This window comes from Phragmites australis, chromosome 11 (assembly GCF_958298935.1).
Source record: "Phragmites australis chromosome 11, lpPhrAust1.1, whole genome shotgun sequence".
NCBI lineage: Eukaryota > Viridiplantae > Streptophyta > Magnoliopsida > Poales > Poaceae > Phragmites > Phragmites australis.
This window is the reverse complement of record NC_084931.1, coordinates 25,136,073-25,206,068: the sequence shown is the minus strand read 5'-3', so window position 1 is coordinate 25,206,068 and position 69,996 is coordinate 25,136,073. Positions and strand designations below refer to the sequence as shown.

The following is a 69,996-nucleotide window of genomic DNA, read 5'->3' as shown; positions in this document are numbered from 1 at the left end:
AAGCGAACAACCTCTTTCGAGAATACTTCTAACTCTTCCCTGTTAGAATTAGCCAATTAAGGATTGGAATTGAAAATAAAAAATGTTGAGTACAGTTCTTTCAATATATCTGGAGGGGTAATATGTACAACAAGCATGAATAGATTAGGTTACATGATATGAAGTGCACGATCAACACTAACCTTTTGTCAGCAGCTGCGATCTTGAGTAATTCATCCATATCTTTGGATATAAGTTGTTGAACACCTTCTGAATGAAATACCACTTCTTTCAGATGCTTTATGCTAGGCTTCGACAGAGAACGCATCAGATTGCAGCCTTTAACTATGGTATTTGCCACCTCAAAAGCCAACATTGATATTTTGTTTCCCTTTGCCGCTGCACTTGACACAAAACCACTACTAGCATTTAAACTTGTCATGCTACTGCCAAGTGTATCTAGAACCTCCACTGCTTTCTCAAGCCCAACAGTGCTAGCTCTACCTAAAATTGAGCTCACTTCTGAAACCTGTTTTAGTACAAAAAGAACCATTAAGAATGATAGAGAAGCCTAACCAACAATCTCTGCAATACCACAGCATTCAACCTAGACATAGAGGTATATAATTAAAGGTTTGTGAAAAAAGGATAATTGAAGTGCATGCAGCTGCCAAAATACATAACCATATACAACTGCGCACAATATATAGCACAAAGCAGTATGTACCATATCATTAAAGTTTAATAGCAATAAGGTTTTGCAGAACATTAACAACTCAATTTTTTTTGGCCTCGAATGCCAATAAGAGCTAAATAAGCATATTTAGTGTCCAGCTATATGAATTTCTTGAACAACTATCTCCAAATTCAAAGAGAGAAGAATGTAGAGACTGCAGAGATAGTGAACAATGTCTCCGTATACCAATATCATGATTAGAACTCTTCGGTTGTTAAGTAGCACAGGAGCACTGTATATAAATGCAATCTAACAAAGGACTAAATAATCACTTGGAACAACTAGCAGTTAACAAAACACGCTATATTGCAGCCTAATTCAACACAGATCAAACAAAAGGCGCAAGAATTCCTCAAACCTTGGCAACGCCGGCTCTCGCCTTGCCCAAACCAGTCCTCTGCGACAGGGACCGGGCCAGCCGTGGCGAGGTCCTGAACCCCGCGTCGCCGCCGGCGTCTGCCCCACCATGAAAAGCAAGCCCGGGCACGACGCTCTCCAGGAACGAGAAAGACTGCTGCTGCTGCTCTTCCAGCTGCTTTGCTGCCGCAGCCTCTCCGGACTCCAGCGGCTTCTTCCCCTCCAGCACCGCCCCGGGCTCATGATCAGAGACCTGGTTCCGGCCGAGCGTGGTGTCGCTCGGCGACTTGCTTACCGATGAAACCTTCGAGCAGAGGCCTCCCATCCTCTTCCCCTTAACGGAGACCCTGATCCCTACCTCGTCCTAATCCGATTGCTCACCTCCGACGGGCCCAGCGGCGGAGTCCATCCAACTATCCAAGCAAAAGCTTCCTTACCAGCAAAAATAAGGAACCGATCCAAGCCCGGATGGATCTGCGCTTCCAGTACCAGTAGAAGGGGGAGGAGCGACGACTATACGACAAGAATTCGAGGTGGCGTACTCCGGTGGAAGAGGCTACAAATGTCTTCGGCAGCGCAGCGACCACGGTCAGGCTTCAAGTTTTTCCTTTCTGATGATGGCGGGAGGTGGGAGGAGGTTGCGACGTCCCCCGACGCCGGCGAGGTGCTGCTGCAAATAGGCGAGGTCAGTATGGGATGAGACGGCAGGAGCAGGACAGGAACAAGTGCAAGGCGAGTCTGTGTAAGTGGCAATAAATAGTGAAGTGGATTTACGGTAAAAAAAAGGTTTTTATCTTTAAAAGTTTCATCTTTCTTAAGGTAGGACCGTCCCGGAACGCATAAATTTCACACGAAACAAAGATTTTTCTACTGCGACACCTTCTAATTTTCTTGGCCGCTGGCTAGGATCACAACACGCCATGAAGTAGTTGTAATGGCTAAATGTGAAAACATTGCCAAGAATTCCTTCAACTTTCGTTGTTGTTAGCACAGGCCACAAGGTCACTGCTGCTATTTCAATTGTACATTGGTGTATGCGGCAACGTCATTGTTGCTACTGTAGTTATACGTCAGTGCAGGCCACAACGTCATTACTGCTACTTGCATTGTAACGGTCAGCAATGTTAGCTGGCACATGCAAACATTGCCTTACCGTCCCGGAACGCATAAAATCCATACCAAACAAATATTTTTCTACTGCACCACCTTCTAATTTTGAAATCTTGACCGCTGGCTAGAACCGCAACCAAGGTTTAACTTACCGACCGGAGGTCGGTTACCGACCTCCGGCGGTAACCGAAAAAGCGCGGTAACCGCGGTAACCGTCCAAAAATTCAAAAAAATTCGGAGAAAATTCATTCGGCAAATTTTGAATTTTTGCGAAAAAATTGGATTTTTTGGTCTCGGTTACCGAGCGGTTTGCTCGAGAATTCGAGCGGTTTTCTCGGTTACCGACAGGTCGAAAACCGAGCGCATTTGTGTGATTACCGAGCGATTTTTAGCGGTTACCGACATGTATGGATGCATTTTCAATAATTAAGTTGTAAATCATAATAAACAAATAATTGGCCACTAAATCATGAGGAAAAATAGTATATAACCATCATATGTTTTCTAATATCATATAAAAATTTGGCATGACCTTTGCTAATTTTTTTATGTTTCGAAGGCAACAAACAGATAGTAATAGCAATTGAAGCACGAACATATAATTATTGTTTCGAATATATGCGTATATTATATATGCAGCGCCTGAAATTAATAAATATTTATGGAATTATCATGACCTTCGAAAGGAAATCTGCATCACCTTTAGAACCACCAGCTTGGGGGCCGATTACATTCGGCCATATTGTACTCATCGGTGGACATTAGCATTAGCCGTCGTGTCGATAGTAACTCTGCTTTGAACTCAGCCCAAGTTTGTCCTGTCCATGCAGAAGTGGTTGACCATTGTCCTTGCAAAGTGGCATAAAACTCAGGGTCTTGCCACTCATAGACCCACTGAATAGGAGGCTCTGAATGAGCATTGGGGGCAGGATAGTGGTACGGATACGATCCAGAACTACTCTCCATGCCATAGCTGCTGGAATAGCTCGCACTATCTTGTGGTCCATCGTGGCCACCATGTGTTATATGCCTTGGTGAGGATGGAGCACCGTGATCCTGATCTTGCGTGGCATGTGAAAACTGACTCTCACCAGTGAATTGCACAGGAGGAACGACAGATGTTTGGCCTGGATGAGCATCACCGCCCTGACCATCATCATCACCGCTGTCAGTCTTTGAGTTGCTGTCATTCGATTCTTGGTAAGTTGGGCTCTTTGGGTCACTATTCATGCTCTCATCGCTTTGCACTTATCTTTTGCCCTTGCCCTTAGTCCTCTTGCTCTTCTTTCTTTGCGTCATTTGCTTCTTCCTCTTTCCCGTGTGTGTGTCACCAACCGTTGTAGCAGCCCATTATTGCAAGTCAGGTGTGTTCACTGTGTCTGTCACCAGGTGAGTAGGCAAGGGTACGTCGCTATCTGTGTCCTCCTCGTCAAGCTCAGGGGCTGCATTTAATCTCCCGGTCTCCATCCAGTCCCGGAGCGGATTGTTATCCTCATTCAATGTGAGCTCCATAAGCCGCTGAAATGGATCATCATAAAGAGTTGACCTGATACCTGCATCCAAGTTGTTCTGTATTCTCAGGTTGTAGTTGACATACACCAACTTATGGAGCTTCTTGTAGCTTAATCGGTTGCGAACTTTGGTGTGGATGAAAGCAAATGTACTCCAGTTCCTCTCACAACCACTAGATGAGGCGCACTGTGACACTAGGCATCTAGCAAGCATTGATAGTGTAGGTGTAGATGAACCAAACATGGACCACCATTGCGCTGCAAGTAGGTATAGTGATATGAGGCTCAGAAAAGTAAGTATAGTGATATGAGGCTCAGATAGATATGTAAAAATCTTCGTACCCGGATGAGTCCTGCCGTCACAAGCCATCCGTGCAGCTAGAGGACCTGAGAATGAGAGAGACTTTGTCCGATACGTTTCAGCCTCAATAAGTGCTTCCGCGGCAGTAGTAACATCAGTCAGCCGCTCAAATGCCTCACGGAGATCTTCGAACAAGGTTGGACCTGTGCCATACGCGTAGTGCGTGCGGGGGTTCAAAGCGGCCGCTGCAAGTTGACGATCAAAACAGTAGTACTAAAAGCATTAGAAACACAAGCATTTGAAAAGTGGTAGGAGTGTATTACCGGCATTCATGTATGTCCCATTGGCTAGATCATTCATTCTACGATCGACAATTGCCATGTACTTATCCAAAGAATCCCTATCATTCTTATACAATGATTCATACTCATGCTTCACAATGGTGTATCTCAGGAGCACCTCACTCAATGTTGGCACTTTGTCCTGATCCGCAAAACGGAGGAATGCATACAATGGCTGGACGGAATCAACAACCATTTTTAGATTGTCCCACTATGGTAAGCTGGATAGGCAACTATGTGCATATCTTCCAATATCAGAACTAATGTATCGAGACTGCTGGAGCTCACTAGATGCCATCCATTGCATGAACCTGTCCTTTCATCGTAGAAAGCTATCAAGAAATAGGTAGTTAGTTCCAAATCTTGTGGCATTCCACCTCACCAACTCTCCACCAATTGCTGCCTTCATCATTTCATGTAGTTTCGAATGATTGTACAGCCATCGTGATATAGCCCTTGCACTTTGGATGACAATGTCGTGTTCTCTAAAATCGCCAACCGACTTCAACATTAAATTTATCGTGTGTGCCACACAAGGTTGCCACGCGATAGCAGGATATTCCCTTCTCAAAACCTGGCATGCCTTCTTATAGTTGGACCCGTTATCAGTCACAATCTGTACAATATTTTCTGGACCTAAATCAGTTACCACTGCTCTTATCTCCTGCAATAAAAGAATGAACCATATAAATATGCAACAATTTAAATACTATGTTACCAACTGAGAAAAATAATATACCTTATTCAAATATTTAGCATCTTGACTGTAGCCGGTCGCATCAACAGACTTGTGAAAAAACATACGACCATTGCAATATATGAGGAAATTAATAATGCTCATGTGCGTCGGTCCCGTCCACGAATCGCACATTACAGTAACACCATATTCTGGCCATTCTAGCTTCCACTTGTCAAATATTTTCACCTACATAACCGATTATGTACCACATATGTTACCATCATTCACATGTACATGAACAATTCAATGTAATAAGGTCTATAGCTCAACGATTCACCCGAGCTCAACACCGAACAATGCATTTCACATGAAAGAACTACTACACAGTTCACAACCGAAGTAATAATGCATTGCATCGTCAAAATAACATGCTACCGATAGCTACATTGCTAAAATCGAGCTAACTACATCGGTTACCGACCAATAATGAACAAAAATCGAGCCCTTTTTAACGGTTACCGAATGGGGGAAAACGGTTACCGACGGTGCTCCACTCTCCGCGCCCGAGCAGTTGACGATGTCGGTTACCGAATGAAGTCGGTCGGTAACCGAGGTGAAGCGGTCGGTTACCGAACCTTCACCGCCGGAGTCGCTCCTTCTTCCACGGATTCGGTCGCTCGGTCGCCGGAGCCGCTCTAGCAGCTCGTGAACTCGCGATGGGGAAAGTGATTGCAAGCCTGGACGCGCTGACCGACGCCACCTTATCCTTTCGCCGTGGGCCACAAATGGGCCAGAGGATACTGTTCATTCGGCCCAGAACAGAAACGAGCCCATTAGAAATATGCCCGCACTTTGCTCATCAATTTGGATGTCGAAACGATATTTTTTTTCAAGTTTCGTTTTCACAGATACTCTTAAAATTACCTCTAGTTTTTTATCAGATTTTTTTTTGGATTTTTTTTTTCAATTTCGGTTTGAATTATTTGAATTCAAATTCGGTAACCGAACGATTTCTGAAATCGAGCCGCAGCGGGAAGGTCGGTAATCGCGCATTTTGGGCGGTTACCGTCGCATTTTTGAACCCTGACCACAACACGCTGCGAGGTCATTGTAATGGCTAGATGTAGAAACACCGCCAAGGATTCCTTCAACTTTCGTTGTCGTTAGTGCAGTACATCAGTCCAAGCCGCAACGTCATTGCTGCTACTTCAGTTGTACATCAGTTAAGGTCGCATTGTCATTGATGCCACTTCAATTATACATCAATGTAGGGTATAAAGTCTGTAGGATCAAGATTAGCGAGCAGATAAGATAAATAATGTCTTAATAATTTTTTTAAAATTAATAGTCTTTTTCTATTTGGATCACTCAATGCACATCAAAACTCAAACGGAAGTAAAAATATAGTGAAGTTTTAACAAGAGAAGAAAATCGAGGAAACACAACTCCACAAATGATATTTGAATCATAGGTTTGATTTTAAGATCAATCCATGTATCTTAGCACTCGAAAGATCACAACTAGTAAAGAAATAAGAAAAATGAACATTGAGCAACAAAACTCTCCAAGTTAATTGTCTAGAGACAAGGAAATTCAAGACCCTATTACATAAGCGTATGTATGTGAATTTTATACCTCTAACAACAACAAAAATTGATCTCATAAGGTGCTGAAATTTCAGCCCAAAAATCAAAACAAAAATCAAATCCGGAAGCCAATAAACTTGAAAACTCGTAAGGGACCAATAGAGAGAAACTAGAAGAGTATGAACACAATAATATGAAGAAATATAAACTTTATTGCAGCAGATGTCAACTCTATTTTAGATGGATTACAAAGATTCTCACCTAATATATAGGCTAAACACTTATCTTTTCTCTCCGATTTTTCACTCAAAACTCTAACCTAATACATAGGATAAATACTCATCTTTCCTCTCCTCTAAAACCTTAGCACTAGGTTCTCAAATGAGTGGCACAATAGACTCAAGTGGCTGGTTCAACCTCTCTCATAGCTATACTCCTCTATTTATAGGCCTAGGAAACTATCTCCATTCATCAGATGGCTGTGGCGTCTTTACGACTTAGCTTCGCCTCGACGCAAACTTCACGATGGTGACACGTACTCCTCCAGTCCTCCCACGGTTTTGAGACCAAACCGCGAAACCGTAGCACGCTTCTCAAAGCGTGACTAATCGACAGTTGCTTCCACCTGAAGCAAGCACAACGATGATGACGTGTGCCCTCCGTCTTGCAATCTTGACCGTCGTCAAATCTCTCCCGCTCTCCATCCCTCGAGTTGCCTTGTCACTTGCATCGGCATCTTCCTCGCTTGACTTTGTCAACACACCATCTTCATCCTCCGTTTTATGCTTTGCTTGACCTTCATGTGTACAGCTAGGATAATCCTTAACTCCGTCTGGTCCTTCTTGATCATCCGGCACAAGCACATGCTTAGTCCTAATCATCCGTCGTCGACCACCAAGTTGCATCCGTCACCTGCACACCTTGAAACAAGCAAACACATTTCTCCACACTCCTAAACATCTCTAGGTTAGCATTAAATCAAAAACTTCAACTTAGAGTACATTCTGTAAAAAAACGTGAACACCGGATGTTCCAGTGTGTTCTGCTCCTGAACACCAGACCATTTGGTGAGTATAACACTATCTGTTCTAGGAAAACATTGCTCTCTCCAAGAAAATGTCTGGTGAAAGCTTCAGGTGATCTCATGTCCATCACCGGATAATCCAGTGTGTACCAATCCACCGAACCACCCTTCTATAAACTCTCTGCAACAAAAGGTCTGGTGTATTATCCTGTGTTCACAATCTCAGCACCGGACTATTCGACGTACATAATCAAACTTAGTGCAAAAAATCTCCTCTCTATACAAAATACTCCGACGCTCTTAAAGTCCATCACTGGACCATCCGATGTTTGCTTTCATTTCTGATCAGCACTAAAACTGCTCCAATGATACCCTCCGGTATAGCCACCACACTTACCAGACCTTCCGGTGCATTGATCTCCAATTTCGCTTGAAAACGCTCTCTGCAAAAAATAGTTCAACGAGTATACGCTGCCCACACCAGAACTTCTATAAACACCGGAACATCCGATGTTCACACCGAAACTTCCCGTGTGTGTAATTTTTCTACGTATAGAAAATAATTCTCCAATTCCAAACACCGTCAACTCGAGTTAGATATGAACCAAAACAAACATCTACAAACACATGCTAACCAAGTTCAAGATGCATCAACTGTTATCAATGCATCATCACATACAAACCAAGACACTTCTCCACTTGGTTTCTCAATCTCCCCCTTGATGAGTGTATTGACAATCCTCAAAGCATAAAGATTTATTAGAGAAGAAGTGAAGCACATTAAGGTGACCAAAAACTCGAGAAAGAGTAAACAAAAATCACTTAGCATAAGACAGATTGCAAAAGGCTGAAAATAGGCAAAGACAAGCTAAAACCTCAAAAGAGCAAGAAAAGCTCAAAAACTCAAAAACAAATGCTTCCCCTTGATGAATGCACATTTTTCATTTTTCTTTGAGATTTGTTGCAAATTTTCTCATTTCTGCTCCTTTGTAGCATATTTCCTTCTTTGTACATATGCTCTTTCCCTTTAACAATTTAACATCAAAGATAAAATATTATGTAATGCATGAACATACAATCTTAGTGAGCTTTCACAAGTATACCATAAAGTATTTTCAAGTACTAAAAATGTCAAAAGGGCTCCCAAAAGGAGAGGATGGAGCTCACAATTGCACATAGGCTCAAAAACAGACAGTGACACAAGAACATGAAGCGTGACAAGCTAAACCCGAAGAGTTGATTAGCGCATTTAATTTCACATAGCCGAATCATATACATTGTGACCATCACATAAGCATCCACTTGTACCAAGTCAATATAAGCATTAAGAACTAGTCAACTTCAATCTCAAACTAGACAAACAAGCATTCATGACAATAGGCTTTTCAAACGCTCAAATATGAAACCAAGACTTAGATTGATCAAGTGATTAAAAAGAATGAAATAATTAGACACGTTTCTTTGAATTTCATTTTATCCTCAAGTTGCCTCTTATCCAATCAAAGTGTCGCGCGACTCGGTACGGCAAACAACTTGAGGTCTCAAGACAACCGTATTGGATCACATTTTACCATAAGAGACTTGATTTTTTATGATTATTCGATTCGCATAAGTTATCAAAATGGTCACAAGATCAAGTTAAGTAGTGCATTTGCGACACAAGGAACACATATTCCCATAGGGTTCTATCATGAGCTAAACATTTAATAAAAACATAAAGCATAGTGCAATATTTCCTAATCCACTGTCATGAACCAAGAAGACCTAGAGCAAGATATCCATCAGACTAGCCTTAACACAAGTGTTGACTAAGCCTAAGCAATTACGAACATGGTGATCAAGAATGTAGCATTTGATAGCCTACATGATTCATAAAATTGTCAAATTTCATCTTAGGGAAAACAAGCTTGCTTGAAATGTATCATATCAAAGCATCAAGAAGAGTCTAAGATTAAAAGATTGCTTCACATAATTACTCAACTTAGTCCAAATTCAAGTCTAACAATTTAAAATGCTAAAGACATACAAATCAAAACTCAACTACTATGATTATCTTACATAATAACATATAATATAAATACAACAATAGTAAGATAGAGTATGTACAAAGGACAACTCCCCCTCACACAATATCATAGGTATGTCACACACTAAGCTCTCCTCTCAAATAGCCAAATCTTATAGCATCTAGAGGCTTGGTGAATATATCGGCTAGCTAGTGTTGGGTATTTATGTAGCTTAACTCATTGTCTTCCTTCTCATTGTGGTCTCTTAGAAAGTGGAATCTCACATCTATATGTTTGGTTCTGAAGTGTGGAACTGGGTTGTTGGCTAAGCTTATGGCACTGGTGTTGTCACACAAAAGTGGCATACTCCTGAAATTCAATCTAAAATCCTCACATGGCGTCTTTGCGACTTAGATTCGCTTCGACGTAAACTTCGCTATGGTGTTACGTACTCCTCTTTGAGGCCAAATTACAAAATCCTAGCACGCTTCTCAAAACGTGACTAGCCTCCACTTGCTTCCACCTAAACCAAGCGCTCCAATGATGATGAGTGTCCTCCATCTTACGATCTTGACCGTCGTCAAGTCTCTCCCGCTCCTGATCCCTCGGGTCATCTTGTCACTTGCACCGGCATCCCCTTCGCTTGATTTTGTCAACACGTCATTTTCATCATCTATTTTATGCTTCGCTTGACCTTCATGTGTACAGCTAGGATTACCCTTGACTCCGCTCGACCCTCCTTAATCATTCGGCACCAAGCACCTGCTTAGCCCCGATCACCTGTCGTTGACCACCGAGTTGCATCTGTCACCTGCACATCTTGAAACAAAGCAAACACATTTCTCTACACTCATAAACATCTCCAGGTTAGCATTAAATCAAAACCTTCAACTCAGAACATATCCTGCAGAAAACGTGAACACCAGATGTGTCCGATGTATTTTGCTCCCGAACACCGGACCATCCGGTGAGTGTAACACTATATGTTCTAGATAAACTTTACTCTCTACAAGAAAAAGTCTGGTGAAAGCTTCCGGTGATCTCATGTCCATCACCAGATAATCCAATGTGTGCTAATCCATCGAACCACCCTTCTACAACCTCTCTGCAACAAAAGATCTAGTGTATTCTCCGGTATTCGAAATCTCAGCACTGGACTATCCGATGTACATAATCAAACATTGGCACAAAAAATCTTCTCTCTGCAGAAAATACTTCGGTTCTCTCAAAGTTCACCACCAGACCATCCAGTGTTTGTTTTATTTCTGCTTCAACATTGAAAATGCTCTGGTGATACCCTCTGGTGTAGCCACCACACTCACCGGACCTTTCGGTGCATTGTTCTCTAATTTCACCCGAAAAAATGCTCTATACAAGAAATAGTCCGACGAGTATACACTACCCACACCAGGACTTCCTATGAACACCGAAACATCCGATGTTCACACTGAAACTTCCGGTTTGTGTAATTTTTCTGCGTATAGAGAAGAATTCATCAATTTCAAATACCGCCAACTTGACTTAGACATAAACAAGAACAAGCATCAACAAACACATGCTAACCAAGTTCAAGACACACCAACTGTTATCAATGCCTCATCACATACAAACTAAGGCACTTCTTCATTTGGTTTCTCAAAGGCATTGTTGTTGTCGTAGTTATACGTCAGTGCAGGCCACAACGCCATTACTGCTACTTAAGGGTGGTAATTTTTCCTGTGGGGGCGGGGACCTGTGGGGATCCGCCCTGAGTGGGGTGAGGACAGGGCCAGATTTTGCCTCGTGGGGGCAACAGGGTGGGGCCCTAAGTCCAAATCGAGGTGGAGTTCTCCCTGCAGGACACCATGGGCCCCGAGTCCGCCGCTCACCCGATTGCTTGCCATACTTGCACGCCGCTCGCCGCACTCATAGCTCGTAGCACTCACAGCTCACCGCCCGCGCACTGCTCATCGCGCTACCGACCATGCCTGCTCGTCGCAGCGCCTGCTCGCCCGCCCTCGCCCTGCCAAGCCCGCCACACCTGCTCGTCGCAGCGCCCGTCGCGCTACCGACCATGCCTGCTCGTCGCAACGCCTGCTCGCCACGCCCTCGCCCTGCCAAGCCCGCCACACCTGCTCGTCGCAACACCTGCTCACCGCGCCCTCGCCTTGCCAAGCCCGCCACGCCTGCTCATCGTTGCGCCTGCTCACCATGCCTGTCACGCCCACCCTAACGCACTTGTCGTGCCCACCCTGCCAGGGCCCCGCTGGAGTTCGGGAATCCGACAGGGACAAAGACAGAGCGAGTATTTGTCTCGATACGACTTTCGGGGATGGGGACGGGGTGGGGACAAGGGGCACCCTCGACCGCGCCCCGTTGCCCTCCCTACTGCTACTTCAATTATACATCAGTGCAGTACACAAAATCATTATTGCTATTGTAGTTATATATCAATGCGGGTCACAACGTCATTGCTGTATTTCAATTGTAATGGTTACCAACAATGTTAGCTGGCATGTGCCAAGCATTGCATTAGTACTTCATCGTGGTTGACTGTGACTAGATTCGTGGTCGAATTCAAAATTACCTGTCTAAAGATGTAGCATTAAGAAATTCCACATCCAACTAATTTACAAGGTTGAGAAGGGAAATTAGAAGAATAGATAAGACAACACTCATATAAAAAGAACAGTCAAATTTTATACCATGGTAACCCTAAGCCCAAATGGCCAAATCTCTTCACAATGTAAAACCCAACATTTTAACCCTAACATTCCCCTTTCCCTTGCACGCTGACACTCCGACTTTAGCTAGGCTTGCCTCACTTCCTCACCAGCTATGGTGCCACCACTGCCCTCACCTCCTAAGTCCTAAGTCATATAGGATATCTCAGTGACTTGGCCATGCTTGTGGCCTCTGTCATGCGGTAGCTCAGGCAGAGGTCATCGACGGCCATCACTGGTGAAACCCTAGCTTATTATCTCCACAAAAGTAGTCATGCCATATCTTCATTGGAGATTTTTTAGATAAAGGAAAAAAATGTTCTGGCTTTTTGCATCCGGGGATACATACAGCCCTTGTTGCATTATTATATCATTCTAGTCTATTGTCGAAAGAGAAACAAAAAAATGATAGTTATTTAGAGAGATAACATGACATTATCCAACACATAACCTATAACTAAACCTTCATTCATTCTTGGCAAAAAGCTGTCAATCTGATCTCTTCCCTTTGATCCTCCTTTTGTAACAGTCTCTAAAAATCTGTACCAATATGTGCCTCTAAAGGGTGCTTGCAAAAAAAGATTATTGTCACTTTATTAAAGACCATATCATTGCGGCATAGCTAAATCACCCAAAATAGAGCGGCTACCCAATTAGTATCACTTCTTTTTAGTAGCATCCAATTCTGTAACCAACCACCTATAATATAGTTCACAATCCATGGTATAGTAATACATGAAACAATCTGAACAATTTACCAAATTGACTTAGCAAAGTGACACTTGAAAAATAAGTGTTCAATGCTCTCATTGCGGCTACTTAAGCATCATTTGCGGTTACAAAGCCAACGTGATGGAAAGAAAACAGATCGATGAATCATCCTATTGTACATTGACTGTACTAAAAAAAGGCTATTGGTATTAAGGCCCCATTGAAATCTATCTGTTTTGTTTGTGAAGTCAACATATATTATTTTAGCCATTAACCTATACCAAACGATTAATTTGTCACCAACAATAGGTCCACGAAAAGAAACATTTAGAGGTATTGAACTCATTACATTTGCTATAGTGTCTTACTTTCTCCTTACTATATTATACAGTGAGGGGAATTGTTCGCTGAGTGGTTTTGTGTCTAACCACGTGTCTTTCTAAAATTTTATTTGTGTTCCGTCCTGTATTGAGAAAGAATCTAACTTAAGAAAATCGTCCTTAACTTTTATGGACTCGAACCAGAAATGAGAATCTCCTGATTTTACTTGAGTGAGGGGTTTACTACCAAAGTTTTTATTCTTTAGTAAACGTTGTCAAATCCTATCCTTATTTAGTAATTTAAAAAACCACTTACTAAGGAGACAACTATTTTTAATCTTAAAATTAATAATATCTAATCCACTTAATTATGAGGGCTGATAGAGGGTATGTAAGTATGTATTTCTTCACTGGAGATGGAGATTGATATCATTCTGAAGTCTTGGTTCCTACACTGGTCTGAGCACGCATTTCTTAACGGTGGAGATTTTCAGACCAACTTTATGCACTGAACACATAGTTTATTGTTAGGCTAACTAGACAAGAGTCCGACGTATACTCGTTTAATATTGTTCCATCACATGTGGATTACATGCTAGCTTTCTCCAATAACCGTGAATATATCGACATGGCGAAAAAGAGGTGTTCACATCACTGCTTCAGATTGCGCAGAGCAACAAGCACTTTGCAGCCTCGGATCTCGACGCAGACCGGTCAGTCCAAGGAGGCAAGGACCACTTTCTGCGTCCTTAGAAAGCAGTGACGTCCTAGAAGAATTTACCTTTCTAGTTTACTTCTCCGATCATAAATAATTATTATTTTTATTAAAATTTAATAAAAAATTTAAACTTTGACCGGTAATAGTTTTTAAAATATTCACAATTTAAATTTATTTTAAAAAATACTCTCGTAGTGTTATATTTTTATTAGATATTATAACTATATTCTAATAAAAAATAATGGTCAATGTGTAACGTGAGAAATTAAAAAGAATAATGTATTTTTAACCTGAGAGTAGAAACCAGTGACTGTTTTGCGCCGACACCTTCAGTGATCTGGACACGTCACATTTCAGTGACTCTACGCCCGTCTTTCGCCAATCTCTTCTTTCCTTTCACTTTTGTATAACTTTTACTTGCCCTTTGACAAATGTGAACAGCTCTGCAATTGCACTAGCCTTGTCTTGCCAGTCTCCACCTGTCCAAACCGCCAGAAAACGATGGCACTAGCATGGCATGGCACGGTTCGTAGAAGGATCACCGTCGAGGAAGGGTGAAACCGAGAGACGTGAGAGCGTTTGTGTGGTCGGAGAATGGATGGGGGCGTCGCAGCATTATCTGTGTGGAGAGAGACCAAATCATGGCAGGTTGTTTGCCGCGACCGCTGTATGATTTGACGCCGGCGGCAACCGAATCGTGTGTGGGTCGATGGCACACTGCCGTCGCCGTTGCCACCCCTCGGCCCGTCATCTTCTCCGGCCGCTTTCAGCTCGGCCGTAACGGGCGCCGAGCACATCATTCACGTTGCGCGCCTGCCCAGAAGCATGTGGTGTTGCTCTTGATGTCGAGCGGTCCAACAGGATGTTTTTCTGAATCTGAATGCCTGAAAAGCCAGTGTTTGTTGCGTACCGTGGGTAACAGGTCATTTCCCTTGATTGTACCCTTGGGGGATTTTGGAGTGGATTTTGGAGGTATAGAATGGGATTACCACTTCGTTTGGGGACTCCATAGCTAGCCTTCCCTGCCAGACACGCTGTGCCGCTTGCCCTGCGGGCTGCGGTACGTCACTGATTAAATCGTATTGATGCGTTCAAAAGGTTCTGCTCTGCCCCATGGAAAACAAACGTAAGTTACAGATTAGAGCACAAGCACAAATGTACAAGTAGCTCGTTCCAAATCTTTTCAACAGAATGCTTCTAGCAAGCAAATGTAAGTTACAGATTAGAACCATCATCAGATTAATTCAGGTAAATTGAAGCTGATGCTTGGTGCTGCAAAACGTGGAACTAGCAGTAAGATCATCATTTACAAGATGGTGATACAGCCAGGCTATCTTACATCAGTGGCTAGCATCGGGCAACCTAGGTTTAACTTAACATAATCGGTTTGCGAGGTCAGTGAATTGCGATCCTAGTTTCTTTTTGCAGCTGAAATCAAGTTGAGAGGTACGAAGACATGGCTCTTCGGAAATCCAGATTCATCGGGGAACCTGCAAAAGGGCTGCCTTCAGGGACCCACAAACTGCCTCTGTTAGGAAGCATAATCTGTGGGTTCATGCGGTCCTTGTCGGTGCTTGTTTGCTCAGATGGAGCTTCCTTCTTTTTCTTCACGAATTCAAAGAACTCTGCAACTTGGCGAGCATATCTATACAGGTAAAAGGTTAAAGCCTTAAATGAGAATTGCAGAGTTTTACGAGTAGTTACAAGTATGTCAATGTCTTCACAGATGATTTTTTGTTAAATTTCAGTAAACAGTGACAAGAGCAAAACTAGAGCAAAAACTCAGTCAATCACAGAAAAAAAAAACACCATGAACAAATAAGTTAATAAAAGGAAGATCTGCAAACTTACTGTCGTTTAGCTTCTATGTCTTTGTTGAAATCAATGTCAGGTTCGCAATCCAAGACAAGTGCTGGGACCTACACAGAAGAAGGCCTCAATTCAACCGAAACACTAGTACTAGAGCTTTGAGAGCAAGGCAGGAGTAAGCACTGAGGAAATATCAGTGGTAATCCACTGGTTACCACCATGAATCGGTTTCCCATTCCTAGTGGTGAGAATATATACTGACCAAATATTCAAATTTAAACTTGTACTTCTTAAATAAATTTTGGTTCAAATTCAAAACATTGGATAAGGTGAGCTAACAAAAAACTGCAACATAGATATACAGTTTGTGAGAACTGATGGTGTTTGCACTAAGTAGCATCTATGTAATATTCCTATCTCAGTTCCATATCGTTTTAGTCTAAAACGATATGGTTTTAGTTCCCTGAATGGGAACCAGCCGGTAACAGCCCAAATCTTGTATGAGCCCAACATTCACGCTACTTTAACCATTTTTTATTCAAAAAGTTGGACAACCCAAACTATCCCGAAATACCAGTCACCAGTGGTAACTGGTACCTCCCAGGGTCTGTTTTTTCTTTCCAAATCCCAAATTCGGAACCCTGGAAGCAAGTACCTTCTGGATACTAGAATGCATGTGATTTCCTTCCAAGTAAAATACACGATCCCGTATTTCTGGAGGCAAGGAGCCCTCCATATGTATGGGCAGCTGACTGACTGATAATACACCAGGACCTGTTCCTTTCGAAGGAAGCAACCAGCTCTCATGTTTCTCATGCAAACCTTGCAGGTAGTCAAGCGTAACACCACCTTCCTCTGATCTTTTCCGGTGCATCATTCTTTTGTGGCAAGTATCTGGACTAGCTCTTAGATAGATAAAACCATCGGGGATTAGACCTGGGAGTGAAGACACAACCGGATCAAACCAGGAATCGTAGATGCTGATCTCCATCTCATTCATCCAGTTAGCTTCATGAACAGCACGGACAAATACCTGTTGAATATTAATAGAGCAATAAGTTTACTTAACAGTTAACAATCGTATCAGAATGAAACTGAAGTGTGCCTGAACAAGCATTTGCAAGAAAGATTGACCCACCATCCTATCACTGAATACACTTCTTTCCATAAGTCTGAGAGGTTTTATTCCACCTTGCGATTCCCTTTCTTGCATGACCCTCGTCACAAACACATAGTTTTGGAAAGTGTATGCATACCTATGTGGCTCAGCGTAGAAAGCATCCAATATATTGAAGTGATCAGGACCAACATCCTGCCACTTACCAATAGGCTCAGGAACTACCTCTACAAGATCACGCAGTTCAATTGTCTCATTAGCTATTCTTTGGAGGAAGGTGGTCTTCCCAACGCTAATATTCCCTTCAACACAAAAGGTCAGCCTTTTCTTCTGAGAGGGCTTAGATGAATCTGTATCCTTCAGCTCTTCATCAACACTCTCTTTGATGAATGAAGTTATACTCTCAGCATGGTTCTTATGTATGATGCCAACAGAACTCTGCAAGAATTCAACCATCTGCTCGCTGGACTTGCCAAAGAACTGCATGTGCATGCAAATTGTTGGGAAAGGATGCAATGGTGTTAGATTGAGAGACCAGCATATTCAAATGGAGAAGTCGGTATCACCATATCGATAGTTAACCTCACACCCCATGTGGGCGTTGAAAGACCTATCCCGAATTTGCAATCTTAATAGCATGAGATGTATCAAGTATAGATGATATAGCGAAAGAGAAAGACCATCATGATTGTTTACTTCCAGCACAGTGGACATGAAACAGTTATAATTTTGACTGTTGAACATTCAAAATGAAGCTTGTTTTAAAGAGAGTTGAAGCACAAGGGATACCATGACCCTGCTTAAGCTCCCAAACACCCAAGAAATCTAAAACTATAATAACTTTTTTCCAATTATCATGCCACATTCCTTTCACGTGGTTTTAAGTTTCACATATGCTTTAGTTACTCAAAAGTTAGACCCCCTGTGTAACACTAAACATGTATCGCTTGAATTTTTTCCCACTATTAGTTTAATACAGAAAGGATACCTTTTAAGTATATCTTTCACCATGACATCCATCAACAATTGAGCATACTGTGCGTGTATATATGCACCACATGAGATTCAGCTTTTTGGCTTGTATACACAAAGTAGATTCAATGTAAGCCATAGCATGCACAATAAGCCTCGCATCGGAGTTATTGACAGCCAAGGTAGGGACATGAGCGAAATCTGACCACCTTAAGCTGGTTGATAACTAGTGGGTTCAATGTCGATGAACAAATGGTAGTATGCTAGTCTAGGGAGTTAAGACGTGTGCTTTTATTAATAAAAAATTCGCGCAGAAATGCCGCCAATTACAAGAACAGTAGATAGCGAAACACAGTCACGCGGACCTTATCCCTGTAGAGCTGCTTGAGCTGCGCGACGCCCTCGAACCCGTTGTCCACGAGCTTCCTCAGGTTGCGCGGCCCAACCCCGGGAATGGCGAGGAGCTCGACGCTCCCCACCGCCGCATTCCCGCCCCTCAGCCTCCTCTCCGTCGCCGCGCGGCTCCCGGGTCCGCTCCGCCTCTCCTCCGCCTCCTCGTCGCCGCCCCGCCTCGCGGCCTCGGCGGAGCAGAGCAGCCCCCTCCGCGCCACCCCTCCTCCGAAAAGCAGCCAGGGCGGGGGGCGCGGGCCCGGGCGGCGCGCGGCGAGGCGGAGCGCGGGGGAGGCGAGGCGGAGCGCGGGCATGGTGGAGGACGCGACAATGAGGGGCGTTGCGGCGGCGGCGGGGATGAGGGAGAGCCCGTGCATCTACGGCGGCGGCGGAGACGAGCTCATCAACGGGGCTAGGGTTTTGGTTTGGGTTTGGCCTTCGGCGTTATCCCTCGTGAGCTGTGTCGTCGGGAAGAGGGAGTCGGGAGGGGGAGACTACTGGTGGTCTACGAGGAGCCGCGCACGGGTGTCTGGCGAGTGGGTCCGGCCATGGACCAGGGGTCACGGGCAATCGAATTGTTTGCACGGGAAGGGGGGAGGGCAGAGGCTCGTCGCTGCTTTGCCGCCCTGGTGTGGCATCCGGGGTGTGCCGCTCGAAGCGGCGCATGGCGTATCTGCCCGGGGAAGGATGGGCTTGGCGCGGTTTCGCTTTCACAGCCCGTACCTGCTGGGCCCTGGGCCTTTTGCGCTCACCTGCGTGGACCGGCAGATCCTGACCAGAGAGAGTTTCTCGATTCCCATGAGAATTGCAGGGTTTTAAGTGAAAGTTTTTTTTATGAATTATACAAAATTACAACTATCGTTTCTCGTATCACCGAGCTACAAGTGTTGTGTCATTTTATAACACAAAACCCAGGTGGCTTACATGCAGTGAGATTGATGAGTCGTAGTTTTGTGTTACAGTTGATATAATAGTTATAGTTTTGTGTTATAATAATTGTTATTTTATATTATAAATAGCATAATACTTGTAGTTTGGTGACACGAGATACAATAGTTATAATTTTGTGATACAAACGATATAATAGTTATAGTTTTATACAATTCACTCTATTTTTTCAATAGACATATACGCACACCACATTCACACTGACAAAAATATCTCCTATTATACACCTACAAAATCGCTAAAAGCACTCGTCTGTGTATAAGTTGTGACCCCAGGATTTAAACATTAATATGTGTGATCGTACCTTCATATCTTTACCACCACACCAAAGAGATGGGCCCTTGGTAAAAAAAAAATTATGGAGTTCTTGTGTTCCAAACAAGGCCTTAATGCATATTCAAAATCCCAAGCTTGCTGAATCTATCAGATTTCACCATTACTTCTACATTTTAACTGGATGGGATAAAAATTCACAACTTTGAACCTTTGAGAGTCGAAATTGAAGTCGTGGCGTTAAAGGCCTGTTTGTTTCAGTTTCGAATTGTGGCTTTCAGCTTTACAATCCGAAGCTAAAACAAACAGACAGCTTTTAGTTATAGCTTTTTAAAATCTGTTGGTTGGATTGTGGGAATCTGAGAAACTGGTTTTTCTCAGCTTTTGATAGATTATGAAAGTCCATTTTACTAAATTATTCATCAAAGTTTTTTAAATCTACAATCTAAATTTTTTTCACAATTCAGCTTTTTAGAATCCAGCTTTTTATAATCCAGTTTCTATAAACTGTTTTTCAGAATCTGCAGCTAAAACAAACAGACCCTAAACCAATAGAGCGCAGCAATGAGCCAATGACAGTGACAATATGAGTGATAGGGACATCAATAGCAAGAAGTCCTGCATCCAAGAACTCCAATGGAAGACTCTTTGTTTCGTTTGAAAAAGAAACAGCAACGTCTATACGACTTGTTCTAGCAGATTGGAGCCTTTTGTCTACATTGTCAAATGATTGATTGATAGTACCAAACTAGATAAACTGGAACCGCAAAAGGAGGAATTACAAGATATCTGACTTTTCTCGAGATTATTATTATTAAGTGGCCGAAAGTGTAGTACATTTCTTATACAAACTTTTTATTGGGAATTGCTTGTTGGTAAATCTTGGTCGGTATTGTTTTGTTGGTGATTTATTTTAAATTGCTTGGTGGTAACTCTTGGTCCGTATTGTTTTGTTGGTGATTTGTTTTCACCGTAAGGAAATGTCCAAATCACACTAGAAACATACTTGTCAATTTGAGAAATTTATCAAGGAAAATAATAAACTGTCGGCCACCGGCAAATAACCCTCCAGAAAAGTCTAAAGTCATGTAGTTTGATAAACTTAAAATATTGTACATGAGATTTTTACTCCATATGACAAGAGTATGAGATTTCTACTCCATATGACAAGAGTCGTTCTGTAACAACATTCCAAATGAAAATATATATACACAGAACAGAATAGATTACAATAACAGAGCATTGACAAGACTTGCGGCCAAAGAATCAAACAAGCACTAGCAACTTATCAAGAGGAAAATTCTCTAGCAGCATATATTAACCAACGATCCCCGTGATTCTACAAAGCAATACATAACATTATTCTGCCATGATAAGGTGGGCACTTGGGCAGCAACTAAGCATATATACGCCTCATCACATATAGCATTAATACTACCAACCAATCCTTGCCACCTCGCAGCCTGATTCTTCAAATACTGCAAAACAACAAGTGAACTTTAATCTGTAAGGAACACAGATGGCCACAACGAACAAAGTAATGACAGCACTGTCAGGTTGGTAAGCAAGCAAGCAGGTGATACTGCTGTTCTCAGGTAAGCGCCAATAGAGAGAGGCCGTAGCTGCAGTGAGAATGAGACACCACAGTTCGGTACGGCGCCTTAACATCGCACTGTACGTGCGTCTACGTACGTAGTTGCCGGCCTTCAGCTCTCGCGGGATCGGGGCCCGTAGCACGTACCGACATACGTATAGTTATGGCAAATGGATGCAATGTGCAATCCTATGTAATTGCAGTTGCCCGTTGCTATATATCGAGTCGCTACAGTATAGTGGTACCGAGGGCCGGGCACGGAAAAAATTTCGACGTGGTATATACGACATATCTAATTTATCATGTTTACTGTTATTTTGTTTAAATTATTTAAATTTTGTTTGGTACATCTGATAAATCATGTTTATTAGTGATTTCTAATAAATTTTATTTATTGGTAAAAAACTTATAGCCGAGCGGCCAACGAGTATATGTGCTTTCCGTTTACTGGTGGGAAATTTGATTATATGTGCTAAAGTTAATCAACCTTTAATAATATATCTGAAATTATCATCTTTAATTATATGTTTTATATGGACTAGTTTGTAACTAAGTTTATCTTTTACCTCTCTTATCCAATACAAAATTTTGTTACAAACTAATCCTTATAAGATATATAATGAAAAATAATCAACTTCGAACATATTATTAAAGGTTGGTCAACTTTACGATATATAATCAATTTTTCCTCTACCAGTGGGATGGGCTAGCCTCAGCTAAACCGATTAACTAATGGTTTATTTAGTTGCCTACATTAGGGCTAGTCTGGCTCCGCGCGTGTAAGGAACCGTTGTTCGTTTGTCTGGGTGCTCAAATGGGTCTATCCTGAGTGATGCAAAATCGACGCGCGAGCTTAGCTCCATAGAAACGGATTTCGACTTCGTTTCCCTCGGGCCATGCTCTCTCAGTGCAGCACACGCTCAGTTAATGATGATATTAGCGTATGATTAGTGAGTATTAACTTATATTAGTGTATTTAAAATTAGATTAATATTTAATATGATAAATTAAATACTATAGAGTGTATTTATATAAACTAAATATCATGTTAATATTTATTTTTTATTTTAATCTAATATAACATGTATTCATATAGATAATTAAACATCTTCTTTTCTCACTAGACTGATAGAGTACATACAGCCAACTAAATAAATAATATATACAGATTCAAATGAGCTAGAAATTTAAACCAGCTCACTAATACCAGCTAGATAGTACTATACGAGCAACCAAACGAAACCTAAATAATCGGACAATCTGACTCTGCACCAACTGCTAATCATCGCGAACCACCCGTGCCGTTGTGCCGACCTACCTATTGCGCGACGGTCGTTGATGGGACCAGTCGTCTCGTCTGCCTCGGTTGCACATGCGTCGGCTGCGTTTTCGGGCCATTTATTCGGCGTGCGCGGTGCGCCTGAGAGTTGATCGATCTCCTGCAGCTGAGAGCTACCGCCTACTGTGCCAACTAGTCAGCCGGCGAGCGAGCTAGCTAGCTAGCCAGTTTGGTAGCTAGTGCTCAGCACTGTTCAGTGGTCGCGCGCACTAAACATGGTTAAATGGGTCATTCGTGCCGACCCGGCACGGACCCGACTCGGCACGGTCCAAACGGCCCATCTACAGTAACGAGCCGTGCCGTGTCGGCCCGCGTGCCTTCCCCTCGGCCTACGGTACGGCCCGTCGGTGATCGTACCGTGTCGTGCCGGGCCGGCTCGGGCACGATCGGGCCGAAATAGATAAAAAAAAAATATAGAAAATATAAAAAATATTAAAAAATAGCTAAAAAATTAAAAATATATATAAAAAATAGAAAATACGTGCCGGGCCTACAGTGCCGTGTCTCGGGCTGGCCCAGTAGGCACGGCCCATTTGGACGTCTTTAGCGCGCACTAGCTCGCAGCGGGGCCACGCGGAGCAGCGGTTCTCCGCCGGCGTGTTCTAAATCCGCACGGTTCACGTACGTGCGAGTCACATACAGAGATAGCAACAGGTCCGCCCCGCCAGATTTTGCTGGAAGAAATTCTAACTTGAAATCTGACTTACCAAATTCGATTCGGACCTGAAATTAATATCAAACGTAAAACCACTCCTACCTTCGGCCCTGGCGGAGACTTAAAACCCGACAGAACAATCTGAAATGAGGGAGGTTTCGATCTGAAACCCGTAGGAACCCAACCTGACGAAGAAAATTGCCGTCTCTAGTCACACTACCTGCTGCTCGAGCAGTTCTTGTTCTTCGCGTGCTGTGGACCGACGTTTGATGCCTGTATATAGCGATGGTTTTGCATGAAAGGAACGTTGACAAGGAAAGATGGACTAGAGGGGGGAAGGCGGTTGTTTTCCGGTCTAACAGATCATATGCAAGTGGCTCCTTTGGCATTCTACTTTCGTTCTTCGTTCAGACCTCAAACCTCTATGCTCACCACATAATCGAGATGCAAGCTGAGTTGGGCTGCAGTGTGCTGCACCATCACCCGCTCTCTCCAGACTAAGAGGCGCCATCATGCACCTACACGCATGCATTTGGAGTCCTCGTTTCTGGTCATGCGTGCAACTAGCGTCCGTGTTGCAGTACAGACCTTAGCGGCCGCTGAGTTCAAACCGGAGACTTTTATCTGTCGCCATTGCTTTCGCCGGAGCATCAACCGCTGACTCCCTTCGATCTAATCCCTTTCGTTGCTGTCCGGTTCACTCCATTAGCGCTACCACTTGCCAAGTAGTAGCCGTTAAACGTCGCCCAAATCTCCCGCAAGACTTCGCCAAAAAGAAAGAAAATTCTCCCGTAATATCTTGCGAGAAAGCGACCGCGGTGCCTAGGGTCCCTGACTGACTCCATCTAGATCACTTTAATCTGGCCAGGAAATGGGCCAGTCCGATGATTCCCGGCATGCACGGCTGGGACTCGGCCACGGCGCCTTCCTGAAAACTCGATGGTTCAGGCCATCTCCAATGACAAAAAAAAAAAAGAAGCTACTCATGAAGTGAGATGACAGCACATGAGTAGACTCATCTCTACTGCAGAGTGGCCGAATCATACATAGGAAAAAGATTCCAACTTAATCTTTGATTCCATGTATGAGCATTAAAATGATATTTGTATATAGTAAAACCAACTGATTTTGTATCAGTTCCTCGTGCGAGTATTTCAAGCTGGAGAGAGAAAAGCGATTTTTTATTGGCTGTGAGTCCCACACAATAGTTCGGCACGGTTGAAGAACGGAGAGGCGAACCGAATGTATCGCGTTCGACTGATTTTTTTTATGATGGTTTGACTCATCAGTGGAGATGCTCTGATACCCAGTGCACTGATGAAGATGTTCTCATGGATCGCTGAATTTTCTTTGTGTTACGCTGACATGTGAGAGCTAGCTAGCACGCGCAAGCAATTGCGCAAACTTTGGTTGGATGACTCATCCTGAGCGCTATGAAATAGTAATAACAGATAGAAATATGGTTTTTTGTTGTTGTCACCAGAGTCAACTAAACGTGTTTGACATGGTCAAGAGAGCAAACCGAGTTGATGAACTTGCATGTAGGGATTGCAGGCAGCAAGCACCTGCAGGTTGATCGTCAGAATATGAAGACTCTCTGGCATGGCATGAGAGGTTCATGCATGACATGTAAACCCGACCATGAAGCCGTTGAGCGATGAGTAACCACTAGGTAGGTAGGTAGGTTGACGCGCTAGCCCATGTGTAGAGATGAGTGAACAAACACTTTATAGTAAGGGGCTATCTCAATTATATCACATCTATTTAGGTGAAAGCTTTGAGATCTGAATCAGTTAAGCTTGAGTATGCATTCATCAGTATTATAGATAAGTTAAGCCATTTTCATTATGTCTGATAAATCACTTGGTGAGGACACAAAACTAAAGAGCGCCACAAGATACTATCACCAACTATTGGCAGAACAAAGCTCCATCCACCTATTACTCCGCAACAAAGGATCTGTTGCGAGATTCCTAAGTACCGTGGGAGAGTTCAATTACAGAAAACAAGAAACTAAATCAGCTAAGATTGCATGACGATACAGTAAAGAAATCAGGCAGGATAAATAAGGATTTTTGCCTTTGTATCTCAACGATGTTCTAATCCGCTGCTAAGGCAATACAGTCAAAAATCTAAAATTAGACAATATATGCGACCGTATTTGCCGAAATAGATAACATATCGTTATATTTATAATTTTAGTATCTATATTTGGCACCTCATTTACCAAAAATTAACTTTCGGTACACCGTACGCCAAAATAACACGGGTCCGACCATATTTGGCACATGAGGTGACGAATATAGGCTTCAGTGCCATATTCGGCACCTCATGTGCCGAATATGTCCTGGCCCCAGTTGCCACCCCTTTGACGTTGTCATTTTATACTGGGAAGTGTTGCATCACATAAAACTTAGTGTTTGTAATTTTATGCCGAGACCGGCTACGTCACGTAATATCCGCCGACAGAGATAGAAAGAGCCGTGTTACCATTTCATATTTGAAGCTCTGTTATATGGTCACTTTGTGTCTAAATATATAGAGTCAGGATATAGGTGTTGCTATTTTATGCTTAAAGCTCTGGTCACTTCTTATCTAAAGACTGAGTCAAAATATTGGTATGAACATATGTCATAGTTTGAGCATAAGCACATTAATGTTAGAAATTGCCAAGTATCGATAAAATTAGAAATTATTTAATAATTTAAATGTATATTTTAAAATTCTTAATTCACCATATAGGCTCAAAGGCTGTGAGCAGCTTTAAAATATAGTAGTGCAATATTCCCCCTTATATCATTGATCTCAAGATGTATAGTGCATAGCTATTGATTATCTAGATCATCTCAAGATGATGGTGAAAAGTGGTGACGTAAACTAGTGAAAGAATGCCAGTTGTGCCACTTCATGTAATCAGGGTAAGATGGTTGTCGTCGTCGATGTGATGATTGGAAGTTGTGAGGATAGATAGAAGCAAATCCACCATAATCTTTAAGGTCCTCAGTGTCCTCCGGAGATGGAGACCTCGGAAGGAGGGGTTGTTGTGGCATAAAATCATTGTCCTCGTTGTCATCTTGATCTATCATGGTAGGAGCATGTCTTATTTCTTTGTTGGTCATACGCCATGTTGATGTGGTGCGTGAATGTTCTCTTGCAGTGTTACTTGAACCTTCTCCTGTATTGCTGCTAGAACAAATACAAGTACAAGTGCACTGACTACTCAACGACGACGACACCGCACGCAATCCCCAAGAGTGTAAACGTCTGGCGGGTGTGTGGCTCTCATCCCAGCGGCATGCGCTGGCCCCTGCACACGTGTGCCCCTGCCACGTGTGCCCTCTCCTTGTGATGCTGCTCCTCACCTCGCACTCTGCTACTTGCCTCTGCTGCTCCTTGCCTCTGCTACTCCTCCTCACTCCTCATTTTATAGCGGGCTGCAGGCAACGCAACGCACCCACACGCAAAAAGTAAAGCAACATGCATGCATGCTGGCCATTTGCGAAAAAGTAAACATCGAAGCAATGGTGATGCGGCAACCGGGGCTCAGCCATATTTGGCACCTCGTGTGCCGAATATGGCCGGGTCCGTTTTTTTTTCGTACGGTGTACCGAAAGTCATTTTTTTTAAATGAAGTGCTGAATATGGATGCTAAAATTGTAAATACGATGATATATTGTCTATTTCGGCAAATACGGATACTTATGTTGTCTAATTTTGGATTTTTACCGGCAGTACAGATAATGAAAACAAAATTCACAGAGAAGCTATATAGCGGTTGAATAGTGCTGGATTTTTCTACATAGGAAGTAGTACATTTAGTTGTATTACCATTTGATAGCTTAGAAACTACTACAACATGTTTTTCATGCCCAATCCTACCGTTCTAAGACAATTTCCTCTAGCCTTGTTCATCCAGACCAAAATTGAAGTAGTCAAGAAGACCTACACCATTCAGACCAAAATCTGTAGATAGGCATCAAAGTTTATTCCACAAACTGCCCTGAAGCAATGTAACACCGTGTTAGATTCAAGAAGCCAAACTGAGTTACGCATCCTAATTATGGTAGAAAGGCATATATAGTCAAACCAATTTGGAACAGCTAGTAGGCAAATATTAAAAACATGTGAAAAGGAATCGAGTACTAAAAATAAATCAAGAGTTATCTTCCAACACAAATGCTAAAATCAGCCATCAAGTATATAAGAACAGCGCTATAGGATCAGTTTAGCAGTTCCTATTTCATTTTTTTTCCATCAATATTGGGCCAATAACACATATAGTGGCAATGTTGGTCGGTGCAATCATTGTCCTACAAATTCGAAAAATCTGAAAAGCCATAAGAGCACGATTATACATGTTGTTTGTGCTTTCTGCTTTGCCAACAACGGAGCATAAATCTTTAATAGTTTATCTAAGTAGCACCTTGTAAAATTACCTTGTGGAAGAACTTGACCTTACATTCGCTACCTCACTACCAACAAAAGAAATTTTGTGGAACTCAAACGAATCATAAAAAGAATTATCATGTAACATTTAGAGTTTAAAATGGATAAAAGGATGCACATTAAGAAAGGAAAATTACAAATGGTTAAGAAGCATTCCTCTAATCAGAGCCTAAACTCTTGCATATTTTTTTATGCAAAATTAGATAAAAGTGTTTTTTCATATAATTACTTGAAATAGCGGCCTTCTGCACTAATATGTTCAAATGCTTCTTGGTCTCAAGTATAAAGAAAGATAATATTGAAACAAGATTAGGGAGGGTAAAAAGAAAACCCTTGCTGCCTAAGTTCAAAAGGGAGGGACATTTTCCGAATAGGTATGTCAAGCATACCACAAATAATGCTATAGCCTGTTCAAGAAAAAAAATATGAAAAGGTAAAAAAATGCATTGAAACTTTAGCATCTCAGACTCAATAGCTCAAAGAAATGCTGATAGAAATGGAAGGTGCAAGACCAATTCACAAAGAGAACACTAATAGGCAAAACCACAGGTATTCGTGGCTAAGGGAATAATATTGCGTCAAATACATGCTTGGAGTTGTAGTGAGTCCACCAGAGAGAAATGCCTAAGCTGGATCTTTTTTACCATGTAAGCCATAGATATCCATAAATGAAAAGAAAGAACAGTATTGCACAACTGAGGCAATGGTTGGGCATCCATGCTGAATTGCCGATCACCTTTAACATTTATGAGCACATGACAACCATTTCGACCATATTACTTTACAATATAGTAGTTTCATATGTATACTGCCTTATAACTTCTTCTATACATGTTTCCATAGTTGCATCTAAAGTTCTCTTGCATTTGTAACTTGTACAGACCTTTTTACTATTATAGTTTCTTGTAAAGCCTCTTACCCATATTATTTTCTGAATATTTGGCAGCCTAAAAAATGTTAGGTAATTTTGGTCAAATTATAGCAGAAACATGGGAAATGGAATTTTTTGTCCTTCTGCAACGGTAAACAATTAAACAGGCAAGGAGAATGGAAAAAATATATAGTAAAATGACTCCTTTCCTTTTTTACCTATTCCGGGGGAGGGGGATCCCCACCTACATTGAAATTATTGATCGAAAGTGACAAGTACAGACTGCCTTACGGGATAAACTTAGTTCCCGAGCAAAAAGGGGAGGGGGTAAAGTCCTTTCCTATGAAAACGTAGGAATTACTGATCTTCAGGCTTCAGCTGTAGGCAAAGAGTAGACAGAGCAACCATGAAACAAATGTAGGTGTCACCTGTCACCATAATCCAACTAATAGAGGACATCATTTTTCAACTCAGAAAGCATTACAACGTTACTGTGAGGATTTGTACATATGAGAAACTGCAAGCACTCACCAATCTTCCAAATAGTTTGGATACAAATATCAATATAAATTTTCATCAATCATGCATCTGAGTCACATGTGACTACAGGTTAATGTTGTGTTCCCAATGTAGACACAGTCTAGCAATACCAAAAATCAAGAGTACAATAGTGGCGGATAAATACACAGAAGAAATTAAGTACAAATACTCACCTTCAAAGTAAGAAAGAGATCATTTGTTTTGTTTAGTGAGTATGACTCTCTAATATTGGTCATTTGATGAAATCCAATAAATAGGAATCAAAGAATACATCATAAAGAAAAGCACCAGTTGCATATTTGTCTGCAGTAGATCACTCAGATTCATAAGTACCCCTTGCTCTGCTCTTAGCCTGCATCTTATGCATAAGCACAGCTTTCCAAAAATCAAGACCCGTATCAAACTGCAATATATTTTTCACCTAAGAATAGTGCCCAAAACTACAATTTAAGCAAGAGGTCATCAGTAAGGGAAGTCATTTGCATGGCAATCGGTTCGTAGGAGGAGGAAGGGGCCAAGGAAGGGGGATCTTCCCAAAATAGCCATAAGAGGGATTGTTCAATTTTCTCTATTCCTTCGTTGCTTTGGCACATTACAGTAAGCAACCCATGTGGAAGAAATTAAGAATGGTGAGGAACATTCACTGCTACAGAAAATGTCATCCCTATCAGTTTTTGAACTAATAGTGAATAAGCGGCAATGATAATTCATAATTATCACTACCGGTCCAAAATTATCAATTTGTATCACTGGCAGTGATACAAGCTATCATTGCCGGTTCTTGATCTTACTCCACTCGATTTGTATACTTATTACTGTCGGTTTCAGCTACAAACCGACAGCGATACTCAATCAAGGACAATAATAATAATAATAAATAAGCATTAATAATGATACTTAAATGAGATTAGCATTACTGGTTATACTAATTACATCAAAAGTTGACGTCATGCATACGACAACACGCAAAACCCTAAATCGCGCACAAAAGCCCTAACATGTGTGTCGACTAACTCTAAGCTAGCTAGCTACCCACGACCGAGATGGTACTCAACCCACAAACAAAAGTCGTCATCCTCGTCGTGGGCGTCGTCGTCCTTGGTGACGGCGTCATCGCAGAGGTCCTCCTCTTCCTCCTCCTCCTCCTCCTTCTCGTCTAGGCCTTTGGCTCGTCGATGAAGAGATCCCGCACCATGTTGTTCGATGAGGGGGATCCTGACAAAACGCTGGAGTACGAGGAGGTCGGTGGTGCCTTGTTCGACAACCCGCCTAATGGGGCTTCCTCCTCCCTGGACGAGGTTGTGAGTGTGGGAGGCGTCCTCAGAGAAGGTGGTGGGCGCGCGCGCACGAGAGAGAGAGAGAGAGAGAGAGAGAGAGAGAGAGAGAGAGAGAGAGAGAGAGAGAGAGAGAGAGAGAGAGAGAGAGATTTGAAATCACTGGGAGAAGCTGAGCAATCAGGTGCGTGAAGTTGAGTAGTCGCGCATGTGAAGACATAAAATTTTTGAAGTATCACTATTGGTTCGTAAACACAACCGATAGTGATAGCCATTAGAGGAGAGATGAATAGGCATTCCTAAAAATTAAAAACTTTGCAGCGGATTAGCAGAATCCAGAACTTTCGGGTTCAGTCTGGAACTTTTTGGTACCGGAAGTTTCAAGTTCAACCCGGACTTTCCGGCTAAACATAATGAAATCGAAAACGAACAACGCCAAGGTACTTCTAGTTGAATCTAGTTGTTACCACAAGTTCCAAAGTAAGTGTAGAACAACCACAAACTCACAAATACGTAGATCGGGGTAAATCATCCAAAGATCAACTAGAACAACAAAGAACACAAAGACAACAAAGGAGACAAGAATTTGTTTCCCAAAGTTCGGATCCAACGATCCTACGTCTTCATTCAGATGCTCACAAAGAGTCAGATCTCTTACCACGAAGATCGAGCTTGGCCTTACTCAAAGTCCTATTTCCTTATGGAGGCGAGGATGAACCTTCACAAATGTCTCGCGACACTCCACAAGTTTGGGTGCTCGACGGGCGACGCCTAGCCATCTAGGAGCTCAAAGATCCAAGAGAAATGAACGCAAAATCGACCGGCTTGATGACAAACTCGAGTGCTTAAAGGTTTTAATGGAGCTCATCAATCATTCAACCAAACTCTCAAAACCTTGCAAGATTTAATGCCTAAGGGAGTGAGAGAGCTATTTAATGGCTATGAATGCTTTTGTCTTCGGTGGTTGCTCAGCAGCAAAAGAAGGGAGGGGGTAAGGTGTATTTATACCCAACCCCCCAAAACTAGCCATTATACATCTTTTCTGTACTAACCCAGAACTTTCGGGTTAGCTCGAGACTTAGTAACTGAGAACCTCTGCTCGGAAAGAATTCGAAGGTTCCAGCACCCGGAACTTCCGGGTTAAGCACTGTGGTCCTAACTGAGCACTCCAACCCGGACTCAATCCGAAAGTTCTAGCTACCCGGAACTTCTATGCCAGTCTAGAACTTTCGGGTTGGTTTAAAGAAAGCAAATTGAGCACCCTTGTTCGGAGCTCAACCCGGAGGTTCCGGCTACCCGGAACTTCCGAGTTGCATCCAGAATGTCTAGGTACACAGATCAACTTTGAAAATCTGGTGTTCATAGTGTGATTTGTGTCTCTCATCTTTTGGATAAAAAGATACTTTGAGCACTGAAACATCCTCAAGACAATTGAAAGGATCGAAAGGCCCAAGAGGGGGGGGGGTGAATTGGGCCGTTAATTAAAACTTCTACCGCTTTCTAAAACAAATAACAACCTTAGCCTATATAAAAGTAAATGCAACTACGTGATTTAAACTAGGACAAGGCAACTAAACAAACAGGATAACTAAGAGAGAGAACGGTAAAGAAAGACTCGTAAGAACAAAGATACTCAAAGTAAAACGCGGGAATGTAAATAGTTGAAGAAGAGAACACCAATTTTTTCCCGAGGTTTCGAGAAGTTGGCACTTCCCCCTAGTCCTCATTGGAGCATCCACCAAGGATGTAGCTCCCCCTTGAGTCAGTGCTCCCTCTTGATTGCCCCTTCTCCATCTCCGGATTGGCGGGCATCAAACCAAATACATCATCTCTTCCCAGGGCTCCCACAAGTCCTCCAAGAGCTCACCGAGAACACCTCCGATCACCAAGACCGTCTAGGTGTTGCCAACCACCAAGAGTAACAAGCTTCAAGCTTCACTTGACAAAGACCAAACCTAGACAACAGCTAGATGCACACTTGTTACTCTCCAAGCACTAAAGATGTCCTTAATCTTCAACTAAGAACTTGGAATTAACACAAGTGTTCTCTCTTGCTTCTAAATGACACACCAAGTGTATGAGCTGCTACAGGGTCGTAAAAGCACCATATGAGACCAAATGAGTAGGTATTTATAGGCTAAGGATCAAGAATTAGCCGTTGTCTAACAACCCAGAATTTTTCTTAACGCGGAAGGTCCGGTGTGAATAACTTTCTTCATACCGGAATATCCGGTGCTAATACCCCTGATAGAATAGCCGTTAACTGTTCCATTAGCCGTTAAAGCTCCGGCGTTTCATCCGGACTAACGCCGGATCATCCGGCACATTGAAATCGACCAGATGATCGTTTGCAACCTTTATGTATAAAAACATCCGGCGTTTATCCGACCATACGCCGGACCATCCGGTGCATATACGCCGACTCTCTCTGTGTAAAAGAAACTCCGTCGAATACTCTTCAGTACGCCGGACCATCCGGCGTGTAGAATCACGCCGAGACTGCACTGCAAAGATTGCTCCGACGATCTCACCACTCGAACGACGGACCATCCGACGTGGACTTCAATAATTTTTCAACTCAGAACTCTTAGGAAATTGCTCCGGTGCTAACAACAATTTTGGCGCCGGACCAACCTGACCAAGCTAAAGAACTTTGCTGTCCTCGACCAAAATAAACTCCGATGAGTACACTCTTCATACAGAGGATCATCCGGTGTGTTGAATTTTCGCTAAATTCATCCAATTCAAACAATCTTGAGTTCTAACTTCTTGGACACTCAACCAAAAGCTTGTATGAGCTACCTAGCTCTAGAACTTCACAATTGTGCATCAACTATGTCTAGACTCACCTAGGTCAAGCTACAACTCTTAACCCCCCTTTATAATACGGTCAAAAGACTAAAAAGAAATAGAACCTATACTACTCTAAGTGTCCTTCATCTCCTTGTGACACTTAGAACTAGAAGATCCTTAATCTTCATGTACATGTCCTTTGATCGTCCATATAAGCGCTTAAAGGGCCAAGAGTATCAAAGCATCATTGTGAACTAAGTTTTTCTTTTTCTTTGATACCGTTCAAAACATATATGTTAGTCATAATGATACGGTTGTCATTAATCACCGAAACTCTTACCACTTACCTAGGGGCCTAGATGCTACAACAATCTAAACGCATCCCTCTTAATAGTACGATATACCTATACTCAAATTCAAAAATAAAATCAATTAAAACTATTGAGTACCCACATGCCGTTTTTCTTTTCCTTTTGAGGCACGCAAACGTCGTTTAACATCTTTAACAGGACAAAAACCCATTTATAATCTCATTAAATTCATTAGTCCATTAATCGTTTGTCATCAATTATCCAAAATCCACATAGGTAGCCTAGATGCACTTTAAATCTCCTCCTTTTTGTGGTTGATGATAACACAACTAAAACTTACAAAAGATAATTAAATTAAAGATTTTGATTCCTTAGGTATATGGCGAGCCCCCTAAATGTGTGCATTGATTAAAATTTGATTTTGACATTAAATACACATATTTAAAAAGATATTTGTGAGAGATCCCTTTATATCTTATCATTCATGGGGTGCAACAAGTGAGTGAAAATAAAACCGCGATGCATATGACAAGATAGATCACACAAAGAAGATAAAAATGATATTACACCAATACATCACATGATTTAGCATCACATAAACCTCACACTAACATAAATAAGTTCTTACAAATTTAAAGTTCATCTAGCATACCACACATAGTTCATTACACCATTACATTAATAGTCTTACATGTCCAACATCAGAAAAGATAAAGATCTGAAAAGGAGACTGACACTGCCAGAACCCAGAAGTTCCGGGTGATAAGATCTCTCCCCCTTTGGCATTGAGACATCAAAAAGGAAGGAGAAGCTGAAACGAAGACCCAGTCGCTATCCTCCTTTTAGTCATCATCGCCATCATCATCTTTGTTGGAGCTTTCCTCAGCTCCTCCAACATCTTCCTCTTCTTATTTTTCTTCGGAAGCTTACTCATTATTACTAACATGAATATGAACCAGAAGTGCCTGTGCCAGTGGCTGCAGCTTGGGCAGCATTGTACCAAGCCCATGGGTCCGTAAACACCTCAGGCTCACTCTCCTCCTCGGATAAGACTGGTGAACATGGAGGCTCAAGTGACAATGAATGTCCTTTTGCCGCATTTCAATTTTCTTCATCTTGGCATTGGTGCTTGTCTTGTACTCATGAGTCTTCATTGTATTACTTTTGCACACACCAAAGATAGCCTTAAGCATAGCACGGATTGGCGATGAAGAAGATGAAGACCAATATGTAGGAGAAGAAGCTCTTCTATGTGCTGCTCGAGAAGGAGGAGGCTACGTAGGAGTTGATTTTGAGCTCACCAACCTAATCCTTAAAGGTTCATGCTTTACTTCCTTGAAGAACTCTTTTTTGGTCACTTTCTCATTCATAAATATGATGTAGGGAGCATAGGCACAACTTTTGTTGGGGACGTGGGATGTGGTGTGAATCTCTTCCCAAATGAAAATAACTACACTAAAAGGATCACCTTCATTTGCCATCTTAGCAAGCAAATTCCTCATGATTGATTGCACATTGGTTGCATCACCACTCTTGGGAATTAGAGTGCCACAGAACAAGGAATTGAGATACTTGTAAAATAGCCACATGTTCTTAGTTGTTCCATATGTCACTTCACCAAGACGATTATCATAAATAAAGTTCAATTCATCGGTGTAAAATTGTTCCTCATTGTGAATCCTTGATTTGTTAGTATCACGAACATCAAATCCAAACAAGCAACCAAAAGAGTTATATTTGATCTTCTATTTTTCTCCTTAAATCATCCAATGCATTGTTTGGTTCTTTTCATGATCATAGTGAAGTGTTGCATAGAATTGAGCTATGACTTCTTCACTCCAATCATACTTCATCCCCATAATTTTCTTTACCCTCTTATGCTCACAAGCTGCTATGATTTCATTGAAGATTGGATCATTTTTCTTTGCCATGTACTCCCAATCTATATATTGTATGGGAGTGACGAGCTTCTTCGAAAGGATCATAGTTTCATAGAAATTAGCTTGAAAGTCATTCCAACATCGATGATCCATTATATTCTTCTCATATATGAAATGATCTTTATATCCTTCTTTCTTGCATTTGCCGAACTTCTTCATGTGATCTATCACTTTTCTGCACACCCCACCTATACTCATATATGTATTGTAGGGTCTGTGGAGCTTCAAAGGTTACACAACAATCCTCTCTTCTTGTTGCCCCACATCCTATTCAATCTCTTCATCATGCGCTCTAGATCCGGTGGCCACTGCCTTTCCTTGGCCTCTGCCTGCTGCCATCTTTGTTCTCCTAGGTGGCAAAGTTGTGCCAAGAGGCACAATAGTTGTTTGGGTCGTCTCGTCAATGCGAATGCCGCTTGACTGAGACAAAGGAACCTTGCGAATGGCCATGCGAGAACGACCACCGCCACTGCCACTGCCATTGTCGCTGCCACCACCCTTAGACTCAGGTTTCTGCGATGGAACGTCTCTTTGCGCTTGAGGATCATACCATGCATTTGTTCTCCTTTGATAAGTTTGAGTATCAAACTTGCAAACCCTATCTCACACTGTGCCAAGACACACAAGAATGATATGATGAAATAGGGAAAAGATTGAACATGATTTGGATTTAAAGAACATGATCTAGAAGAACTGGTGCTAGAAAACCCAGAACTTCTGGGTTCAACCCAGAACTTACGGGTTTCCCAACTACGGGCAAAGATTTTAGGGTATGAAAAAATTATCCAATGGATTTGTAAACCCTTATGAGACAAGATTACATGATAGATATGGAGCAAATGCACCAAAGGGAATCGATTCTAAAGCTTGGCATTGAGAGATCGAGAAGATTGATCTTTAGGTATACCGTGAGTTCGAACTAATGATCCCAAAGTCGATTCGGAGGGAGCATCGGAGATTCTGACCACGGGAGGATTCAACTCGGTGAAGAACTTAGAATTTCGATGGTGAAACCTTGAAATCACCGGAGTGCTCCATAGGAGGTGAGAGGATGAGAGAGAGGTTGAAAGGAATATAATGAAGTGGTATCTCTCGGATAGGAGTAAAAGGCCCCAGAACTCGGAACTTCTGGGTGGAAATCGGAACTTCCAAGTTGAGGCAGAGATGGAAACCGAGAGGGGTCACCTAGAGGGAAACTTGGAACATCCAGGTGTATTGACAGAATTCAGAACTTTCGGGTGTGCCTGGAACTTCCGGGTTCTGTCAACTTGACAAAGATAGACAAGGGGCTGAGGGCATCTAGAATCTAGAACTTTCGGGTTGAGGCCGGAACTTTCGGGTTCTGGAGGCTGCCAGAATTGGTTTTGACTATGAGATTTGAAATGGATCTTTGAGAGATTGGAGAGTTAGACATATAAGAGATTTTACCACTTGTGATCAGCCAATAAACAACAATACATAACAATGATCACAAGTAGCAAACGATTATCATAAGATCAAACAATCAACTTTTTGAAGGTACCAGTAAAAATAGATTTTTGCAAACTCCTAGCCATCAAAGCTACTAGACTAAAACAAATAATTGTATGCAACATATCAAAACACGTTGTGAGAATCTAGGATATTTAGCTCACTTTTCAACTCGCAAAACCTTTGCTCGTCTAGTGGCTTGGTGAGGATATCGACTAGTTGTTTTTTGGTTCTCATATGACGAATATCGATATCCTCTTTTATTGAGTAGTCTCTCAAAAAATGGTATCAGATATCAATATGCTTGGTTCTTGAGTGTTGCATAAGATTGTTGGTTATTTTTATGGCACTCTCATTGTCACATAAAAGTAGAACTTTAGTCATGTTGTAGATATAGTTTCTCAGAGTTTGCCCCATCCAAAGTAGTTTAGCACAACAAAAACCCATGACAACATACTCAGCCTCAGTGGTGGATAGGCCTATGGAGTTTTGTTTCTTTGAGGACCAAGAGACCAAGGACCTACCCAAGAATTGGTAAGTCTCTGGGGTACTCTTTCTATCCACTTTACAACCGGCATAATTGGAATCTGAATTGCCGATTAGGTCAAAGGTTGAACCTTTAGTATACCATAAGCCAAATACTCCATCCGATGTTGTTGCTGAGATGTGTAGCGACGATGAAGATGACGGCAAACGCATTCGTGCAAGTAAAACGTTGTACACGAGCGCGCGGGTTCGTTGGTCGTGCCGCGCGAACTCGCCAAGAGTTCCTCGCGAGCTGGTCTCGTCCACGCATGTTCCCGCTCTACGGGCTGCTCAACGCTGACGCCACCTACGTGAACGACGACGGCTCGTCGACGCCATATTCGTCGCCGTGTTGCTCAACCGTGCTGTCGGCGTAGGCGTGGCTATTTAGTACCAAAGATTATACGACTTGAAAGGAAATGAAGGGAGTAGCAAGCTATGGCTCCACTTGAGACTCCTGCCACGAGAACTGTGATTGATAACCTTTATTACATATATTAATCATGGGCTGGAGAAGAAAAGCTTCATTATCACCACACTTTTTCAAAACGCAGTGTCTATGGATGATTTTCAAGGCAATTTTCATGGCATAGACTAGCAACTGTTAATAATAAAAAAGAAAGAAAAGATGAGATCGTGTTTTTTTTTCTTCCAAACTGTGCGCAATCTGAAGCGTTGACATAATCGGACGGCAGCGAAGAAGCAATGATATTGATGTCCTTATCCGCCCTGCTCTTGCATACGTGGCAAGGCAAATACGGAGTATACCAATCAAGTGGCCATATAAACGCTCTGGTTAATCTTAATCAAAAGAGTAAACCAAGCGTTGCGATTGGCTGGAGTCTTGATCAATTAGGCGCTAATTGCGAGCGTACGTTAAGAAGCCTTCTTCGTCGTCCTGTCTCAAACCTCACAGACACACAGTTCCAAAAAGGAACAAGGGGACTAGAGACATTCCAGACGCCGACGCAGCAGACCGAGGTACCATATCTCCAATCTAATCTGATGTGTATTTTTACCAGCGTTGTGGTTGTCAGATTGTTAGATCTGAGCTGTTTCCCGAAACACAGATCCATGTGTTCTTCTGCTATATTCGCCTGATGCATAGTACTGCATAAAAATTGGATTTTGATCCCTCATCTGTCTGTTGGATTGGTTTCTCTACTTGAAATATGTAGCCGTAGCCATGTTTGTGAGGAATAGAGAGAGGGTTTCCCCCTTTCGGGCTCAACAAAAGCTGGTAATTTGGGGACTGGATTTCTAAGGGTTGGCAATTAACCTAATTTCGGGACTGGTAATCTGCAATCAGTTGCGGTGAAGAAATTGACAAATCGGATAGTCAATCTGGCATATGATATCTCAAATCATCATAGATCACAAAAGCAAAGAAAACATCGTGGCATATGAATTTGACCTACCCTATTATGGATGATTCCACAATTGCTGTCATGGAAAATATTGTGATTAGATTAGATGGACCTTGACCAAATCAGTTTAAGTGCTTTATTTATCACGCTGAAACATTTTAAGCAGCACCGCCAAGTAAAGCCCCTCCAGTGTTGTTATATAAGTAACTAGTGAAAATTGCATTTTCCAGTTGCCAAATGTCGGATGCGGGTGAGTACTGTTGCTTCGTTGGGAGCCTTTCCTGGTCCACTACTGAAGTAGGTCTCAAAGATGCCTTTGGGAAATTTGGCCGTCTGACTGAGGCAAAGGTACCATATTAATTTCTTTTGATATGCAAGATTCTTTTAATGAATCAGTGTATATATGTATTGGGATATTCTGCTCCAAGAATCACAGTTTTGCTCTTGCACAATTTGCATGGTCCCTGCAGCTAGAATGTTATGATTGATTTATTCATGCTGTGTATTCAGTCAATTTGTGTGACAATATCACTATTTTTTTCATTAATCTGCGGTGGACTACACATGTTTCTTTCTGTAAAGTGCATATTAGCGTATCATATCCTTCATCCTTGTGTTCTATGAGAGGATCCAATGTTCTCCTTTAACTTTAGCTTCAATCTAGTTAACATGCAAAGAAGAGACTCATAAATGTTGCAGCATAACTATGTTTAAATCAGATGCAGGCATTTTACAGTGCTGGTTTGCACCCTATATGATGTCCCTGTTTGGAACACGTGAATTTGGTAGGAAATGAAACATCTACCCTTAGTAGATGTTGAGGGTTTACTGCAAAATTCCAAGTTCCAATCGGAACCATGCATTCCGAATGTGGCCTAATACTCTTTGGCTTTGCCATGCAAGTCTTTGTTACACCTGGTTGGATTCACCATTTTATTTCTGTATTTTGGCTCTATGGTTGAATGCTTAGTATCAGAATTCAAGTGCGGTATGTGTCAATCTGCAGGTGGTTCTTGACAAGTTATCCGGCCGATCACGTGGCTTTGGCTTTGTGACTTTTGATGACAAGAAGGCCATGAAAGAAGCAATTGAGGCGATGAATGGTATGGATCTGGATGGAAGGAATATCACTGTTGAAAGAGCCCAGCCTCAAAGTTCAGGCAGGGACCATGATGGGGATCGAGATTATAGTCGTGGTGGCAGTGATCGTGACCGCTACCGTGGTGACTATGGCCGTGGTCGTGACCGTGGTCGTGATTTTGGTGGAGGTCGTGGTGGCGGCGGCGATTGCTTCAAATGTGGCAAGCCTGGCCATTTTGCGAGGGAATGCCCTTCTGATGATGGTGGCAGAGGGGACAGGTACGGTAGCAGGGGTGACAGGTATGGTGGCAGCAGTGCAAGCAGCCGCTATGGTCCTGATCGTGGTGGTGATCGCTATTCTGGGAGCCGTGATGGAGGAAGCCGCAATGGTGGAGGCAGTGATCGATACAACCGTGACAAGTCTGGTCCTTATGAACGTCCCAGCCGAGATGGATACAGATCTTGATGGTGGGAGGCTGTCTCTCAGGTATGGATGCTATTTATGCTTTTAAGCAAGTTGTATGTTTGCTTCATTACATAATGCAACAAATGATTTGCTGTTCTGTACTCTGATAAGAGTTTCAATGCTCTTGTTAGCTGTGCTAACTAGTGCTTGTTTTTACCAATGTCCTTATCTGCATTTGGCTTGTAACCGGTTCCTCAGGAGTTTCAGTGGATTGCCTTGTTTCTGTCTGATTGTTATGTGGGATCCATGTTTCTCTTTTGATCTGATGGTAAAAATCCTGTCATGGTATTGGCCTTTGGTTCTGTTCTTTGCTTGAATCACTTGCGGATACCATTGGAATCACAGTCTTGATACCAAGGATGTTGGAGAACATTGATGGTTTGTTATTTAGTCTGATTGCGATCTTGAGGGAGGAAGCAGCATGCTGTGTTGGGGTAACCATCTGCTTGAAATATTCCTTCACAAACTGTAAAAAGGAAAAGAAAAACGGGTAAAAATCTTGACTTTATTTCACAGGATAGATTTTACCTTATTATTATTTCTTAATAAGCAGTGAATCTCACATTAATTTTTCGCAGGCATTTGGCCTTTGTGTTCCTATTGGTCTGCATGGCTTAGTGCTAGTATTTTGCTGTTTGACCGTGGTTCTGACTTCTGAGTGCTCAGTAGTACTGTTCTGCGGCGTTGATATGTTTATGTGCTCTATTAAGCGAGTGTAAGATCTCCAAACCTTTCTATTCATTGACTAAAGTGGACCTATCCTGCTTTGAAGTGCCCTTTGTTGAGTTCTGCCACTCGTGCTCCTGTCGGGATATCCAAGTTGAGAAGTTTCAATTCACCATGTCATCTATATTTCTTCGGTTGCTGGCAAGCATCATATACTTAACTTTGTTCAACATCTGTGCCTTGGGACTCCTACAATTCCATAACGCTACCTTGAGAACCTGGAGCAGGTGCTGTTTTTTTGGGGGGCTCATTTGTGCCGTAATCCAAGTGTGCATACCTTTTTTTATTGTAGAAAATGACCTTTGTAGCTGGAGGTTTATGAAGAGGGAAGTAATTCTTTGGCAGAAAAGGAGTTCACAGTTAGGGGAAATTTTGCCTTTTGTGTATAGTTGCACATTGAGGGTTGCGGAACATATAGATTGTTGTTGTATTCAGCCGTGCTATTTTGTCAATGGAATATTGGTAGATATTGCCTTGATGTTAGATGTGAAAAGGGGTTGTGCACAAAATTCTCGTCCTTTTGTTTTGTTTCTGTACATACTCCTTATTTTAGTTTGTTGAAGTTAATTTATTTGGCGAAAAAAATTCATTGAAGATGTGTCCTGAATCGGATCATTATTTGCTCTTCTTATTTTTGGTATCTTTGAGGTACCGATAGTATAAATTATTTTTTACCACCCAAGGACATGTCATCTCATTTCTGTGGATGAGCTGCGATTTTTGCTGCTGTTGGGTGATTTGGAACATGCATGGATATATGTATCCAAATCCGATGCATTCTGTACAAGCACGGCCGATCGATCGTGACTGAAAAACTGAACGGATGGATCAATGCATTTTGGAACAAGCCGCTGGTGGAAACGCTCACGGCGGCTCTCACCGATGAGGAAATACCGACCACCCCTGGAACTGGAAGACGATGCATCACCGGCCGCGACCTCGCCGTGAAGCAAGCAACTTCACGGCCGTCGCGCCGCCTTGGCCACGGAGATCATCTTCTTTGACGATGTCCATGTCCTACCACCGCTGGATCGTCACAAAACCTTCCGGTTGTAAAGAAGAGCAAAAGAGAGAGAAGGAATTCCGACCTGCCGGATTCGAACCAACTGGGTCGGTTTCTGTCTCATTATTCCTTCTTCGATTTGATCTAGTCGTTACCATCTTGTTCCAGAAAACCATGGTTCAAGAAAGAAAGAAAAAAAGAACGCGGACTTCCACGCGAAAGATGAAACAGAAAGATACGAATATATATATATAACACACGTGTAAAAGTGGTATATGAGAGGTGAGAGTACATACACCCAGGAGTACATACTAGTTTTCCTATATATATATATATATATATATATATCTATATATCTGTGTGTGTGTGTGTGGGTGTGTGTGTCATTTCCCAGAAAAAGGGTGTTCAGTTTCAGTTTCAGCAAATTCCATTCCATACTGCACGTCGGCTGTTGTTCCATCCGATTCTATAACAACACCGAAAAGATATCCTAACTTGCTACCACAGAGGCAGTTGCATCGTGTTCTAATTGGGCACAAAGCGGCAGGTACAAGTTGTGTAACCCCTCCTTTGGTGGTATGCGTTCTCTAGCACTCTGATTTCTTCTGCATCTTCGCCCTAGAACGACGACTCGCCCCCTTAGGGTCCTGCTGAAAACAATGCTCAAATCGGGGTTGTTGAAAAAGATTTGGGGAAATAATCTGAAGCTTTATTTGCCCCGCCCGTTAGCGATATGACTCTCATACAAGCGGTGCATCGGCTCTACAAATGCAATATTTTCAGTGGATTATACTACTTGAACATAGTGTAAGATGTCTTTAAGTTCCACGATGATCTCTGCGAAAGTCGGACGTACATTAGGATCTTCGTCCCAACACCGTTGAATCAGTTTTGACAATCTTAGATCCATGCTTGACGGAATGTCCAAGCGGAATCCCTATTGCAAGGTGAGGAATGTGTCATCAAAAAACACATGTGCCCCGGCACTCCCCCGGAGGCGCTCGAGCAGCTCCTGTGCAGCTCCTGGACCTCCTCTGTATTTGTCCAGTTTCAGAAAGCTGATTTGTAGATTTTTAAACTGCGATGTTGGTTTCATGGTGATATAAAAATGGCACCAGGGTGGTTTTTGCCCTGTGTTTCTAAAAGAAGTATATCAAAAGAAATCTATCCAGGAAATGGGCATAGCAAGTATAAAAAACAGATACGTACCTGCCTTACTCCCAATGCAGCTTGCAAGGGCGTCATGTTATCATAGGGGACCTATAGTAGAATTAAAATTTCATCTTACTCATGTTCAAATGACTCGGAAGTAACCGCAAGCTGCATTCAACACCAGGGCCTACCTTTGAAGTTGCCAACTCCTATAGAACAATAGCAAAGCTGAATACATCTGCTTTGTGATCATAAGGCTTATGGTTAATTATCTGTCAAGAGAACCAACTCTTGTGAGCAAACCGTACAAAGATAATTTCAAGGTTGCAACTTCTTAAAAAGAAAAAAAAACAGTTTTTTCTCTGCGAATCAGCCAAATCTAAACCTGAGACATAGAGATACAAGATAAGTGTAGGGTTTATTTGTTTGTCCGTTTGTTTCAGTGACAACGATGGGAAATATTTGCCAGGGAATTATGTTTAAAAAAAGAAATATTTTTCAGAGTCTACTTTGTATTTCTTTTTTTCCTGAATGGACTTTGGAGAACCATTGCGATGAGTAAAAGAGAATTGCACTGGGTCCGATCTTAAATTTTAACAGGATTGGACCGTGAATTTTAAAACTTCCTTCTACAGAGTGAAAGAGTCTAAACAAAATGTCAAGCTAGATCCTCTGGACCATGCGTTACAGAGGAAGGGGTTCCTCTTTTGTGCAGTTCTTGGAGAAACTTAAGAAGTTCACATGCTGGCCTTAAAGTTCTCATGAGCAGATTAGAGATTGACTAAAAGATAAAGGGAAAATAAAAAAAAACCCAAAAGTCACTTGGATTCTGACTTTCCCCTCTAAAAATTGTTTTGTTGCAAAAAACCTTAAAGGCTTGGTTTTGTTGCAAAAACAGCTCCCAAAAATTCAATTTTTTTAAAAAAAATCTAAAAAAAATAGAAACAATTCTAAGAACTTTTGTGAAATTTGTTTTCAAAAATAATATCCTTTGCATCATATTTCATGGAGAGTAAATTTGAAAAAAAGAAAAATGTGCAGCTCATTTATTAATTCGAGTTAAATGCATAGTTAATTATTTACTAATCCAAAAATCATGAAATAATTTTTTTAGTCTTCTTACATGATCCTCTATCTTCTAAAAATACGTGAAATCTTGAAATAGTTATTGTAACGTGCAGGATTGAGTAAATGTGTTGCAGATAAATTAATTCATAACTAATCTATAACACCCCCAAAATTAGTGAAACAACTTTTATTAGTTTACTTAAATAATTATTTGTGTAGAAAAAATAATGGTAGACATGACAAAGTTAAAATAACATGAGTTAATAAATGAGCTACACCTTTTTCTTTTCTTTCCAAACTTCCTCTCCATGAAATATGATGCAAATGATATTATTTTTGAAAACAAATTTCACAGAAGTTCTTAGAATTGCCTCTAGTTTTTTTTTAGAATTTTTTTTGTGATTCTTTTAATTTTTTTAATTTTTTTGGGGTTGCAACAAAGTCAAACTTTTAGGGGATTTTTTTGCAACAAAACAATTTTTGAGGGAAAGTCAAAATTCAAATGACTTTTGGGTTTTTTTTGCATTTTTCCCAAAGATAAAGATTGGTAGAACTGTAGACACATTTGGTAACAACGACGTACTCTTTTTTCTTTTCTAGATGAAGAATAAAGTACTAGGCACAATGAAAAAGTAAACAGGGCATCAAAGATTCCTATACAAAGGAAAGAGAAACTAAATCTTAAAGGGTGATAAACAAGAGATCAACCATACCTCTGGTGCCATCCATCGGCAGGTTCCAGTTTCAGCAGTCATTTGGCCCTCCTGACTTCCAAGTCGCGCCACACCGAAGTCCACGATCTTTACAACCTATTTCTATAAGCACATCTACAAGTTAACAACTTGGCAGGTCAGCTGAATGCCATGAAAAAAAAATTGCCATGCTCTGTCATCAACACTACTTAATCTTGTAACACATACGTAGGAATCAATGACATTTTAAGAGGGAATGAATTGTGATATTTAGAGTCTAATCGGCTCCAAAAATTACATAAGATAAACCTATATCAATTTCTATCTAAATATGTTATAAATTTATCTAGTGTGTCTACTCTACCGCTCAAGAGGATTAAACATACTCTAGCAAGTTAAATTGTAAGTATATAAATGCGGAAACGTAAATAAGGTAGAGAGACAAACTCGACACATGGGATTTTTATCCCGTGGTATCGGTGGCACACAAGTCACCCCTAATTTACATTGGAGCTCCACAAAAGATTATACTTCCGATCGTCAAGACTCTTCCGGTTACAACTCTTGAGCCACTAACCCACCAAGACAAGGCCTCAACCCGAATGAGCCACTAAGGCAAGGTCTCACTGCTAGTCTCTCTTTTGGTCATTTGTCCCCATCTTCACTTTAGAGCTTGAGCCACCAATGGTAAGGGTCTCCGCGTCCTCGTCTATGTGTCTTGCCATCGCTCCATACCAAGTTGAAGGGTCAACAAGTTTGAGCAACTCCGGCTCAAGTTACTGACGAGTCATCAATACTTCAAGATGCCGGCGTACCTCTCGGTACAAGCTAGGATCACTGCTTGATCCACTCTCTAGGCAGCAATCATCTAGCAACACTCTCTCTAGGTCTGTAAGCACTAACCACTCACTAATCTTGTACTTAATTACCTTGGATGATCATTTTAATCACTTTGATGACTTGGATGTCTTCTCAGATGTATATGAGCTTCTCTTAACTCTAACATCTTCAAACGACTGAGTGGGTGGATATTTATAGCCTCAAATCCGCTAACTTGACGTTGCCCCAACGACTCAACTTTACTGTAAACACCGGATGATCCGGTGACAACAGTAGTACTAACATCGGATCATCCGGTGAGTACAACCTTACAAACTAGCAGTTGTAACTCCACTCAAAATCACTGTGAATACTGGACACTCTGATGTATACTTAATCTCCATCACCAGACTATTCGGTGAGTACACTTGAGCCATCCTAGCCTCTGCAGCCTCTCTGTGCAAATTTATCTGGTGTAAGCATCCGGTGTACACAACATACATCACTGGACTATCCGGTGAGTTAATCTTTAGTCTTCAGCACTTGGAGTCGTCTCTGCAAGAAATGCTCCAGTGAGCACACTTCCTAAGCATCGGACTATCCAGTGAGATGATCTGCTTTCTCTTTGCACTGTTCATTATCCGGTGTGTTGAACTTGCTTAACACCGGACTATCCGATGAGTTCTTCCACCTTCTCCCCCTTTGTCAAAGACACTTCGGTGAGTTCAGCATGCAGAACACTGGACTATTCGGTGAGGCTAATAGCCTCCGGACATAATGCTTCAGTAAGTATAAACTTCTCTGCACCGGACCATCCGCTGAGAACAATTTCTCTAGGACTTTTTTCAATTCAATCAAATATGTTTTATCTATGTGACTTAAAAAAATACTTAACAAATATGTTAATCTTATTAACTATATTGTTATTAATTATCAAAATTATATACATGTCCTAAAGATATTCCGCTATAATCTTTCTAAGTGCATGTTCGCTACAACATAAGATAATCAAATTCAACATTTTTTGACGATAAAGATAATTATGAATTGCAATTGAAACTGACTGCTTAAGAAACTTATATTTTTCAACATATACCGAGATCTTGATTGAACAGTAGGGGCTTCTTTTTATTTAAATATTGTGAAACATGCAAATAATATCTTAGAGATTGAAAATGGAGGAAATATCAGATGCATAAGAGCATTTTAGTGCACATATGTACAAACTCAATCTTAATCATCGGTTTCAATCGAAATGGCCTAAGTGAGAGGTAGGAATTCTCTAACTCCCTTATACAACTTTTCATTTGAACAAGTGAGATTGGGTCTAAGTTGGCCTAAGTGGGATGATGGAATTCCACTCAAATTGGATTCGAAGGCCACAGATTGTCTCTTGTGCACATGATATTTCTCTTTAAATGATATCCCAATGCCTTTTGTCATGCCGTTGCTAGTCTGATTGATATATAATTAAGCTACAGATCAATATTATATAGTTAGTACATGCATGATGTTCTCTTTCGGATATCGATTCATTCATCTACAAAAGCTAGCTTGCTCACAACTTACTTTTTCAGTAATTCAGTTTGAATGTACTACTCCGGTATACCACCGCTACCGCAGTACTAATGAACGTAACTAAATAAAAACAGCAGGTGCTTCTTCGCCTGCCCTGACACATTATATATGCATGCATTTAGCTTGTTCCGGATGTTTTCCATTTTATGCTTCAAAGTATAAGTAAATTGTTTGTCTTTTCTTATCGGCTAAAACTGTTGAGTGAGTTGATTGATACATACATATTAATATAGTATTCTCGAGCTCGAATTATTTAAATAAAAAATCAGTGCATACAGGTCAATACCATGCACGAGATTGGAACCATGTTATCACGTTTGCGTCCCAAGTCAAAGTTGAGGAAACCAATGCCTTCCCGAAAGATAAAATTAAGTGAGGAATCAAAGGTCATCAAAGTCAAATATGGCTAGCTGATGTAGCTTTCACCAATGCATTGCATATGGCTAACTGTTTGAAACGGGATTGATCACAAAGTAACCACAAATACTCCACCATCTACATACACAAACGAAGCATAAAAATAAGAATAATTCTGCACAAGAAAAGAAATCATCCAAATCCTTCATGAAACAAAACACAACCAAAAAGGAATAGAATAGAATAGAATAGAATTTACGCCATTTTCCAATTCGGTCCTCATAATTTGCTCCTCCCTCTCCCGCGTTCCCCATTTTCCCTTCCTAAGTCCTAACCGACCTTCCTCTTCTCCCCAAAACCCGTTTGTGATTTGTCCATCTCAATCTTCCCTGTCCTGCGCTCTGCTCTGTTCACAGCGCCTACACCTCACCAGATCGAGAGGCTCGACTTCTTCCTGTGCGACTTAGGCTCGTCTTGTCTCCTTTTAGTCAAAAGCTCGCCCTTTTGGATCAAAGCTCGCGCCTTTCCAAGGTTTCAGGCCAGAAATCGGGTGCTCTGGAAGATAATTCGGAGCAGAAAGAAAGCTGGGCGCTTTTGCTGATTCCCTTTTTTGGAGAAATCGCTTGGCTTTGTGTAGGAAAGTCGGATCTCTGTGACAGTTTCTGTTTGAAATTTGTGAGTAATTCCAGGAGCTCGATTCGGGAAGGGTAAGATTTCTGTTCCTTCTCCTGATTGCGTTGGTCCCTAGCATCAAAGCTTCGATTTTGCATCTGATTCTTTACTCTCCGCAGAAATTCCTAGTTCATTCCAGGCTCTCGCTTTTCTTTTCGTGCCAGACGGCCCAGACAGCTTGGGCTGCTTAATGCTAACAACATCTTTTCACTGCGAATTGCTGGAAAAATAGATGAAATTTCTTGTTTTGTATTGGGCCCATTTTTCATTTGTCAAACTACAAAAACCCTTCTGTGCTCAAGTTGAACTAGAACTCTTTGAAGAGTCCTGTATATACTGTACTTGTCAGCAATAGAATTGAGGAGTGCACTGTACTGCAGATCACAAAGTAGGGATAATAATGGTCAAATTTTACTCTCTGCAAAAAGGCGGTCAAATTTTTGCACCTTGGTATGAATGTATGATGTAGTTAGGCCTTTAATTAATAGTGTGTTTTGCTGGCCTTTCACCATCAGAGGGGTTGGTAGCTCAAGTTGTGATCTTGTGTTAAGTGTGAGTAGGCTGTCAAAAAAAGCTCAAGGCTCGCGAGCTACTTGAACTCGACTCGCTGCAGGCTTGATTCGAGCTCGGCTTAAGACCCTAACAAGCCAAGTTCAAGCCTAGCCACAAGCTCGCGAGGCTGTCGAGCTTGAGCTCGAATAGCTCGTCAAAAGCTCAGCTAATTCCAACTATTGTCCGTCAAGGCAAAGCCGGTGTCTATTCACTTTAGCCAAATTCATTTTTTTTAACTTCACCATTCAACTCAAAGTTCAATCACCCAATCTCAAGTCACGTGACTACATACACATGTAGCTCATAGATAGGGTAATAAAAAAAGCTCGAGTCTCGCGAGTTGCTCGAACTCAACTCGCTCTAAGCTTGATTCAAGCTCGGCTCGAGACCCTAACAAGCCAAGCTCAAGTCTGGTTGTAGGCTCGGCCAGATCTTTGGCACGGATCGAGCTCGGCTCGAGTTTCTATCAAACTCAAGCTTGAGGCGACGGGCTCGCTCGAGCTCGGCTCATTGACAGCCCTAAGTGTGAGACAAGAACAAGTAGTTAAATGGTAGTCCACTGACTTTATAGACGCTGTTAGACTATTCAAGTGGGAATGGTATTCTCTAGAATAGCCTTGACTTGATCTCGCATGATTGCATTTGTTCATACGCTCTAATCATCTTCCTTGGTGGCTGCTTAGTTTATACTATATAGTACATGCTGCTCATCCTATTTTGTTGCAAACTTAGTTTTCAGCGGTGACGCTGACAGCTTTGTGTTATTGCTGTCGACATTGCCGAGTAATCCTTTTCTTTGTCCCGTTTTCAGGGTTCTTGTGTGGTAGTCTTGGATTTGTAAACCAAAGAAGGTTTGCCGGCTGATAGAAAAGTTAAGGTACTACTGTGGTATACTGTTGGCAGTGTTTTTCCTTTCTTTTGGGGTGTATTATAGAATACAAGGAGTTACTGATGCTTTATCTTTGGCATACACAGTGCTAGCAAGCTCACTTTGAAGATCTTGGTCACCATAAGAGATTTGGTGAATTTCTGGTTGTTGTGCATTTTTCACTAGATATGTCCTTTCGCAGCATAATCCATGATGTTAAGGAGAGCTTTGGTAGCCTATCTAGACGTAGTTTTGAGGTGAGAATTTCAGGTTTCCCTGGTCTGTCTAGCCATCACAGAGGGAAGTCTGTTGGATCTCTAAGCGAGCTGTACGATAGACCTGTAGTAGTTGATCAAAGCAGGTGGGTTGGTCTCCCTCCTGAGTTGCTTCGTGATGTAATGAAAAGACTTGAGGAAGGCGAGAGCACTTGGCCATCCCGCAAAGACGTTGTTGCTTGTGCAGAGGTCTGCGGAGCATGGAGAGAGATCTGTAAGGATATAGTACCGAGTCCGGAGTTTTGTGGAAAGCTCACTTTTCCGGTATCACTTAAACAGGTAAAAGTTGAATTCAGTTTGGCGTCTTATTACTGATTACTAGCTTGTATTTTGGTGTCATATTTAATTACTTATACTCTCAAATAGTTGGAACAAATAAATGACTGTGGCTCAAAATCTTAAGAAATTGATATATTGCCTCCGTTTGCGAATAGTTGATACTACCGAACACTTTATTTGTTCACAAATACTTGCCACTACACAGTTCTCACCCATTTTTCCCTTATAAAAAATCTCCTCACCCCAGCCCCAACCTCCAAGCTGCGAGCCCAGGAAAAATTATTAAATCTAGTTTGCTCATTTGCTCAAGGGACTTCTGGTCATATTAAGTAACAAAGGTGATTGCCTTGCTAATTGTTCCAATGTCAAAGTGACAAGTAAATGCCAATGGAGATGATAGCTGTTCTGATGCTTATCAAGTACCGGCTCATAGCAATTTTATTCTCTTGTAGTTGAGAGGTGGAGACCAGCTTCTGCAGTATGCTATGTCCACATAAAAATGTTTGCACCTGTCTAACTTTGTTTTTTCATGCACAGCCAGGACCTAGAGATGGAGTAATCCAGTGCTTTATAAAAAGGGACAAACCAACATTAACGTATTATCTCTACCTATGTCTTAGCACTGGTAAGAATAAAGTATGTGCTCTGCTTTCCTCATTAATAACCTGCTGATCAGTCCTAGGTACAATTGGAAGTTTGTTATGAAAATGCAAAATGCCTTTTGTACTGTCAGAACTCAGAACTGTATATGAACAGGGAAAATGCTGAAATCAATTCCGTAGCTACTCCCTGCACTATTGATTTTCCACCTCAGGCTTAAACATATTGCTTCCTGTGGCTTTTGCTATATGTTTTATTCTTTTTCATTATCTGTGAATATTAGATATGAACAAAGTAACCTAGCATGGTATATGTTTTTTTCCGCTACCCCTGGTAACAAAGAGGAGTTTTAGAATAGAAAATTTGTAATTTATTATATGAATAATTGGCGATTGTGTGTGTGCAACCCTGGATGCAAATATATGTTCTATGAATGCTTCTTCTCATCAAAGTTCTGATGTAATATTGATAACAAGAGAGTTGATCTTTTTCTCTTACACCCTTAGCAAGTTATGATCTACTATTTTCACAAGTAACTTTGCTGAATGTTATGCTATTGATATGCTTTGAATCATGTAGCTGTGCTCAGCGAGCATGGGAAATTTCTGCTAGCAGCTAAGAGGAGTCGTCGTGCAACATATACCGAGTACATAATTTCTGTGGATCCTAAAAATATATCACGATCAAGTTATGGCTATGTTGGAAAAATGAGGTGAAGTACCTTACTTGACGACAGTATTTTAATCTAACCTCCAATGATTTGAGTTTGGCATGGTGATGTGCATTTGGACCTGACATTGTAGTGCCAACAGGTCAAATTTTCTTGGCACCAAATTCGTCGTATACGACACACAGCCGCCATACAACGCCGGGAGCCTTGTATCATGTGAGCGTGGCAGCCGTCGAATCTCCTCTAGGAGAGTCTCCCCCAAGGTACCCACTGGTAGCTACCCCATTGGCCGGGTGAACTATGAGCTAAACGTGCTTGGCACAAGGGGGCCCAGGCGTATGAATTGCACCATGCATTCAATCCCAGCCTCTGCGCTAGACCCTGAAGGCGTGGTGCCAGGCCAACCCAGCCAGCTCTTCCTCCCTGGTTCATCTTCATTTGAAGAATCCTTTCGCAGTGCAAACGCCTCCTCCAGCTCAAGGTTCTCAGTTACAGACCGCTCCTTGGAATTCAGCAGCTCTCGCTTCTCGGAGATAAGTGGAGGGGTCCAGCAAGATGAGGTCGATGGCCAGGCTAAGGAGAGGCCTTTGGTTCTCCGCAACAAAGAGCCAAGGTGGCACGAGCAGCTGCAATGTTGGTGCCTCAACTTCCATGGTCGGGTGACCGTGGCTTCTGTGAAGAACTTCCAGTTGATAGCTGCACCGCAGCTAGATGCTGCGCCTTCTGAATCTTCACAGCCAGCCCAGCCTTCAAGTTCATCTTCAGCTTCCGATCATGATAAGGTGATCCTGCAGTTTGGTAAGGTCGCCAAGGACATGTTCACTATGGACTACCGGTACCCGCTCTCGGCATTCCAGGCCTTTACCATATGTTTGACTAGCTTTGACACCAAGTTGGCTTGTGAATAGATCAGAGATAAGAAGAGGGTTGCAGAATGGGTGTGTAATAAGCATTATGTTATCTGTGTGTGCAGGTGTAGTTTATTGCTGCCTTAATTTAGTGCTTTGTTCCTCTAGTGTGGCTTGGCAAACCTAAGAACCGGCAAGGTATCTGAGGTGCATATGGTTGCTACATTTTTCATGTCTATAGCCTGTTTGTAACAGCAAAAATTGCAGACGTTTCCAAGTCTTAGAAATTGCAATTCCTTGATGGTTTGAGCCCTTGGATGTAACCTGTTTGTTGATGTAGTTCTGCTTCAAAGCACCATGGTTTCGATACAGTGATGTTACTCACATGTGGCGACTTTAGTAATCCCTAAACCCTGCATAAGGATCAAAGTGCAATGAAACAATTCGTAAGGTGACTGAACTGCTTAATAAACAACACAACAACTCTTTTTAGATCAAATACGGATTATTGGGCAACCTGCGTTCTAGGTCTGAAATTTATGCCACGATTATTTGCTTCGTGTACTGTTGTAATGGATTTTTCGATTTATGTATTTCGAAGAAATCAATTCAGATAAGCCAGCTACAGCCTCTATGTTCCTGAAGACACATGTAGAAAAACAAGGGGCACGCTTTACATTTCAGTGATCATATTGTTATCCGAAATTCTGTACAATTAACAATCAACAATCTTCAGACACGTCCTGCAGAATTTCAATGAATTCCCACAATCTCTTAAAATCTTCATAAACTGAAATGTATGACTGGGGATATGATTGACAGGCAGGACCGTATGATTGATCAAGCAAACTTCTAAGTCCCAGGAAGAGTGACAAAGGATATGTCAAATGCCTTCAAATCCAATCATTCACAGCCGCGATGAATCGCGAGTCTGCAATATGAAAATCCGCAAAACACTTTTCCTTGAACATGCACATTCATCAACAAAGTTCTTCGGAGATGAAGGTCGTGCAACACTGCTAACCGATAAGTCCACATCCCCAGCTTCACCAGGTCTTGGTTCTGATAACAGAAGCAAATGAAACAATATGCCATGACTGCAATTGCTGCTGGAGATTCTTTATCGGCCTTCCACACCGAATGATCGATGACCCCTATTCATGAGAAACCTGATATATAATGCACACATTGTACATACATATGTACATAGGACTGCGGCTGAAGAAACATAACAGAAGAAGCAGCGGTAATTTCTCTGCAAAGGAAAAAAGGATGCAGATAAGCCTAGGCTGTTTTTTTATAGGAAAAGCTATCACCTTGTCAAAAGAAAAACGATACACAACTTGTTTCTTTTCAGAAAATGAAGAAATAAAAAACAGACCTCTCCAATACATTGCCCAACCCAAGGACAGTGATGATCAAAGCGCTCGACACAGTTATCACATTTGGAGCTAAGAGGAGGCTGATACATCATGCAAGTTTCACAGCATTTCACTCGCACAGGCACGCCATCGATCCGAGGTCTGTTTGGTTGATCCAAGTTTCACAAAAGAACTAAGTAAAGACCAAAGTTCTATTTGGTTGATCCGAGGTCTTAATGATGGAATATAGCACGCAGTTAAAATCACAATTCTAACAATATAGCATTTACTATGTCAGTTGATAATAAAACTAATAATAATAATATAAGGTTCCAAATGCACTCCCAATGGTTTATTGACTAAATAAACAAATCACACACATGTGGATTAACTAACTGGGTATTCATCCATATAAACATACAGGGCCTAATCGGCTTATCCACGCCCCTGTTCCCTTCTCTTCAGCAGCAGAGCAGAACAGAACAGATAACATGGCCTAAACCAAAAACAAAACAAGAAGAGCAGCGACGAAACTGCCACAGTAGCCAATCCCAAGAAGGACCAACCAACCGATCCAAACCAAGAAAGGCACGAGCTTTAAGAATCCAAGAAAGAAGAACGGGATGAATCATGGATGGAGGAAGATAAGAGTTTGAACAAAGTTGTAAAAGGCAAGGCGTCTGAAAAAATTCTTTCGGTTGCAAACAGCGAAACTTTTCTAGTCCTTTCGGTTGCTGGAGTGCCGGTAGGGTGTTTGGTTCAACGACCATCATGTGTACCATTGATGTTGCAGTTCTTATCCTTATCTAGCAAAAGTCCCTAATACCGGTAATTGTAAATATTAAAATTCCTGTTCTTGGATCCTTGCCCTGGACTAGTGCTCGTCTCACTCCACATGTAGCATGTATTTGAGACTGTGTTACATGGACACGAATGCAAGTGTCGGAGTCCGACTCGTGTCAGGACGTCCGATTCGGCAAAAAAATTTAGAACACGCCAAATACTACTTTGGAATCCGACACGGGTGTCAGAATCCGACACGGATACACGAGTGTCCAACTCGGCAAAAAATTTTGGACACAGGTGTCCGGGTAACACAGATTTGAGAATGCAAATATAACAACACAATTAAAGGAAAAATGATTTAAACTCCGTATCTACCAGCTCAATAACAATTCAAATATACAGCTCGGCTCGGCTCAGCTCAGGCGTGCACATGATGTGCACAGGGTCATCAAGGTTACAAACGAAACGAAACCAATCAAATCAAATTGCCTCGATCAGGATGTTACAAAAGCAGCACAAGGATGGAATGGATCACTGATCGAGCACAGGACAACACCACCAGCTCAAGTGCTGCCCTTACGAGAGTAACAACAGAAACAGAGATGCCAGTCCGAGCAAGAAGCCACATTGGTAGGGTAGATGAGGCCGGGCTGCTGCCGCACTGGCATCTCCGCCTGCTGTTGCGCCTCTGCCGCCGGCCCTGGGTGGTGATGGCGGTGGAGGTGGTGGTATCACACAGGTTCCGAACGTCGAGTTGGCCTGCAGCATTAGCATACAATTACAAGAAATGAAACGGGAGAAGTTCACAAGTCAAATGTGAACTGTGTCTATAACACTGAACACCACATCATTGGGTTTTGGGTTTTTCATCATTTCCCATCATTCCTACCACCAGCTGTTTAGCTTAGCCTTGATTAGTGTAAAACATACACGATAAAAAAACTTTGCACCATTGTATTCTTCTTCACCAGTTTTCCATGTCACCCTTATTCTTAATTTTTTACAATGCAGTATATTTTGTTACTAAACATAACGTAAGTTGCTAGGCCAATGAAAAATTCCACAAGCCCTTACCTTGCAATATGCAATGTTGTCACAGCCGCATACCAGATGCCCATTTGCCACATCTGTAGCTAAGGGAGCTCCTCCACCATCACTCCTCAGCACGATCCAAAGGTCAGAGTTAATAATGGAGCTACTACATGATCAGAAAAATTGGATTCAGGTTAACCAGCGAAACACTTCCGATATATCTTTGCCATACCATATAGAAATCAACAGCAATATAGTTGGGCCACCGATTGCCCGAAGCGTCATGGCAGGTTTTCAGCATGCTAATCAGCGGCGCTGAATTATTCATGCAAACCCCAGTTTGACTTGGGTTAGTCGTGAAAAAGTTCATCAGCACAAGCGACTGGCTTTTGGAATCCATGGCCGGAGACTCTGAGCGATTGGGGCATTTACCTTCTACCATACCTTCATTTCCATCTGCATGAATAAAGCAAAACTGCTTAATAAAACTGTCATGGAAAAATTCAGAATTTCACAGGCCAACATAACCAATCATGTATTGAAACCTACACTGGTTTTCCACGACATAATTCCACTCGTATGCAATCCCCTCGTTTGCTTCCTTTGACTTCTTTGATGTAAAGACCAGCAGGCGCTGGTTCTGGCTGATCATATCCTTGAGCAAAGGCCAGTTGCCACCGCTCTTTGGCATTTTTGCCACTGGGAACCAATACTTCATAAGACCAGAAGCATTGAATACTTTTGGCAAGGACCCTGTAGTGGTGTAGTCCTCCAGGAAAACTGTGATTACTTCTGATGGGTTTGCATCAAGGAAAGTTTGGATTTCTTTGAAAACATTGATGGCAGGTTGCTGACAAGAAAAAAGAGAATAACTCCTCAATATTAGAGTTATAAGACAAAGTTATTTTTCATGATAGAAGAGAGAAAAATGTTTAGCTGACAAAGGCAGTGATGTTGTAGCATTGCCCACCAAATGAGTGGCACAGACAGACATCGTTATTGAAGTCGTAAGTGTCGAGCATCAAGCCCCTAACACCATTCTGCACATAATCAAGTGTGGCTTCCATGGTTAGCATTTAAAAACAAATAACGAGGCAAAATTCAGGTAGTGCGGCACTGGAAAATTAGGCAAATACATTCACAGCAATAAGAAACATTAGCAACAGCCTGCTAAACTGTGTAGTGTTGGTTGGCTTCAGCTGTCTTCTTTATTCTTTCCAGTTATGAAGAACATAGGAAGCTTCTGTGATATATAGGAGGGTCAGGGAGAATATTTCACAGGACCTGAGGGCTTCTGTGATTACTTTAGCTGAATTTTAGCCTGCTTCTGAAACATGGACCGAAATACTAGCTAAAAACAAGAGCTGTTCGAAGCCTCTAACATTAACATGGCAACAACTGTAATGTTATATCCTTGCTACACAAAATCTCGACTTCCAGACAACCAATTGAAAAGAAAAGGGACAGGGTGGCATGATAAACTATGAAAGTGTGTCCCCTTAGTTTTCTTAAGACCAAAGCAAATGATAGCTTCACAGCATAATACCAGAACTGGACATGACTTTTGGGAGGCCTGTTTGACAATATGAAGCAATCAAACCAGAAACTAATGAGTTGTATCACCTTTGCTTTTGAATACAGTGAGTGCCACCATGGTTTGATGAGTTAGGTAGAGACCAAAGACAAACCATGAGCGTGATACCATTCCTAACTTACATCATATCATTCCCAAGATGTTAAGGGAAAACTGCAGTGGCTTTAGCAGTTTAGGCACCTCTATTCTTATTGGTTGTGCAGCATGTGAGGAAGAATAAAGTGGAACAGTAATTGCATTGTTCTCTAATCTTTCCTATCTTTTGGTTTCATGTCTCAAGATATCAAGCCTTAAGAAAAGCACTTTTGAAAACTGGAATTGCGTCAAAGGTAGTAGTGCTTGAGCATGACTGAAACTAACCACTAGATAGGCCACTAACCAAGCACTATTAATCTTTGGAATTTGAGCCATACCTACGAGAATCTCTGTGAGGTGGCAACTGGGGAAAGCAAAGGCAAGTAAGGCTCTTCAGCCTTCAGGTGGTTACTTCAGCTGTTGAGGCCTAAATAACCATTAGATAGGCCACTAACCAAGCACTATTAATCTTTGGAATTTGAGCCATACCTACGAGAATCTCTGTGAGGTGGCAACTGGGGAAAGCAAAGGCAAGTAAGGCTCTTCAGCCTTCAGGTGGTTACTTTAGCAGTTGAGGCCTAAATGCCACTGTCTGCATCTTTGGCATTGGAGTTTGTTTTATAAAAAATAAATAGCACACATGGACACATGATTCATTCATAAAATAATTCACAGTGCTGGAACAGAAGTATAACCATATGCGAAAAAAATAGAGAAATTTTACGGTGATCCAAAATTAATATGAGCCATCTATTTTTAGAGTCTAACGATCCAGATTAGTCAGGATACTACTCATTTCTCACCGGTAGTATATGTAGTATATGTGAGCAGTATGGTAGTATTAGGGTTATTTTGGGGAAAAATATATGGTATGAAAGTAATTAACTGCAGTTATATATATCTAAATAGAGTAATATTTTATTGCCGTTTTAACATTTTAATCTGCATTCGGCATGAGAGTTCATTTGCTACCCATCGGCTAGGGTTAGCGATCCGACGTTTGCGGCGTCGATCTTTTTATTAGCAAAAGTATGGTGGGTAATTTTAACAAAATTGCTATAATTACCAAAATATCCAATTACGTGGATCGTCGGATTAAATTTATACTACCTCCTACCTCTAGGTAGTATGGACCACCGTAAAAGAGCTCAAAAAATATTCTGCTGTTCAGTAACAAAGAAAGCTGCTGAACTGTATTCAGTAACTAAAAGAATATCATGTGCTTGCATAAAGTAAATTGAAAAAAAGCTTGGTATATGCACGTTGTAAAAAGTAATTGCTTATTTGTCTTAGATATTCATCTTTTAAAGCTCTATTAGTACAAGTCCGTGGGCAAAGGGCGGACATCTGACATCAAATGAAAAAAAAAAAAAGCTTCGTGTACCATGTGTGAAGTGTCAAAAGCCGTTCTTTTGGGTGCTGCGCAGCCTTCCATTTGTGGATCTTGGTGATAATATTCCTCCGAAAGACAAAAGGTGCAGTGAAACAGCATGTAATTTAAGCTTCCACTTTTTGGATCGAGGAGATCCTACCTCTAACTTAACAATGGCAGGTGAAAATCAAGCAGAACAACGGCTAGGAAAACGATTGTGGAGATGTGCAAGTATAGTCTGAACAGTAAACAAGGCCTAGGCTTTGTTGAGTAAAGAAAGGTTCACTAGATTTGCACTGAGTCCATTAGTTTAGGAAAGTATGAGTTTTGTAGCTGCAGGAGTAGAAGAAGGTGGTGGTGAGGTTCGAGATGAGATTAAGCAAAGAGACAGGTGAAGCAGATCAGTAAGAGTATGTATCAATCATCCAATGACAGGTCAACACAAGCATTACAGTGGAAAGGGCGTGACCGTGTGAGTGTGACGCACGTTACGGTGGGCCCCACAGGCAGCCGGCGGCGGCACCCTGGTGGGACGGGACGGTAAGGAAGAAATGCACTAGGGCGAAGGCGGGGAGTACCTTGAGCTGTGCGGTGATGGTGTCCTCCTGGTTGGTCGGGCTGATGATGGCGGCGCCGGTGGCGGAGGCGGTGCCGGCTGGGTTGGATTGGAGGAAGGAAGGAACGTACGTGGGTGGCGGGGTCGATGGGCCTGGCGCGCGTGCAGATTTTGGCGCCGCCGGAGCCGCAGGCGCTGCAGTGCAGCCCCGCGCCGCAGCCGCCGTCCGAGGAGCACGTGTCGCCCACCTGCGCCGCGGCCGCAGGCACGAACAGCAGAGCGGCGACGGTCGCCAAGAGCAGCAGCAGCCGTTGCGCCATAGATGCGATGGGTCGTACTGGTTGCTAGGCAGGGTAAGGAAGGAGCAAGGCGATTAGAACTAAGGCTGGGGTGGATCTCAACAACTCCTCCGCTTTCCATCTCGATCCCTTGGAATCGCTTGCTCTCTTCAACCTCCAGACGCATGAAAAAACTTCTTTTTTTCCACCTGCCTTCCGTGTCTTTCCTAACATGCAGCCACCTGTAATCAAACACCTCTAGTATGCACGGCATCTGTATTGTATTACATCCATCTATCTAGAACAGCTGAAATGTTCTTCGTGCTTATATAGCCGAGAGAAACATCATGCTATGTATGCATCGTCAGGAATAATATTACAAAAGATAAAATAGTCAGTAAGTGACGTGATATGGAGGAGCACTGAATATAGCAAATTAGTGTGACATGAAGGAACACTGGATACTGCAGGTTTATCAATACGCACTGGCGTGAACACATGAGGTTTCTTTGTCGTGTGGTTATTGTTTTCTTCTTCGTCTGACATGCTATCAAGAATTAGTGACAGTAGTATATACTGCGCTAGCTGTGCCTCCTGTGCATGCATAATATTATATTGCATCATTAAATCCTCTCATGGATGCAAGCTGTGCAAGGTTGCTAAGTCCTCCTTCACGCTCTCTCTCCTTTGTCTGTTCTCACATACACTAATTTTATAAGGAGTCTAACTTGGCTATGCTCGAAGTGATATGGAGCACTGGATATAGCAAATTAATGTGACATGAAGTAACACTGGATGCAACAGGTTCATGAATACTCACTGTCTCGGGTAGTAGCTTCATCAATGTGCATTGGTGTGTGCGTGAACACATAAGGCTTCTTTGTCGTCTGGTTATTGTTCCTTCATGTCAAACGGTCACTTACTGACTATTCACCTTTTGTAATATTATGTATGAAACGGAGCACTATCTCGGACATGAAGAAACACTTAATATCGCTAAGCATTTCAAATGACCTTCATTTAGACCATCCAAAAGATACCAAACGAAGAAACTAAAATAGACTAACGTGGATACGCTCAGAGGCCGCTGAGACGGTGGGGCCTAATACTTCTAATATTTGATTTGCCAAAGCTACAAAAATGGGCCCAATTTCTCATGTAAAACCAAGCCCATGATTGGTAATAATGTGGCCCAGCATGGTCTTCAGCCCAACATGCTTTTATTTTGAAAAGGTAATGTGTGAATTAAGCAGTTAATTTTATCAAAAGCCATAAGTAAATTTTGTGATATCGCAATATATATATAGGAAAACTTATATATATATATATATATTCCTATATATATATATGCTTCCTATATATATATATTCTAGAGAGGAAGGATAAACTATAATTTGGTGATGGCCTCTCCGAATAATTTCTTGTTATAATAATTACATCGATCCTACAAGTTGTGAGTGAATGTGCCCATACAAATTTCTTAGGATCAACGTTCTTGCTAATTTTCTTCTTTTTAGCTGATTACCTTTGATTAATTATTCCAGTGCTGAGAAAATCATGATCATTATCCACTTGATATCTCCATAAAATTAAATGTAGTGCAGACTTGTTTGTTTATTTGCTGCATGCTGAACGATGGACGCATGCATCGGTACTATAAATAAATTCTATGCAAATCAACGGGACACATATATACAGTTATATATTTAAGCAAGTACAAGCACATATATGGATCACAAAAAGATCGAAATCGATCATTACGTGAACGACCGTGTTATCATTGCAGTGCTAGTGGAAGACGCTGTCGATCGATCGGCTTCAATTTGTTGATTAGTAGTGAAGACTTCAACTATGTTATATTTATTTTTAGCCTGAAACAAAAATAACGACCATGGATGGATATATATACGTAACAACAAGTGCGATTTGTATCTATCATATGTCCTGTCCAATTTTATTATCCACACGTTTTTGTATTAATATCCCATATGACATTTGTGTGCTCACAAATTGAGCCGCATGAGTCACTTCAATTAATCAAATATGGTATATGAAAAATTAAACTAGAATACATATGAGACATGAAAAAGAATCACATCATCCGAAATATAACGGGAAATCATTTTTTTCTTGTACAGATCGAAACAAGTCGATCGATAACAAGGGGGGAAATCGATAGTTTTGATATTGTGAATACAAGTTAATGTAGAAATCAAGATCTCAACTAAATTAATGCTAGCTGAATCAGTTCCGAATCTCGATCGGTAGTGAAATGATCAATACACTCTACAAAATAGCAATTTATCGTTAATACATATAATGAATCATGAATCCTGATGGATCAGATACATATTCAGATGTCATTGTTCTTAGAGCAAGAAGGAGAAGACGGATGCTGATGGAAATTGAGCTGCGTGGACGGCAGCAGGCTGCTCAACAGGTTCCAATCGACGGCGGACGACGACTCCGCCGCGGCGGCTTGATCATAGCTCTGGCCACCGTCGACGCCGGCTGGGCTCTGGAGCGGCGGCATGTCGGAGATGAACTGCACCTGCAGCTTGGACTTGGCCAAGCTGTGATCGTTCGGCGCCGGTGGTGCAGCTGCGGTGCTGCTCATGTTGGCGTAGTAGTAGCTGCTGGGCATGTTGGCGTAGCCGGCGGGATAGCTGCCGGCGTAGCAGCTGTGTCTCTGCTGTTGGCTGGGCATCGGCTTCTGGAACGCGCGGCACACCACCCACCCTTCCTCCTGCACGGGCGCGTGCTCGTTGGATTGGAGGCGGTACTCGTGGATGATCCAGTCGGTCTTCCTGCCGTTGGGCGTGCGGCCGCGGTAGAAGACGAGCGTCTTCCTCATCCCGATGACACTGACGGCGACCGACCTGGAGGAGAGGACGGGCTTGTCCCTGCCGGTGGCCTTCCAGAAGCCGGCGGCGGTGGCGCGGTTGGTGCGCGTGCTGCTGGGGTACTTGCGGTCCTTGTAGCTGAAGAGGTAATACTCCGTCGGCTCCTCCTCCTGCCCCCCGGTTCCGGCACTACCGCCGCCGTAGTAGCTGCACCTCTCTGTATGCATTATTATTGATCAAATTAAGAATCCATTCATGATTCACGCATGCATGATCGATCGATCCAGTGCTACTGTGCTAGACGATGTATGATCGATATATAAAATTATAGATTCGACGACTAACCTTGGAGATCCCATGGCTCGATCCTGTAGAGATCCACCTCGCGGATGATGTCGAGGTCGATCTTCTGGGAGGCCACCTTCCTGGCGAGGTAGTACCCTACCAGCTCCTCCTCCGTCGGGTGGAACCTGAACCCTGGGGGTACGCATGGTGCCTGATGCTGCTCATCCATTGCTACGTAGTGGAGTACCTTGTAGGCCTAGGCGCCTGCCTAGCTGATGATCGATCGATGACGATGACGATCAGCACGCATGCATGCAAATTAAAAGATCTGGCCGGCCGGCTAGCTGGAGGGGCCAGAGGAAGATGAAATGCTGCTTGAAATATAGAGCTAGCATGCAGCAGGGAAAGAATCAAAGAACAAGGTAGACCTAATCAGTAGTTGCGCCATACTTATAGCCGTACCTATATCATCACATCACATATGATATTGGTATCATCTCGATCGGATAGGAGGAAAAGAGGTGCCTACCATACCTATTAGCTAGTGTTTTAATCTGATTACAGACGAGACGACAGAGTACAGACATATGCCTGAAATTAAGTACAGTGATCGATCGATTGATCGATCTATCTCTCAGTTAGCTAGCTTGTGGCATACCAAAGTAGCTAGGAACGAAGAATATCTAAGATCAACATGGAAATTAAGATGCAAAAGGGTACCGTATGGCGGCTAGCTAGTTTGTGGAGGGTACGTGCAGTGTGTGAATTGAAGAATCGAAGCTAGCTTTTCTGGAACGGAAGGTAGATCTAGTATATCCATGTTCCTTGGAGTGCACTTCAATTCAGGCCAGGCAAATCTCACTCACTCATCCACTAGCTGTCATATATACATCTAGCACCTATCATACTACTGGTAGTACTGGTACATATAAATATATCAGAAGGACCGTCGATCAATGCCAAGCAGTGAGCTAGGTAAGTTGTATATGGGAGCTTTGCAATTGGTCACCTATTTATAGATGGACCGCGCATTCTGTAAGAAATCAACAAATGTGACACGGTATTAGTGACGGCTGCTCATTACGCATCACTAATGTCCTATTAGTGATGGATCTTATGAGGACGTGCCACTAATAACAACTTCGGGTCAGACCCATCACTAATGACAGATCATTAATGACGGGTGGGAAAATCACTCGTCATTAATGATAACAGTGATGGGTCACTTGACAAGTAGTCATTAGTATGATCAGAGCTACTCAGGAACCAGCACTCCAACATCCTGGGCTAGCCTTGCCCTGTATTCGGCCCCTGGCCCATGGCCTGTCCGGGCGAGATAAAATGGTGGCGGCTAAGGTTTCCCGAACCATTACCCTAGCCGCCCCTCATTCATTGTCTCTCCTCTTTTTCTCTCTTTCTCGTGGTGCTCGGAGAAGATGGCCGCAGTGGCATGGTCTGAAGGCGGTCACCACTCATCGGCGTGCCTCGCCGGGGAGGAGGGAGCCTGGGGGTGTCGGCCACATGCGACGTGGGGCCAGCCATCGCGTGTGAGGGAAGCCATGGTTTGGGTCAACGCACATCTAGATCCGGCCGATTTTGGGGTCATTCTATCATTGGCTACCTCGATGTCGACACAGAGGAGGAAGAAGGCATCGGGGCTGCAATGGAGGAGCTTGGCTGCGGCCTCCTCGCAGGCCCGCTTGAGCCCTTACACCCACCCGAGCACTACGCTAGGGGCTCATGTCGGCTACCGCCGCAGTAGCAGAGGAAGCAGTGCAAACTCTGCACGGAGTCGAGCACCGCGGAGGCGATGAGGAGGTGTGTGCACGGGGTGGGGCCGTCGCCGACGAGGAAGGAGATGCGGGCGTTGGTAGCAACTTGTGCGGCACGGCACGGCGGTGTGCGATGGAGGCGCGTGGGGCCTTGCGGCGGCCCCTGCGTGGACGTGCTCATGAACGAGGGGGGTCTCCTCGTCTAGTGGTAGGGCCCCTAGATCGGGTCTGGGAGGTCCGCCGCTGAGCTCGCTATGTGTCCCCGACCTTCTGGTAGCCAGAGGTGAAGGTGACGGAAGCCTCGCCAGCCCTCCACATGTGAAGAAGGCCGGCGGATATTGTTAGATCCGTCGATCTAGAGTGTGGATCTCAGCGGATCTAGGTCAGATCCATTGACATCTCATGTTTTGTGGCGCCGGCCTTCGTGCCGTGCGCACGTGTGTGTCGTTGGCTCTGGCGGCGATGGTGTGGGTGAGGGCCTGGACGGCGGAGCGCGGCTCGGGGAGACTGGAAGGAGCATGATGTTAGGGGAGGCGGACCGTGGGATCGAACACCGCTAAAGACAACGTAGAAGCATCCAGACTAGAGCAGTTTTTTTTTACCAATACGAGAACGCACCCACGTTTAGATTGTAAGAGATTAGTATATGATTGGTGTTCATATTTTAGCTTATTAAGTAAAGGAGGAAAAAATATGGGCTATTTCCTCTCTTTTTTGGGTTCTCAAGTGCTCATCGATGACGGATCTGGACTCGATCCGTTACTGATGTATAGCTATTAGTGAGGGTTTGGACCTGACCCGTCACTAATAGCTATCCAGACTCGTCACTGATGTATAGTCATCAGTGACGAGTCTGGATACAGACTCGTCACTGATATATGTCATTAATGATTGATGCATGCCCATCACTAATGTGTTCATATTAATGACGCATTTAGAGTGACGGGGATTTTATCCATCACTAAGGTAGGAGCCTCCTTCGTCGTTCGATCGTTGATGAGAGGCCATGATTAGATCTAGGCGTACCCCTTTGTGAGCCAATAGGAAGCCGTCACGTGTCACATAATCCAAGTCAGCACTTATAGTCCACATCAGCGTGCCACGTTGGCGTATTCGCCTATGTGGTGGTCCATGTCAGCGCACCCGAGCCCCGTCGGTGTGCTGACATCACCATGACGCAATAATTAGGATTTTCTAATTAAAAATTAATTTGATAATTCTCTTAATTAGGTAATTTTGCATTTAGATCCCTAGACTTATCGCCTTCACAATAAAGCCCTTGTTTTTTACATTTAGCCCCATGTGGTTTTAGTTATTTACATATAGGTCCCTAAAATTTTACAAATAAGCCTTTAGACTTTTCTGTTTTACCAAATAGTCCATGTTCTTTTACAGAAAGACCTTTGTAGCTTAAAACCTTTATAACGTTTTCATCATAGCTCCGTTTTAGACGATTCTTGCACTCACACGATCGTAGTAATGAGTACTTTCTGTTAGTAGGCTTTTTATAGCGCCTTACTGCTGTTTAGTGTACTGCTCTCAAATGTTTGTACTTACTTGTTTCTGGTGTTAGCGAATGCAATAGGAGACGAGCAGTTCGTGAACCTACAGGACCAGACATTTGAAGAGTTTGAGCAACCCACTGTTGAAGGAAAGTGTCTTTGATCACATTGACCCTATTATAGGAAAGTGTGTCTTTTACTTTTAATTGCACGCTTGTCAATATGAATCACATTGCTAGGGTTTACTAGATTCTTTCATGATTATCCTTATCGCTTGTGTTGTAGTTTGGGTGTCCAGGGTAGAAATGCTTAGTCATGCTGTCGAAATGGGTGGTTTAAATGTTAATATGTTAAATGATCTATGCAACATCAACCGATTTGGGTAATCTTTTGTGGCAACATGGATCATAGGGATCTAGGCAAGTTAGTTTGGTTGGTATGGCTGCTATGTGCGTATTGGGAGATGTGCGAGTACCTACTTTAGATCCTAAAGATCAGTTCATGGATATGTAACCCGGCACAATAGTGCAACCACGAGGCTTATGTTGGTACGGTCTGACCAATTAATTAGATATCCTCCTTATTCTGTACACGCCAGTTGGCTATTGAGTGGTACAAGAGGGGGACTCTGCAGTGGATGGAATCCCTGTTAGCGGTGAAATCTTAGTGGGTGTATACAGATTTGGAGGTATTTTGTAAAGACATTGTAGTGAGACCCCGGCTTTACACCCCAGAAGTGTGAAGTAACAAGGGAATAATGACTCATGGGTAAAGTATGTGTGACGCCCGTTCAAAACTCGCGGCCCAGCCCAGTCTCCCGGTTTTGGCCCAGCTCGCCCAGCGCAGCCCAACCCGAATCCCCCCCCCCCCCGCGCGCTCTCTCACCGACACCCAGACCCCACCTGTCGGCGCCTTCTTCTCCACCGTGCCACGCCCGCGCTCGCCCACGATGACCCTCAAGAGATTACCTGGAGGGAATTCAAGGATAGTTTCAGGAAGCACCATGTGCCAGAAGGTGAAGTGAAGCTGAAACGCAGGGAGTTCTTGGCATTAAAGCAAGGCCCCATGTCGGTGCGTGAGTACCTCACCAAGTTCACGCAGCTGTCTTGCTATGCTCTTGGAGATGTGGACACGGACGAGAAGAAACAAGACTGCTTTTTGGAGGGTCTGAACTATGGACTCAATTACTCCCTCTCAACCTGTGAGTACTCAAGCTTCCAGAAGCTGGTTGATAGAGCATTCATTCTGGAAAAGAAGAAGCAGAATATGGGTGAAGAACGCAAGAGGATGATGCAGGGGCAGTCTTCGAGCAGCAACGTCCGGCCCCGCTTCAACCCACCCCCTCCAGGACAGGTGCACCGTCAGTCTGGCCAGAACCAGCAACAGAGAGCACCTAACCGGGCTGCAGGGATCTTCAATCAGCCAAGGCAGCAGTTCCAGCAGTAGCAACGCTCAACCAGTCAGGCCTCATGCCCGGTGAACCAGAATCAGCAGCAGCAGAGCCGCACTGGCTAGGGAACCAGTACTATCGGCCCGTGCTTCAGTTGTGGGAACTTTGGGCATCTCGCTAATAGGTGCCCCAAAAAGCAGCAGGGTCAAGCCAACCAACAGCACCAGAATCGCACCGGAGGTTAGCCACAGCAGCAGCCTCGTTAGAACTTCATAAGTGGGCGAGTCAACCACGTCGCTGTAGAGGATGCTCAAGACTCCCCGGATGTGGTGCTTGGTATGTTTCCCGCCAACTCCCACCCTGCTACAGTTTTATTCGATTCCGGAGCCACACACTCTTTTGTTTCAACTAAGTTCGTAGAAAAACACAATCTGCCGATAGCCGTAATGAAAAGCCGATTGTTAGTTAGTTCTCCAGGAGGAGAAATGGAATCGAGACATGTGTGCCCTAAGATAAGCCTGACCATAGAAGGGGTAGAGTTTCCTGCAAACCTTATCGTCCTGGAATCAAAAGAGATAGACATCATTTTGGGGATGGATTGGCTGGCCAAGTTCAATTGAGTAATAGGATGTGCCACCAAGACAGTTCAGTTAACACACACATGTGGCACCAAGGTGGAGTTCAAGGCCACAACGGAACCTGGAGGAAATGTAAAGCTCAACCAAGCCAAGGCGGTGGAAGAAGTCAGGATAGTTAATGAATTTCCGGACGTCTTCCCCGAGAAACTGCCAGGTATGCCGCCAGATCGAGACATCGAGTTTGTTATTGAATTAGTACCTGCCACCGCTCCTATATATAAAAGGCCATACCGTATGGATGCCAATCAATTGGCTGAGCTCAAGGAGCAAATCCAAGAGCTATTAGATAAGGGGTTTATTCGTCCTAGTACTTCACCCTGGGGAGCCCCGGTTATCTTTGTGCCAAAGAAGGATGAAACCCAAAGAATGTGCATTGATTATCGTGCACTTAATGAGGTGACCATTAAGAATAAGTACCCCTTACCTCGTATTAAGGATTTGTTTGATCAGCTAAAAGGAGCATGTGTCTTCTCCAAGATTGATCTGTGGTCGGGGTACCATCAACTAAAGATCCGAGCATCGGATATCCCTAAAACCGCTTTTGTCATCCGATATGGTCTGTACGAGTTTAGGTGATGTCGTTTGGATTGACCAACGCCCCAGCATACTTCATGTATCTCATGAACACGGTTTTCATGGATTATCTAGACAAGTTTGTAGTAGTGTTCATTGATGATATCCTGGTCTTCTCGAAGAACGAGGAAGAACATGAGGAGCACTTGAGAATGGTCCTGCAGAAACTCAGGGAGAATCAGTTATATACCAAGATGAGTAAGTGTGAGTTTTGGTTGACAGAAGTATCCTTTTTGGGACATATCATCTCAGCAGGAGGAGTATCCGTGGACCCTAGTAAGGTAAAGAAGGTTCTAAATTGGAAGCCACCACAGAGCGTCTCAGAGATTCGGAGTTTTCTGGGTTTGGCGGGATACTATCGTCGCTTTATAGAAGGCTTCTCCAAGATCGCTAAGCCAATGACGGAGTTGTTGGAGAAAGGAAAGGAATTCAAATGGACCACTGCACGAGAGGCCAGCTTCAATGAGCTAAAGAAGAGGCTAACCACTGCTCCAGTGTTAATTGTGCCCGACACCCAGAAGAGGTTCTCGGTGTACTGTGATGCCTCGCGCCAAGGGTTAGGGTGTGTGCTAATGCAAGAAGGCCACGTTATAGCCTATGCCTCAAGACAATTAAGAAAGCACGAGGAGAATTACCCTACCCATGATTTGGAACTAGCTGCTGTAGTTCATGCACTCAAGATTTGGAGACACTACCTGATCGGACAGAGGTGCGAGATCTTCTTGGATCATAAAAGTCTGAAGTATATCTTCACCCAACCTGACCTCAACCTTAGACAGCGTAGATAGTTGGAACTTATCAAGGATTACAACTTGGGAATCAACTATCATCTAGGAAAGACAAATGTGGTGGTAGATGCCCTGAGCAGAAAGGCCTATGTTAGTATGATGACCCTACGGGAAAGGCAGCCTGGACTATGTAGCAAGTTTGAAAAGCTTAACTTGGGCATTGTGTCCAATACAGAAGCAGTTGTGATGGAAATGGATTCTACACTAGAGCAGGATATACGAAAAGGCCAAAAGGAAGACGAGAAAATTTTGGAGATCAAACAGCTCATTAAAAAGTACAAGGCCCCAGGATTCACGGAAGATGAGCAGGGAGTGGTGTGGTACAAGAAAAGGATATGTGTTCCGAATGTCAAAACTGTTCGAGAAATAATTCTAAGAGAAGCCCATGACTCAGCTTATTCTATTCACCCGGGAAGCACTAAGATGTATCAGGATCTCAAGGATCAATATTGGTGGTACGGAATGAAACGTGAAGTAGCAGAATATGTGGCCCTGTGTGACACTTGCCAGCGAGTCAAAGCTGAACATCAGAGACCTACCGGATTACTCCAACCATTAAGAGTACCTGAGTGGAAATGGGAAGAAATCGGCATGGATTTTATAGTGGGATTACCCCGAACCCAATCCGGTTATGATTCTATATGGGTCATAGTAGATCGGCTAACAAAAATCGCTCACTTTATACCAGTCAAGGAGACATACAAAGGACAAAAGCTCGCAGAATTGTACAT

At 42.6% G+C, this 69,996-nt stretch overlaps 6 protein-coding genes and 2 pseudogenes across 11 annotated transcripts in view; 2 read left to right on the top strand and 6 right to left on the bottom strand.

Annotated features, from left to right (window-relative positions):
- The window catches only part of LOC133884364 (protein PSK SIMULATOR 1-like), a 6,152-nt gene extending 4,343 nt beyond the window's left edge, over window positions 1-1,809 (bottom strand). For both annotated transcript variants that reach the window (XM_062323740.1, XM_062323741.1), the window contains exons 1-3: window positions 1,074-1,809; window positions 183-508; window positions 1-39 (exon numbers count right to left, since the gene is read on the bottom strand). The exon at window positions 1-39 is cut by the window's left edge and continues 54 nt beyond it. In XM_062323740.1, the coding sequence (XP_062179724.1) occupies window positions 1-39; window positions 183-508; window positions 1,074-1,397 (689 nt within the window). In that variant the 5' untranslated portion in view covers window positions 1,398-1,809. The remainder of the gene's footprint in view (window positions 40-182; window positions 509-1,073) is intronic.
- Window positions 1,662-4,570, bottom strand: LOC133884089 (uncharacterized). The gene is made up of 3 exons (XM_062323469.1): window positions 4,318-4,570; window positions 3,847-4,239; window positions 1,662-1,810 (listed from the first exon to the last, which is right to left on the bottom strand). Exons 1-3 carry the CDS (start codon window positions 4,529-4,531, stop codon window positions 1,662-1,664), a joined length of 756 nt encoding a protein of 251 aa, XP_062179453.1. The 5' UTR covers window positions 4,532-4,570.
- A 10,667-nt stretch (window positions 4,571-15,237) lies between these two features.
- LOC133885176 (uncharacterized) lies at window positions 15,238-19,002 on the bottom strand. The gene is made up of 5 exons (XM_062324842.1): window positions 18,345-19,002; window positions 17,029-17,487; window positions 16,546-16,923; window positions 15,933-16,000; window positions 15,238-15,726 (listed from the first exon to the last, which is right to left on the bottom strand). The coding sequence occupies exons 1-5, from the start codon at window positions 18,744-18,746 to the stop codon at window positions 15,516-15,518; spliced, it is 1,518 nt and encodes a 505-aa protein (XP_062180826.1). The 5' UTR covers window positions 18,747-19,002; the 3' UTR covers window positions 15,238-15,515.
- A 19,162-nt stretch (window positions 19,003-38,164) lies between these two features.
- On the top strand, window positions 38,165-41,602 carry LOC133885089 (glycine-rich RNA-binding protein RZ1A-like). 4 transcript variants are annotated; one of them, XR_009903188.1, is made up of 5 exons: window positions 38,165-38,329; window positions 38,946-39,063; window positions 39,722-40,282; window positions 40,607-40,751; window positions 40,840-41,602. XR_009903188.1 is itself a non-coding variant. In XM_062324726.1 (4 exons), the coding sequence occupies exons 2-3, from the start codon at window positions 38,953-38,955 to the stop codon at window positions 40,259-40,261; spliced, it is 651 nt and encodes a 216-aa protein (XP_062180710.1). In that variant the 5' UTR covers window positions 38,165-38,329; window positions 38,946-38,952; the 3' UTR covers window positions 40,262-40,282; window positions 41,034-41,602. The 4 variants fall into 4 exon arrangements, 3 of the variants coding, with proteins under 3 accessions (XP_062180710.1, XP_062180709.1, XP_062180708.1); XM_062324726.1 differs by lacking the exon at window positions 40,607-40,751 and having other exon boundaries at window positions 41,034-41,602; XM_062324725.1 differs by lacking the exons at window positions 40,607-40,751; window positions 40,840-41,602 and adding an exon at window positions 40,460-40,563.
- Window positions 41,603-42,577: 975 nt separating this feature from the next.
- On the bottom strand, window positions 42,578-45,013 carry LOC133884087 (serine/threonine-protein kinase STY17-like; annotated as a pseudogene).
- A 2,953-nt stretch (window positions 45,014-47,966) lies between these two features.
- LOC133884644 (tubby-like F-box protein 12) lies at window positions 47,967-52,775 on the top strand. Of its 2 annotated transcripts, XM_062324131.1 has the most exons (6): window positions 47,967-48,363; window positions 49,692-49,757; window positions 49,856-50,302; window positions 50,840-50,927; window positions 51,482-51,614; window positions 51,715-52,775. In XM_062324131.1, the coding sequence occupies exons 3-6, from the start codon at window positions 49,937-49,939 to the stop codon at window positions 52,478-52,480; spliced, it is 1,353 nt and encodes a 450-aa protein (XP_062180115.1). In that variant the 5' UTR covers window positions 47,967-48,363; window positions 49,692-49,757; window positions 49,856-49,936; the 3' UTR covers window positions 52,481-52,775. The 2 variants fall into 2 exon arrangements, with proteins under 2 accessions (XP_062180115.1, XP_062180116.1); XM_062324132.1 differs by having other exon boundaries at window positions 49,692-50,302.
- Window positions 52,776-54,865: 2,090 nt separating this feature from the next.
- On the bottom strand, window positions 54,866-59,757 carry LOC133883832 (PI-PLC X domain-containing protein At5g67130-like; annotated as a pseudogene).
- A 1,909-nt stretch (window positions 59,758-61,666) lies between these two features.
- Window positions 61,667-62,857, bottom strand: LOC133885260 (NAC domain-containing protein 30-like). Its single transcript, XM_062324947.1, has 2 exons — window positions 62,663-62,857; window positions 61,667-62,534 (listed from the first exon to the last, which is right to left on the bottom strand). Exons 1-2 carry the CDS (start codon window positions 62,829-62,831, stop codon window positions 61,828-61,830), a joined length of 876 nt encoding a protein of 291 aa, XP_062180931.1. The 5' UTR covers window positions 62,832-62,857; the 3' UTR covers window positions 61,667-61,827.
- Between the last annotated feature and the right edge of the window lie 7,139 nt (window positions 62,858-69,996).

What these genes read in the sequence shown, in the direction of transcription:
- LOC133884089 (XM_062323469.1), bottom strand. Translation starts at nt 4,531, where the DNA reads ATGGTTGTTGATTCCGTCCAGCCATTGTATGCATTCCTCCGTTTTGCG. An exon ending in TGGGACATACATGAATGCCG is followed by an intron (nt 4,240 to 4,317) that starts GTAATACACTCC and finishes GTCAACTTGCAG; the next exon opens with CGGCCGCTTTGAACCCCCGC. An exon ending in TGGTTGTGAGAGGAACTGGA is followed by an intron (nt 1,811 to 3,846) that starts GTACATTTGCTT and finishes CCACTTACACAG; the next exon opens with ACTCGCCTTGCACTTGTTCC.
- LOC133885176 (XM_062324842.1), bottom strand. Translation starts at nt 18,746, where the DNA reads ATGCACGGGCTCTCCCTCATCCCCGCCGCCGCCGCAACGCCCCTCATT. An exon ending in AGCAGCTCTACAGGGATAAG is followed by an intron (nt 17,488 to 18,344) that starts GTCCGCGTGACT and finishes ATGCACATGCAG; the next exon opens with TTCTTTGGCAAGTCCAGCGA. An exon ending in TGCATTCTAGTATCCAGAAG is followed by an intron (nt 16,001 to 16,545) that starts GTACTTGCTTCC and finishes TCTTCTGTGTAG; the next exon opens with GTCCCAGCACTTGTCTTGGA.
- LOC133885089 (XM_062324726.1), top strand. Translation starts at nt 38,953, where the DNA reads ATGTCGGATGCGGGTGAGTACTGTTGCTTCGTTGGGAGCCTTTCCTGG. An exon ending in GCCGTCTGACTGAGGCAAAG is followed by an intron (nt 39,064 to 39,721) that starts GTACCATATTAA and finishes GTCAATCTGCAG; the next exon opens with GTGGTTCTTGACAAGTTATC.
- LOC133884644 (XM_062324131.1), top strand. Translation starts at nt 49,937, where the DNA reads ATGTCCTTTCGCAGCATAATCCATGATGTTAAGGAGAGCTTTGGTAGC. An exon ending in TTCCGGTATCACTTAAACAG is followed by an intron (nt 50,303 to 50,839) that starts GTAAAAGTTGAA and finishes TTTCATGCACAG; the next exon opens with CCAGGACCTAGAGATGGAGT. An exon ending in GGCTATGTTGGAAAAATGAG is followed by an intron (nt 51,615 to 51,714) that starts GTGAAGTACCTT and finishes TAGTGCCAACAG; the next exon opens with GTCAAATTTTCTTGGCACCA.
- LOC133885260 (XM_062324947.1), bottom strand. Translation starts at nt 62,831, where the DNA reads ATGGATGAGCAGCATCAGGCACCATGCGTACCCCCAGGGTTCAGGTTC. An exon ending in CGAGCCATGGGATCTCCAAG is followed by an intron (nt 62,535 to 62,662) that starts GTTAGTCGTCGA and finishes TAATGCATACAG; the next exon opens with AGAGGTGCAGCTACTACGGC.